Here is a 72,089-nt window from a genome sequence, read left to right as displayed (position 1 = left end):
CAGGCTCTTGAAGTATTTACAGTTAGTGTACTGTGTACCCTGCACAGTTGCATCTATAGCTACCTGAAGACAAGTGCTTGTGTGCTTCTTCTGATCCTATTAATAGCACAGGCAGGCTCTTGAAGTATTTACAGTTAGTGTACTATGTACCCTGCACAGTTGCACCTATAGCTACCTGAAGACAAGTGCTTGTGTTCTTCTTCTGATTCTATTAATAGCACAGGCAGGCTCTTGAAGTATTTATAGTTAGTGTACTGTGTACCCTGCACAGTTGCACCTACAGTATAGCTACCTGAAGACAAGTGCTTGTGTGCTTCTTCTGATCCTATTAATAGCACAGGCAGGCTCTTGAAGTATTTACAGTTAGTGTACTGTGTACCCTGCACAGTTGCACCTATAGCTACCTGAAGACAAGTGCTTGTGTTCTTCTTCTGATTCTATTAATAGCACAGGCAGGCTCTTGAAGTATTTACAGTTAGTGTACTGTGTACCCTGCACAGTTGCACCTACAGTATAGCTACCTGAAGACAAGTGCTTGTGTGCTTCTTCTGATCCTATTAATAGCACAGGCAGGCTCTTGAAGTATTTACAGTTAGTGTACTGTGTACCCTGCACAGTTGCACCTATAGCTACCTGAAGACAAGTGCTTGTGTGCTTCTTCTGATCCTATTAATAGCACAGGCAGGCTCTTGAAGTATTTACAGTTAGTGTACTATGTACCTTGCACAGTTGCACCTATAGCTACCTGAAGACAAGTGCTTGTGTTCTTCTTCTGATTCTATTAATAGCACAGGCAGGCTCTTGAAGTATTTACAGTTAGTGTACTGTGTACCCTGCACAGTTGCACCTACAGTATAGCTACCTGAAGACAAGTGCTTGTGTTCTTCTTCTGATTCTATTAATAGCACAGGCAGGCTCTTGAAGTATTTACAGTTAGTGTACTGTGTACCCTGCACAGTTGCACCTACAGTATAGCTACCTGAAGACAAGTGCTTGTGTGCTTCTTCTGATCCTATTAATAGCACAGGCAGGCTCTTGAAGTATTTACAGTTAGTGTACTGTGTACCCTGCACAGTTGCACCTATAGCTACCTGAAGACAAGTGCTTGTGTGCTTCTTCTGATCCTATTAATAGCACAGGCAGGCTCTTGAAGTATTTAAGTTAGTGTACTGTGTACCCTGCACAGTTGCACCTACAGTATAGCTACCTGAAGACAAGTGCTTGTGTACTTCTTCTGATCCTATTAATAGCACAGGCAGGCTCTTGAAGTATTTACAGTTAGTGTACTGTATACACTGCACAGTTGCACCTACAGTATAGTTGCCTGAAGACAAGTGCTTGTGTGCTTCTTCTGATCCTATTACTAGCACAGGCAGGCTCTTGAAGTATTTACAGTTAGTGTACTGTGTACCCTGCACAGTTGCACCTACAGTATAGCTACTTGAAGACAAGTGCTGGTGTTCTTCTTCTGATCCTATTAATACCACAGGCAGGCAGCTTGAAGTATTTACAGTTAGTGTACTGTGTACCCTGCACAGTTACACCTATAGCTACCTGAAGACAAGTGCCGGAGTGCTTCTTCTGATCCTATTAATACCACAGGCAGGCATTCTGCTAGCTGCTGTAAAAATCAGTATATATATACGTTCCAGTTTTGTGCAGCTACATCTCACTGCAGTGCAGACCATTAGTATGTCTGGAAGGCCAACAAGGAGAGGAAGACAGTCACAAGCCAATAAAAGAGGGCAAGCAGGCTCTGTGTCTAGAGGCAACAGTGCTGGTCATGGACAGGGTGCATCCTCATCAGCACTTGGCCATGGGACACACTTGTCCTTTTTTTCGGCAGCTGGCCGCATTGAGCCGCAACATGTGGAAGACTTGGTAGAGTGGATGACCAAGCTGTCCTCATCCTCCTCATCCTCTCTCACCCAGGCTCTGGGTACGTTGTCTGGCAAAGCAGCTGCCAACACGGCCTCTTCCCTCGGCTCAATGGCATCAATCAGTCCTTCCCTAGCCCCACCATGTCCTCCTGAGGAGTCCCCCAAACTGTTTGACCACAGTGTTGGGTACATGCTCCAGGAGGTTGCCCAGCGTTTTGAAGGCTCCGATGATGGTACTCAGCTAGAGGAAGACAGTAACGTGAGCCCAGACAAAGGGGGTGCCCAAGAAGGACAGAAATTTGGCAGTCATGTTCCCCCAGCTGCAGCATACTGCCAGCTTTGCTCCAGTGATGAGGAGGGAGGGTATGATGAGGTCACTGACTCCACGGGGGTTCCTGATAGGAGAGAGAGAGAATCACACCGCAGAGCTTTGCATGTGCAGGGCGCTGCTGTCTCTGCGCGTTATTCCAAAAGTTCTTTGGTGTGGGCTTTTTTTGAGACGAGTGCATTAGATCCCACCGCTGCTATTTGCAACATATGTCTCCAGCGTATCTCCCGTGGCCAAAACATCACCCGTTTGGGCACCACATGCTTGACCAGACATATGTTGACCCGCCATGCAGTTCGTTGGCAAGCGTACCTAAAAGACCCACACCAAAGAACAAAGAGGACCTCTCCTTGCTCCTCATCAGCTGGGATCTCCAACCCCACTATACCTTCAGTCCTCTCTGAGACCTGCACTGAGAGAAATGAAGGTGTAGAATTAGGTGTGTCACAGCCAAGTACTTGCGGGCAATCTGCTATCGGTACACCGACGTCAGATTGTACCAGGCAAATTTCCCTGCCCCAGCTGCTGCACCGCTGAAAGAAGTTCCCTCCCAGCCATCCACATGCCCAGTGGTTGGATGCTAGCTTGGCTAAATTGCTGGCACGTCAACTGCTGCCTTTTCAGTTGGTAGACTCTGCCCCCTTCCGTGAGTTTGTGGAATGTGTGGTTCCTCAGTGGCAGGTTCCCAAACACCACTTTTTCTCACGGAAGGCGATTCCGGCTCTCTACCGGCATGTGGAAGGCAATGTCTTGGCCTCGCTGGACAGGGCGGTCAGCGGTAAGGTGCACCTTACCACTGACTCATGGTCCAGCAGGTATGGACAGGGACGTTGCCTATATTTCACGGCGCATTGGGTGACTCACTGGGGCAGAGATTCTGTCAGCTCTGCAGGGGCAGGCTCAGAGGTGGTTGACGCCACACCAGCTTCAGCCAGGAATGATGGTTTGCGACAATGGCACCAACCTCCTCTCCCCCCTTCTGACAGGGACAACTGACCCATGTGCCCTGTTTGGCTCACGTCCTTAACTTGGTGGTGCAGAAGTTCTTGGCAGGTACCCGGGCTTACAGGATGTCCTGAGGCATGCCAAGAAAGTCTGTGTGCATTTCCGCCAGTCATATAATGCCAGTGCTCGGCTGGCTGACCTCCAAAAGGAATTTAACCTGCCTAAGAACCACCTAATCTGTGACATGCCTACCAGGTGGAACTCAAAGTTGGCCATGCTGCAGTGGCTACACACACATCAGAGGGCCATCAATGAGTACCTGTGCAACTATGGCACCAGGACAGGATCAGGGGAGCTTGTTTTTTCCCCCACGCCAGTGGGTCATGATCAGGGATACATGCACTGTCCTGTCACTATTTGCGGAGGCCACGAGGATGGTGAATAGTGACAGTGTATGCATCAGTGACACTGTCCCTCTTGTCCACCTGTTGGAGCACACGCTGCGTGGAATAATGGACAGGGTACTTGAGGCAGAACAAAGGCAGGAAGAGGAGGACTTCCTTAGCTCTCAAGGCCCCCTTTATCCAGACAGTGTTCCTGCATGCCCGCTGATCACACAGGAAGAGGACGAGGAGGAGGATTGTGTCAGCATGGAGGTGGAGCCTGGCACTCAGCATCAGCTGCCGTCTTCAAGGGATCATTTACAGTCCCAAGAAAACCATGGACTTGTACATAGCTGGGAGGAGGTGGCTGCGGATCATGTCGTCCTTAGTGACCCAGAGGACTCCGGACTGAATGCCTCAGCAAACCTACGCTGCATGGCCTCCCTGATCTTGCAAAGCCTGCGGAAGGATCCTCGTATTCGTGGTATCAAGGAGAGGGATCGTTACTGGCTGGCAACCCTCCTTGATCCACGTTACAAGGGTAATGTTGCGGACCTTATCTTGCCGTCACAGAGGATGAAACATCTTCGGGAGGCCTTGCAGAAAGGTCTGTGCAATGCGTTCCCAGAGACTGGGAGGTTACAAACTCCTGTTTGTGGACAACGTGTTGCTGAGGCTTCGGTCAGTCAAAGAAGGAGCGGTGGATAAGGTGGCCGTCTGACCGATGTGTTCAGACAATTTTTTAGTCCGCAGCCCCAAGGTATGATCGGTTCCAGCAACCATCGCCTCTGGGTTACTGGGTCTTGAGGATGGATCACTGGCCAGAGCTTGCACAGTATGCAATTGAGCTACTGGCCTGTCCTGCATCCAGCGTTCTTTCAGAACGCACATTCAGTGCTGCTGGAGGCTTTGTAACCAATCACAGGGTTCGCCTGTCCACCGACTCGATCGATTCACTGACCTTCATAAAAATGAATCAGTCTTGGATCACCACCAGCTACCAAGCACCTGATGCTGATGTAACCGAATAATTTTTTTTGAAATGTGAGATTCCTTCAAGACTGCCTATGCTGATGCTGAGTGACTATCCTGTTATGCTGAGTGACTATCCTCTTCCTCCTCAATGATCATGCTGATAGCTTGTAAGAATATTTTTGGTTCTGGGCGCCGCCACCAGTGGCTAAGGGCCAATTTTTCAGCCCCTGTTTAACAGGGGCGTGTAATTATAATTTTGGATGAAATATTATGCAAGGAGGGTTCGTTGCTGTGCTCAACTAGAGTATTTGTGAGGGGTTACAGTGTTGTGGCACCAGCACCAGTGCCTAAGGCCCAATTTTTCTACCCCTGTTCAACAGGGACATGTAATTACAATTCTTGATCTAATGTTTCACAGCAGGGCCCATTCCAGCGCCCACCAAGAGTAACTGTGAGTACTTACAGTGTTCTGGCAACACCACCACCACCAAAGACCCAATTTTTCTGCTCCTGTTCAACAGGGACATGTAATTACAATTCTTGATCTAATATTTCACAGCAGGGCCCATTCCAGCGCCCCCCGAGAGTAACTGTGAGGACTTGTGCAACACCACCACCACCAAAGGCCCAATTTTTCTGCCCCTGTTCAACAGGTGAATGTAATTACAATTCTTGATCTAATATTTCACAGCAGGGCCTGTTTCTGCGCCCACCAAGAGTAACTGTGAGGACTTACAGTGTTGTGGCACCAGCACCACCACCACCACCACCAAAGGCCCAATTTTTCTGACCCTGTTCAACAGGGGTATGTAATTACAATTCTTAATCTAATATTTCACAGCAGGGCCCATTCCTGCGCCCACCAAGAGTAACTGTGAGGGCTTACAGTGTTGTGGCAACACCAACACCTAAGGCCCCAATTTCTGCAGAGTATATAGGGCAGGCCCCTACTTTCAAACATCCAACTTACAAACGACTCCTACTTGCAAACGGAAGGAGACAACAGGAAGTGAGATGAAATCTACCCCTAGGAAGGGAAATTCTCTCCTGTAAGAGTTAATATGGGAAAAACGTGTCTCCTCTCCACTGATGCTTTATCAACAATCCTTGTTTCACTAAAAAACCCAAATTGTCAAAAAACATTTGTCATTGGGACAGAAAGTGAGGTGAAATCTTCTGAAGAGGTGCACAGACAGCAAAACAAATGTCAGGAGTGATAACCCTTCCCTATGTTTTCCAAAAAGCTTAAAATAGATTTTTTGGCTGGAGCTACACTTTAAAAATGTACCCGTTCAAAATTACTAACAGATTCTACTTAACAACAAACCTACAGTCCCTGTCTTGTTTGCACCGCCTATATACTGCTGTTCAGAGTATATAGGGCCTGGGGACCCCACACCTTTCCTTTTTTTAATTTGGGTCCCCATAATATCCATACAAGACCCAAAGGGCCTGGTAATGGACTGAGGGAGGGAGGTTACCCATGCCGTTTGTCTCACTGATTTTCATCCATATTGCCGGGACCCGACATTACATTAAAGCAGTTTTAAATGACGTTTATTCCTTTAAAAATGTCATTTTGTGCAGAGACTGTTCTAAGCACGGGAAACACGTGCCACTTTACAGGTATACTATAGACACCCCCCAGGTACAATATTTAAAGGAATATTTCACTTTTTTTTTTCACTTTAAGCATCATTAAAATCACCGCTCCAGAAAAAATGGCAGTTTTTAAAACTTTTTTTGCATTGATACATGTCCCCTGGGGCAGCACCCGGGTCCCCAAACCCTTTTTAGGACAATACCGTGCGAATTAGCCTTTAAAATTAGCACTTTTGATTTTGAATGTTTGAGTCCCATAGACTTCAATGGGGTTCTAAGGTTCGCGTAAATTTTCGGTCTGTTCGCAGGTTCTGGTGCGAACCAAACTGGGGGGGTGTTCGACTCATCCCTAGTGTGGCAGGTGACGTGGCAATCTGCAAATGGTGGCAGGTGACGTGGTAAGTGACAATCCACTTCATCTGGCAAGTGACAATCCACGTCTGGTGCCAGGTGACAATCCTCATCTGGTGGCAGGTGACATGGCAAGTGACAGTCCACATCTAGTGGCATGTGATGGTGGCAAGTAACAAGCTGCATCTGGTGACAGGCAATGGTGGCAAGTGACACGCTGCATCTGGTGACAGGTGACGTGGCAAGTGACACTCTGCATCTGGTGGCAGGAGATGTGGCAAGAGACACGCCCAGGGCTCCCACTGATTCTGCATTATTGTGAGTTGAACTACTTCATTATATATTAGAATGTAACAATAGAAACAATGCATTTCAATCACCCTGGCACCATATCAACCAGGGTGCCATAATCATTGAAGCACCAACACCAGCCGTTGCCCCCCAAAAAAATTGCTTACCACCAGCGTGCCCCCCGCCCCAGGCCTGCAAAAAGGTGGGTGACCACTGCTATGGGCTCTAGTCCCAGATCTTTTGCAGACCTAGCAATGCCCCTGCTCATTATGCCAATATAAATGCGATTTGTGTTTTAGTAATATCCTAATTTTACCCAAATACATAGCTAAATCATTGTCACCTTTTTTATCTTTAGTGCAACCTGTCTCAATTTCGGACATAAACCCTACCATTGGGATAATCTAGGACATCAAAAGTTCAAAAATACAATGACATAAAAGAATTATTTAGATGAAGATAATAAATATATAAAAATAAAATATATAGGCACTGATATTGTATTTGCCTCCGGGTGTGTTATCCACCCAAATTAGTTATTTGAAGGAGTGACAGCATAGATAATGCATTAAAGAATGGTACCTTCGTCCCAACAAAATGGAAAGGAGATTTAAGGGGAAGCTGAAATGGACTCTAATGGCACTGTACAAAACTTGGGATAACAGTCTTAATGTTAAAAGTTTTTCATTTTATTACAAAAACAATTAAAATACATATATTTAAAACAGACTAAGACAAGAACAATGGCTCTATATGGTCACAGATATTGTGACACTTTATATCATTGTGTATTAATTGCTTGACATGTTTCGCAGACGAGGATACCGCTTTTTCAGGAGATTTATTGTACACATACACATGATACTATAGGGCGATTACCAATTTCAAACTATAAATCAAAAGAAAAAAACATACATTAATCAATATCTCACATAATAATCAAAATATTAATTAGATACAGAATGAGGTTACCCAGGATCTGGGTAACCATCTTTCCCAGAACATGACCACGTGCACAACCCAAAAGGAGGAGGTCTATCTCAGCGGGCGTGGGAGCCCCACACACAGAAAACACAGGTATGATGTCTAATCAAAAAAGGAGGATAGGGATTGATAGTAATATCCATAAACTGATTGAAATAGTCAAAAAGGGATAAAAACTATTAATATCATACCAAAACATTTGATGCATAGATCCAAAATAATGAAGCTCTACGAGGGGCTACACATCCTGAAATAGTAAGTAGATAAGGTCTACTATAACCCATATTGTATGAACAACAATTGCAATAGAATGTTGTTGAATCTGTATCACATATATTTGCTTTACCTCATGCAGTCGATAAACCACCATTAGTGGTTGTTTACCTGTGGCTATACCATTTTTTAACTTCACATGCTTCTGAACCTCTGTAATAAAAGGTCAAACTGTGACGACTTTGTCTAACAGCAGGTGGTGGTTGGTTTATTCACCTGGATGTGCACATAAGAAAATATGAAGAAGCTACAAGATTTATTCACATATTTATATGTTTTTGGACTTTTTTACACCTTATTCATATTTTTTTCACTATGAATTGAAAATGTATTCCATGCTTATCAAGTGAGAGAGTTGTAAAATGGAATGGAATGCACAATACTGCAGCGAACTGGTCATTGGTCTAAAGGATATCTCTACAGATCCACTTCAAGCCATCAGGCTGCAGTAAAACAATCTAAGAAGCAAATTGCAAATTTAAATTTGCCTGTGAAATGAATCTGAGGATGAATTGTTTATTTGTTATTTATATTTAGTAATGCTATTGTCACAGTCCCTGTATATGCTTACTGTGAACGCTGTACAGATAAGATGTGGGCGTTAGATAATTCAGGAGTAAATAACAATATTAAATTATTAATTACAAAGCTGAACACTTTAAGATGCTAAATAACATTTACGCACGGAACTCACAACACTGGTTGAGATGCAGTTTGAAACTTATTGGCAAAAAAGAATTTACCAAAAAATAGATATGCAATAAGTACACTGCAAAATTTCCTATAAAAGAAAATAATATACAAACTTTTAAAAGTGATAGCAGAAAGAAAACCTCTTAGAAGATTCTCCACTTTCAGCTAAAAGTACAAGGTTTAAAGCATTGCTGACTAAAAATGTTAAAAATAACTTGTTTGAAATAAAGGAATGGAAGCCTTCTAAAGCCATGTGTAATACAAACAAACTTTACCAGGGAATGTACGGAATTTAAAGAGAATGAAAACTCAGCATAGTAAGGCAGCCTTGATATCAAACTAAGAAAGTCTGTACTAAACTTTGAAAAAAAAAATTCTTCACCTTTGTTGTATTTTAAATCATCTGTAATAAATATGCAATTCGCCAACTGAGTTTATTCCATATGCATACAATTTACAACAGGAACTATGTACCGTATATACTCGAGTATAAGTTAATCCAAATATAAGCCGAGGCACCTATGTTTACCAAAAAAACTGGGAAAACGTATTGACTCGAGTATAAGCTGAGGGAGAGAAATGCAGTAGCTACTGTAAGTGGAAAAGAGGGTAAACAATGCCCATTTGCAGCCTCACTGTGCCCATCTGCATGCCTCAGCCTTACTGTGCCCATATGCATGCCTCAGCCTCATTGTGCCCATATGCATGCTTCAGCCTCACTGTGCCCATATGCATGCCTCATGTACCTAATCTCCCGGAGCAGCCTGTGTCCATCTGCAGCCTTACAATCTCCTGGCTGTCCTGTCACTGTGCCCAAAGCTCCCTGCCTCATGTACCTGATCTCCTGGAACAGCCTGTGTTCATCTGAAGCCTTACTATCTCCCGGCTGTCCTGTCAAGGTTTCTGCCTGCAGTGTGGTAATGAAGGGTAATGGTCTGGGGGAGGAAGGAAGGAATTAATTCTCTATGATCTCCCGGTGTCCTGTCCTGTCCTGCCGAAAAAGGTCCCCCGGCGAATAATGCCCCCCCTTTACTGCGCAGGCGCATCGCTTGCGCATTATGAACCACAACTGAGCCACTGAAAATAGCCGAAGGTGAACAGCTGTAGTCTAGTCAGCGGCCGTGCAGTGTACCAAAGCCCCGCCCCCTCCTCCTCCTCGTCCGTGATAGGCTGAAAACTGACTCCCTGCTGGGAAACTGAGTCAGTGTTCTGTCACGGACGAGGAGGAGGCGGGGCTTTGGTACACTGCACGGCCGCTAACTAGACTACATATCACAGCTCCGGGAGATCGTAGAGAATTCATTCCTTCCTTCCTCCCCCAGACCATTACCCTTCATTACCACACTGCAGGAAGAAACCTTGAAAGGACAGCCGGGAGATCGTAAGGCTGCAGATGGACACAGTAAGGAAGGAGACTCGAATATAAGCCGAGGGGGGCATTTTCAGCACAAAAAAAAATGTGCTGAAAAACTCGGCTTATACTCGAGTATATATGGGGAAAGGAAAGGGAAAGGGAAAGGGAAAGGCAAAGGAAGGAATTTTTTCTTTACATACGGATCTTGTGTATCACTGATATCTACAACTGAACAAAAACAAAGTCTTTGGACATCTGCAGAGTGTTACAGTAGTTAACACTTATCACGAAAAACAGTGAAATAAATGCTTTTGGGGCAGGAGGCGGAGCCTAGCAGAGCAGACATGCATTGTTAGAGCTCCACACCGCTGAGGAGAGAAGAGAAGGACAAAGCGGAGCCTGCAGGCTCAAAAGGTATCCATTTGAACCTTTTTGCCCCAGGGAACAAACTGTGAAAGTTTGGGCAGGAAATATGGTACTGGGAGAAAACCGTGGCAGAAATAAAAATCACCTCACAAAGAGCTCACAGGCACTCACTGCAGCTGAAGCAGCTCCAGTCACCTCACAATATACAGCATCAGGGAGCTCTCACAGACAGAAAATGTCACAGCAAGACTCTCCATTTGGGTCAGATACAGAACAAATCCTCTCACAAACTTCTCCACAAGCCTCCTCAGTATCCCCAGTAATATTATTACAATTTGAAAAGATGCTTCATAAGGCTTTAAAACAAACCTCAGACCAAATAACAAAAAGCCTAACCAAAGAAATAAGAGAGCTGGGAAACCGCACCGCAGCCTTAGAAATAAAAATGGATGAAATTGAAATTACAACCCAAGAAAATATAACAGAATTGGAACAATTAAAAAAAGAGAATTTAATACTTCAAACTAAGCTCGAAGATTACGAAAATAGAGCCAGACATTCAAACTTGCGCATAAGGGGAATACCTGAAACTGTGACAGACCTGCAATCTACTATTACTGCTCTATTACAAGAACTAAAGCCAGATATCCCTATTGAACATTTAGAACTGGACAGAGTACACAGAGCCCTCACAGCCAAAAAGAAAGATGGACCCCCACGTGAAATAATCACAAAATTTCATTATTACAGAACGAAAGAACAAATACTAATTGCTGCAAGAGAAAAAAAGGAACTTAATTTTCAAGGACACAATTATTAAATTTTTGCTGACCTATCCCAACTTACTATTACTAAAAGACGATCCATGAAACCCCAACTAATGGAACTGCAACGCCACAACATTATGTATCAATGGGGCTTCCCCTTTTCAGTCAGATTTAACTACCAAGGTACAATTTACAGAAGCAGATCAGCAGATGAACTACAACAAACCCTTTTAAAATTAAATCTGACAGAACCCACAAGCAGCAACTCCCCCACACGCAGAAGAATGGCATCATCTTCACCTTCAGGCAGCACCCAGAAAATTTCAGAACAAAATGGGAATCATCATTCTCACAAAAGAGGCCGTTATGCCACATCATCCATGGACCAAGAAGATTCAATGGACTGACATCCTAATTCCTGATATTTCTTCATTTATTATACTAAGAGATGGTTCTCTATAAAAAACCTATATTTATAACTGAATGTAACTGCATTCTGATAGTCACACACTGTGTGGGATCATGTTACATTCCAGTTATATTTCTTATTACTTCTGATTCATATAGCCTTAGAATATATAAGTGAAATAAGGAAATTCTTGTTCAGTTATATATTATCAGGTAATAACAATAGATTTATTACTTTTTAGGACAAATATGTTCAATAATCCAGAAGTAATGGAAGCTTTTTCTTTCTTTTCTTAAAACAAATATATTATTACCTAACTAGTTCCTAGAATTATGTTTTTGTTTATTCTAATCTGAAGCAATACAACCTCAATTTTATGAGTTAACATATCTAAACAGTTACATATGAATAAAATATGTAATTGTTTACTCTAAAAGGGTTAAAATCCCAAAATAATTCAAACTATCTTCATCAATACCAAAGTTATTAACAGTACCTTTCTAACTGAATTATTTAGCCTAGGGCAAGACTAACCATATACAACCACCCTGGAATAAATAATTTCAACAAAAACTATATTCTGCACTCCAATTAATGAAACATCATTTTGATGTCTTTTGACATAGCACTTCTCTCCTGTAAGCGGAAGATCCGTGTACCCCCATTAGCCCTCCTCATTCTCCCAACCATATTATGTGGGAGTGTGACGAAGGCACTTATTCCCCTGAGAGAGATATTTATTCTCTTTCACGGTAAATTGTGATTACTTGCAAAAAATAATTTATACAATGTATCATCTAATCTCATATGTTTTTTGTTTACTCTTTACTCCAGAATTCACTGGTTTCTTTTCTATCTATTCATCTCTTCAGTCCACACAGGTTGATCTGCGCAGTCAGCTCTGCATAACAAAAAGTAAGTCAAAACTATTCGATCTATTGCCATGGCACCACTGAATATACTTTCCCTGAATGTTCTGGGAATAAATGTCCCTCAAAAAAGGACCAAAGCCTTCCGTACTTTCCATAACAAGAAGGCTCACATAGTATGCCTCCAAGAAACACACTTCACCAAAGATTCTACTCCAAAATATATTTCTCCTTTTATCAACAAATTTACACGGCTTCTGCCTGTACCAAGCAAAGGGGAACTCTAATTGCATTTCACCGATCCACACCATTCACCTTATCATCAGAAATTAAAGACCCAGAAGGTAGATACCTGATACTCATGGGTTATATAATGGATACAGCAATCACGGTGATTTCCTACTACGCTCCTAACAAACAACCTACACCATTCCTCTCACATATATTACAAGTGATTAATACACACAAAATAGGAACAGTGATAATGTGTGGGGATTCGAACCAGGTCCTTCTCCCATTTCTAGATAAATCACCTTTTACACCATCCAAAATAACCTCTAGATTACCTTTTTCTCAACTTCTTTCCAAATACAATCTGGTAGATTCATGGAGAGAAAGTAACCCAATGAAAAAGAAATTCACTTATTTCTCGCACCCTCATCAAACCTTCACCAGAATAGATCATATTTTTTTAACAATAGGAATGATACCAGAAATTATTGCATCAGATATAATTCCGATTCCGTGGTCTGACCATAATGCAGTATACACTACTATAGCCTCAGCCATACCAAAAGCGCATGACCCAACGTGGTACTTACCGGACATAATGCTCAAACACCCACTACATCAGATGGCCATTGAACAAGCTTTAAAGGAATACATATCAATTAATAATACAACAGACATCTCCCCAATAACACTGTGGGAAGCTCATAAGCCTGTCTTGCGTGGTACAATACAAAGACAAATGGCACTATTTAAACGGGAACGCAAAAATCTAGCAAAAAAACTAGAACTCAATTTTAATGCAGCCTACATATCATTTCAAGATAATCCATCTCAGAGTACAAAATCTCATCTGGAAAAATCTAGATTGGAATACGATCTATTTCTCACTGAGTCAGTTGATAAATCCCTCAAACGCTCCAAACACAATTTCTACATGAATACAAACAAACCAGGTACATATTTGGCTCGGGCATTAAATTCAACTAACAAATCTTTCAAACCAATACGTTTGAAATTATCAAAAAATGTTTACACTTGTAATCCAGTTAAAATAGTCCATAAATTTCACTCACATCTCGCAACTTTATACAAGACAAACAATGAATTTAATCCTACAGAAGCTGAATCCTTCTTCTCAAAAATAACCTTACCTGAGTTATCTCAGAATCAAAAAAGCAGTTTGGATGAGCCTATAACTATAGATGAAGTTGCTAACGCCATAAAAGACCTAAAACTTAACAAAAGACCAGGCCAGACGGCTACTCGGCTTTATACTATAAAACATTCTCAGAAATACTCTCTCCCATTCTCACTGAAACTTTTAACAAACTTTTAGATGGACATTCTTTTCGGCAAGAAACACTAATGGCAATTGTTTGTATGATCCCAAAACCCCTTTCTGATGATACTTCCTGTGTGAATTATCGGCCTATCTCTCTGTTAAACCTCGATATTAAATTATTAGCAAAAATAATAGCAAAACGCCTCAATAGCATTATAGGAAAATTAATACATATAGATCAAGTAGGCTTCATGCCAAATAGACAGGCAGGTGATAATATACGCAGGGCAGTGTTATTGGCACATATTGCTAAAAAACGGAAAATCCCTTTATGTTTTCTATCTCTCGATATTAAGAGGGCATTTGACACAGTATCCTGGCAATATATGCAATATTCATTACAAAAATGGGGTTTTGGACCCCACTTTTTAACATGGATCAATGCATTATATAATAAACCCAAAGCCTATATAAAATATGCTGGATACAAATCTGAAGCCTTTAATATCGAAAGAGGTACCCGACAGGGTTGCCCATTATCTCCCTTATTATTTTCCCTTATACTCGAACCCATGGCCCAATACATCAGAACAAACCAAACTATAACTGGCATTGAAGTAGGAGGTATTACACACAAATTATGTATATTTGCAGACGATATATTACTTTTTCTATCATCACCACAGGTCTCTGGTCCTAACTTAATACCAGCTCTTGATGGATTTGCAGCCCTATCCGGCCTTATGATTAATCCTAAAAAATGCCTAGTGCTTAATATTTCACTCACAAACATGGAATTGATCCCGGCTAGGGCTGCACTCCCATTCACATGGGCAGAAAAATCAATCCCATATCTTGGAATTCATTTAACAGCATCTTATTCTGACTTATTCTCAACCAATTATCCTCCTGTATTAAGACAGATCACAAATCTAATAAAACAATGGTCGCAACTTCCTTTATCCTGGATAGGGAAGATTAATGCAATCAAAATGACTATTCTACCCAAATTGCTTTATCTATTCAGAGTCCTCCCTATTCCAATTCCTTCCTATTTTTTGAGAATAGTACAAAAAAGAGCAACTTCGTTTATATGGGGCTCTTCTAAACCACGTATACCTATACACACACTACATCTTCCCAAAAATAAAGGAGGCCTGGGATACCCTAATTTTACTAACTACTACAGAGCAGCACATTTGGCCAGTCTGTCCAAATACCAAGCAAAACAGGAAATCCCATTATGGGTATTTATAGAGGCTTCAGAAAATGACCCTCTATTAATATCAAATTTATTATGGCTTGATCCTAAAGACCGCTTTAAAATTCATAATCCCATAACTAAACACTTCTTATCTCTCTGGGATAAACTAAAAACCAAATATCAGTTACAATCTCCACACAATCCTCTCCTTTCTTTTATCAGAAATCCGGCCTTTTATCCGGCATGGATCTACCCAAATTCTTTTAAAGCTTGGACAACATCAGGCATTCAGACACTAAATGACTTCATAGCATCTAAATCATTCCTTTCATTCCCATCGCTTAGAGAAAAATATGATCTACCAAACTCTGAGATATTTAGATATCTCCAAATCAAAAATTTCTATACACCATTCCTAAAGGGGGATACACCATTATCCCAATTATCCATTTTTGAATCAATCTGTACAAAAGATCCATTTGCTAAAGGTACAATTTCATCACTTTATAATCAATTATATGGAGTAGCAAATCTTAATAGACCCTCTTACGTTCAGAGGTGGGAGGAGGACCTGGGACGAACTTTAGAAGACACGGACTGGTCTAACATATGGCTCACATCTAAGTCATCTTCACCCAACATCTTAGCACTGGAGACAAATTATAAAGTCCTAACTCGCTGGTACCTTGTACCCGCTAGAGTGGCAAAATATTCACCTAATACCTCAGCTCTTTGTTTTCGAGGATGCCCAGAAATAGGCACATATTTACACATATGGTGGACGTGCCCAGTAATCCAAACCTTCTGGAAGGAAGTCTTCGTGATTGCATCTAAAATATTTAAAAAGGGGGGCGTGGCCTGCAACGGAGCTGAATGGACGTCTGATCCCAGAGCTCCGGCACTCCGGCGGACATTAGCGACAACAAACGGCTAAAAACACCCGGATTTCACCCTCATCGGCTGGCGAAACGACCCGGGCACATCAGGAGGATATGATGGGCAAGAGAAAGGGCACATCTAAGCCCCAACGGCTGACGGACTACTTTTCACAGCCGCAACACGGAGGTAGGCAAGATGGCGCCGACCATCCCCATGCGTTGCCACATAAAAACAACCCCGCTCCGCTCACCGCCACCTCATCCCCTAACCAAAATGATTCCTGTAGCAGCCAAAGATCCCTCCCTTCATTCTCTCCATCAGGGAGTCCAGCAAAAGTCAAGCAAAAGCTGGATGGAGCTGGATGCAGTCCTACAATAAGCCCAGGAACGGACTCAGGGGATGACACTAGGGAGCTCCCTGAATCAATTACTACCTTCCCCACCATGAATCAACCGGTATTGGACACTGTCCTAAAGGATATGTTAGTGTCTCTAAGAAGTACCTTGCAGGCTGATATGATGCACTGTATGCACAGATTTAGTGGGGAATTAAACGCAATAGAGGCCCGAGTGGAGCATGTGGAAAATAAAATGGGGGATTTTGCATCCACCATTAATGACTTGGTGGACGCAAATGAAGAGAGAGAGGAAGAATCTGTATGGATTAAAAACAAAATCGCAGACATTGAGGACAGGTCCAGACGGAACAACCTCAAGATTAGAGGGATCCCGGAATCAGTACAAGCATCTGAACTGAGACCATATGTTGTGGACCTTTTCACTGCTCTTTTACCGGACCTCTCCGAAATAGACATTACAATTGACAGAATACACCGCCTACCAAAGCCAACTTATCTCCCGGACACTGTTCCCAGAGATGTGATTTTGCGCCTGCATTTCTTCCATGTCAAAGAGTAATTAATGCAAGCAATGCGGAAACAGGAGAATATCCCATCCCGCTTTCAACAACTGCAATTATATGCTGACCTTTCTCAGCATACATTACAAAAGAGAAGGAACTTGAACACTATCACAAAAGTGCTCAGGAACCACAACATACCCTACAGATGGGGGTACCCTACTAAAATAACCATCACCAACCAAGACAAAACGTTTATTGTAGACTCAATGGATAAAGGCATTGCCTTACTTAAATCATGGAACATCCTTCCTGACTCCGAAAATGATGGAAGCCCCAAAGGCAACCGACAGTCGGTTACACCTGACTGGAAGAAAGTTACGCCAAAGAACGCCAAGTCGCATAAATAATTTCTTTTGGAAATCCGGAAAACTTGTAAGTCCATCTAAAATGCCGGAGTAGCCGTTAGGCTAGAACTTAACCCCTCAAGTGTCTTGAGCAGCAATTTGCTGCACACTGGTGACTCTCACTTAACCCCATGAGAAGGAAGTTTCCCTTATGGGTCATCCAGAAGTTTCTGGAAAGTTGAATGGTATCTATGCCTACTATGTTAACTTTGTTTTGTTATATTTTTTCTGCCTTTTCTTTTTTCGTCCACATATGGAGCACCACAACCATTTACCCAACATCCAGCTCTTCGCAACATATGAACATCAATCATCTGAAAATATCCAGTACAACAACCACCATGATACAGATACTACAAGGATCACAGTGAGTACATGTACTACAAGAGAATATACGCACGCACCGCATCCGTCACTAAAGGTGATTTTCAGATACCTCAGATCTGAAAACAAACCACAACCAACACTCACAGAAATCCAACCTAATGGCTATCCAATTTTTATCTATTAATGCCAAAGGGCTTAATCATCCAGCAAAGAGAAAATCCCTCTGGAAGGAAGCACTAGTGAATAAATCGGATATATTATGCGCACAAGAAACACATTTTAGTAGTACAGCTGCCCCACTATGTCAGCACAAGAACTTTCCACACATCTTTTTTGCAAACGCTGAATCAAAATCCAAAGGAGTAATGATTGCTATAAGAGATACCGTTGCATTCAATCTTCATTCAAAATATATTGATCCACAGGGGCGTTACTTGGCGTTAGTGTGCGATATCAATCAAGTAACTTACACCATAGTAAACGTCTACGCACCAAATAAGCATCAGATCCGCTTTTTTCACAAGATTGTCCACAAAATTGATTCCCTGAGAAAAGGTTTTTTGATATTGTGTGGGGACTTCAACATTATACCTGACCCATCCATAGACACAACAAGAAAAGCGAATCGAGCAATAACATCTTTACAAGAGTCCATTCATAAGGAGAACCTATATGATGTGTGGCGGTGTCTTCACGCCGGAGAGAAAGACTTCACATTTTTCTCCGCCCCACATCATACGTACACCAGGATTGACTTCTTCTTAGTAGACCAACACACTCTGATCAAAGCAGCCTCTTCAACCATCAACAACATCACGTGGTCAGACCACGCTTCAATCACCCTATCTATTAAAGACACTTCAATAGTCAATACCACTCCAGTGTGGAGAGCCAACTCTTTTCTTATGCAACAACCAGAATCCAAAAAAATTATTGAAGATCACCTGGTAGAATTTTTTCACATTAATGAGTCATCTGTACAAAGTCCTTTCACTCTGTGGAGTGCCCATAAGGCATTCATTAGAGGAATATTCATTAAATTGGGGGCCAGGGCAAGGAGGCAGCGGCAAAAGAAATTTCAGGACATCACAGATGAAATTTTTAGAATAGACTCCAAAAATAAACAACAATTTTCTCCTACTCTATCTAAAAGACTAAACCAACTGAGATATGATCTAAGACTCCTTCTACTAGAGGAGTTTGAAAAAAACACTAAACGGCTTAAAATGAACTACTACGCACACGGTAATAGGGCAGGAAAATTGTTAGCACAACAAATTAAGGGCCATAGAAGTAAAACTAAAATCCCATATATATTACATCACACAAATAACACTAAACTACAACATCCACAAGATATAGCAGACGCCTTTAGTACTTATTATAGCAAGCTATATAACCTGAAAGATGACATAACCACAGTCCAACCTACACCGACAACAATAACTGATTTTTTAAACCACATCAAATTACCAACACTTTCTCAACAAGAAACGGAGTATTTAAATGCACCATTTACTACTGAAGAAATTTATAAAACTATAGAATCACTCCCAAATAATAAATCCCCAGGCCCAGACGGCTTTATAGGGGAATATTATCAAACGTTCAAAAATTTACTGTCTCCACATTTAAACAAAGTTTTCAACACAGCGGCTGCCTCCTCGTCCTTCCCATCTGAAATGTTAACTGCACTGATAGTGACATTGCCCAAGCCGGGGAAAAGCCCAGACACCCCAGCAAATTTTAGGCCCATTTCTTTGTTAAACACAGATTTAAAAATTTATGCTAAAACAATAGCTAACAGACTCATAGACATCTTACCTCACTTAATACACCCGGATCAGACTGGATTCACCAGGGGACGTCAGACCTCTGACGCTACCAGGAGACTAACAAATATTATACATATTGCTGCAACCCAGCAAAGGCCTTCTCTGCTCCTAGCGTTGGACGCAGAGAAGGCCTTTGATAGAGTCCATTGGGGCTATTTGGAGTCGGTTCTGGGGAGATTTGGATTCTCTGGACCTATCTTAAAAGCAATCATGGCATTGTATTCAAAACCATCAGCCCGCGTATACACATCGGGAGTACTCTCTAAGCCATTCAACATAACCAACGGTACCCGACAGGGCTGTCCCCTATCTCCATTAATTTTCAATTTAATTTTAGAACCCTTAGCAATGATTATCAGACAACATCAATCTATAACAGGATTCAAGACCCATAAATCGGAACATGTCATTAGCCTATTTGCGGACGATATTATCCTGATGCTCACAAATCCAACAACTTCCCTGGCTTCGGTACATGACACACTGCAAATGTTTTCTAAAGTTTCATACTATAAAGTCAATGAGAACAAATCTTATATACTGGGTATGGGTATAGAAGAGCAAGAAGAGGGGGTTCTCGGTTCACGGTTTCCATACTCATGGTGTAAGGAGGGGGTGAAATATCTGGGAATCACCCTAACAGCGTCTCCGGACCACCTTTTTAAGGCTAACTATATCCCCTTTCTTGACGCTTTACCGACAAAACTGCAAAAATTAGCCAAAACAGAACTCCTATGGTCAGGACGTCTGGCCGCTTTTACAATGGTAATTTTACCCCAAATAATATACCTTTTCAGATCACTCCCTATCCCTGTCCCCAACTCTTTTTTTTCCAAACTTCAATCTATGCTAAATAGGTTTCTATGGAAAGGGAAAAAGGCGAGATGGGCGTTTAAAAACTCAGTAATGTCTAGAAAAGTTGGGGGGATAGGCAACATTGTAATCAAAGACTATTACCTTGCATCTGTATTAGCACAATTGAGAACATGGTTCCCAGAATCGCCCAAAACTAGGTGGCAGGAGTTGGAGGAAGATCAAATTCCCAACAAAAATTTATACGACTATCTAATGTGTAACTCAATCACTTCTTCCCGCACCCAGAACTTAGCACCACCAATAAAAGCGTCAATCAGAGCCTGGAATATTTTGGTAAAAAACCAATCATACAATTCACCTATGTACTTGATAAAAATACCCATCACCAGTTTATCCGAACTTATTCCTAACCTTAGCATAAAACATTGGGCTAAATTAGGTATTGCATACCTAGAAGATCTTAGAATAGGACCCACGATGAAAACATTTAGAGCACTACAAGTTGAATACAATTTAGAGCATTCTGAATATTACAGATATATACAGATTTGCCATTTCATGAGAACCAACCCCTCTCTCTCAGTACAACTCCCCTGGAGAATAGTACTATACCTTACAAAACAAAACACCAATATTAAAGGAATTTCCTTATTTTATAATACTCTAAACAATAAATTAACATTTGCCAAACACTCCTATATTGATGCCTGGGAACGTGAATTAAAACAATGTTTCAAACCAGAACAATGGCAAAAAGCACTTCAAACTACATACACCACTTCCAGGTGTACCAACTTATGGGAATTAACACAAAAAATACTTATGCGTTGGTACTTAACACCGTACAGGATTTCCAAGTTTGACCCCATGACCTCCCCAATGTGTTGGAGGAACTGCAATCATGTAGGTACCTTACACCATATACTTTGGGAATGCCCTAAAATACGTACTCTATGGGAAAAGGTATTTGAAATACTCACAAAAATAACGAATCAGAAAATCCAGGCTACACTAGAATTAGCTATTCTCTCTATAGACATAGACCTGTTCCCTAAAATATATAGGAAAATAATATCTCATGTATTACTAAGCACTAGATTAACAATAACCAGACACTGGAAGATACAAGAAACCCCAAAAATAAAAGAAATAATCCTAACCACCAACACGCACATTACATATGAAAAAATGTATGCATCAGCCCAAGGTAAATTCTTGATAGCATGCAAACAATGGAAACCGTGGACCGAGTGGTATAAACCAAGAATGGTATAGAAGCTAGAAACAAAACTGACATATGCGCAATTACTGGATGAGCTTAAAAAGCACACCTCACAAAATGGATTGCTCCATTCCTTATTCTTTATTATTATTATTTGATATAATTTGTTTATGTTCTTAGAATTTATTTTATTTTATATATTTCACTTTATTTGGTTTATCTTTAATCTGTTTCCTTTGCTCATATCCACACAACAACATCATAATTGGTCCAAAGTATGGTAAGACATATAAAATCTATACTGATTATAGAATTTTTTTTTTTTTTTTTTTTTTTTTTTGAGTTAAGCTGATGGGGTCCCCTCCCTCTGGGGCACAGCAGGTTCCCAATAGGGGTGTCGGAGAAGGGAGGGTTCCTAAAATGAGTATGCCTCTTTATATACTTCCACTTAACTACTATGTGGCTTTCTCAGAATACAATAACACATAAAACCATGTAAGGTTTAGCAACATAATTGTCTAGTGGATTAGTCGGAAATGTCAAATTGTATAATAACGCCCTTTATTACAAGTACTGTTGTTTGTACTTTTCCTTCTGTTTCGTTTCTTTTTTTTATGTTTAAAATTAATAAAAAACTATTGAAATTAAAATATTTAAAAAAATAATACAACCAGATCCATATTTAACTTTACTTAATCTAAAACCGGAATGGTTAACACTCTCTCAATTCAAACTTATGATCCAACTAATAACGGCTGCAAAACAAACAGTGGCCAAGGCATGGAAATCTCCTACATTGGTACTAGCAGAAACAATTCACAGAATGAATAATACAATGTCCCATGCTAAGATGGTAGCCATCGATCAAAATCAAATTCCAAAATTTGAAAAACTTTGGCATCCTTGGATAAAACAACAGTTCCTGTCAAACTTCAATGACTCTGTCCTGTTGCCATGGTAACATATTAAATGACTTACAGAGACACCCATTCTAAGGCTTCAAAGAGAACTAAAAAGAATAATAAACTGACGAGCGGGACAACCTTGTGGACTATACCTCTACCTTTCAACCCTTTTTCTTCTTTCTCTTTCCTTTTCTCCACCTTACGATTAAAGCTCATTATCAGAATTTATTTGACCTATATACACTCTACTTGTAAACAATATGTATAGTAGGTATAAATCATTTAAATACCTACAAAAGTAACTAAGGAAATGATATATATCTTTAATTTAGGTTTACGTGAACCTAATGTTTAATATTTGAATTTTCATGATATTTACCTATATAAACCCTACTGTAAAACAATGAGCTTACTTTATAGATCCTTGTAAACTTTCTTTATGTATCTTTATAACATTGTATACTCAATAAACTTCTTTTGACAAGGAAATAAATGCTTTCATTCAGCTGCCTGAAACTCAGTTATCCTGTTAATATGTAGGGGCCCACCAGCCTATTTTGCAATTAATATAAGTAATTAGCACATGCCATTTTTGATGAAAAAGGTCAAATTAACTTTAAATACAGGTAAATCAACAACACTGGGGGGTTTATTTACTAAAACTGGAGAGTGCAAAATCTGGTGCAGCTTTACAGAGGAACCAATCATTCCATTTTCTTTGTCAAAGCTTAGCCCCTTCATGCCAAGGGTAAAACAAATATTAATCACTTGAGGACCAGAAGAATTTGCCCCCTTAATGACCAAGCCATTTTTTACGATACGGCACTGCATCCCTTTAACTGACAATTGCGCAGTCGTGCAACGCTGTACCCAAACAAATTTTTTTTCCCACAAATAGAGTTTTCTTTTGGTGGTATTTGATCACCTCTGCATTTTTTATTTTTTGCGCTATAAACAAACAAAGAGCGACAATTTATTCATCAGTTTAGGCCGATATATATTCTTCCACATATTTTTGGTAAAAAAAATCGCAATAGGCGTATATTGATTGGTTTGTGCAAACTATGGGATAGATTTAGGGACTTTTATTTATTTTCTATTGTTTTTACTGGTAATGGCGGCAATCTGCAATTTTTAGTGGGACTGCGAAATTGCGGCAGACAAATCTGACCCCAAATGACACCTTTTGGGGACCAGTGACATTATTACTATAAAAATGCACTGATCAATGTAAAAATGACACTGGCAGGGAAGGGAACTAGGGGTAAACTGTGGGCGATCAAGGGGTTAACTGTAGTCCCTCAGCGTGTTCTAACGTAGGGGGAATGGGCTGCCAGGGACATGACAGAGATCACTGTTCCCGATCACTGGGAACAGTAGATCTCTGACATGTACCCTGTCAAAATGGGGATCCGCCACATTTACAAAGGCAGATCCCTATTCTGCCTCTGTACTAGGCGATTGCTGTTCGCCGGTGGACATCGAGTCCATCGGATCCTCGGACCTTGTTTTTTTCAGGACAATTTGGGCTTTCATTTGGAGGTAAATAGTATTGGATATCTCCTGATTTTTTTTTATTATGAAAGAAAAACTGGGCCAATATATATATATATATATATATATATATATATATATATATATATATATATATATATATATATATATTTTAATGTAGCCGTATATTTTTTGTTACTACTATAACCTACCACCAAAGCACAGCCTAAAATAAATTCTCCTGCTCCTGACGGTCACATTGATATCACATATGTGTATGTTATTTGTTGTTTGTACCCGTAGTATAGCCCAGAATCAATAGTGTGCATTTTGTTGTTTTTTTTTTTTTTTTTTGTCCTACCTAAAACATACTGACATTAATACTAATACTAATTAACCACTTGCTTACAGGGCACTTAAACCCCCCTCCTATCCAGACCAATTTTTAGCTTTCAGCGCTAACACATTTTGAATGACAATTGCGCGGTCATACAACGATGTACCCAAATGAAATTGTTATCATTTTTTTCCCACAAATAGAGCTTTCTTTTGGTGGTATTTGATCACCTCTGCGGTTTTTACTTTTTGTTAAAAAAATGTAAAAACCTGAATTTTTTAAAAAAAAAAAATTTTTTTTTTTATATTTTGTTATAAAAAATTTTTAACGGGTACTTTTTCTTCTTCATTGATGTACGTTGATGAGGCAGCAGTGATGGGCACTGATAGGTGGCAGTGATGGGCACTGATGGGTGGCAGTGATGGGCACTGATGGGTGGCAGTGATGGGCAGCACTGACAGGTGGCACTGATTGGCACTACAGGTGGGCATTGGTAGGTGGCACTTGTGGGCATTGATAGGTGGCACTTGTTGGCATTGATAGGTGGCACTGTGGGCACTGTTAGGTGGCACTGTGGGCACTGTTAGGTGGCACTGTGGGCACTGTTAGGTGGCACTTTTGGGTGGCACTGATGAGGAATGTGTTGTGCTTCCACTTCGGGACCGATGTCCCTGACATCTGAGCCGGTGATCGGCTTTTTTCTGTACTCGCGCTGTCAGCGCGAGTAAAAAAAAAACCGATTACCGATCTTCCTGTTTACATCATGTGATCAGCTGTCATTGGCTGACAGCTGATCACATGGTAAGGGGCCGGGACCGGCCCCTTACTCAGATCAGTGATCAGCCGAGTCTCAGTGACTCGGTGATCACAGCGTGCCCGGCGCGCGCCCTGCAGGGCGCGCGCAGGGAGCGTGCACAGGGGAGGACGTCATATGACGTCCTCCCGGGAATGCAGGTCCGCGCTGTGGCCGTCATTCGCTGTGGCCGTCATTCGGCCATAGCGCGGATGTCTAGTGGTTAAAGAAAAATCCTGCCCAAAATATACTGTCCGTGACCTTTGACCCTGACCTTGACCTTTGACCCATACTTGACCCAAACACTAACCCTGGCACTGACCTATATCAAACTTTTATATTATTTATTTATTTATTTTTACACACAGTTGTTGTTCTTTTTCCTCTCTGCAAGGAGAGAGAAAGATACAGTGTATCTTCCCTATCTATTCACAGAGAGAGAAACACAGGGATGGGCTTCACAGTGACTGATCACGGTGGTAACCAATCAGAGGCTACCACAGCGATCAGGCGACTCAGAACTGGGTGTTTTCTGGGTCCTGCTCATTAGTAGGAGACCCAGGGCTTTCGGTGAAACCCTGGTCTCTGTGCTGGGAGTGTGCTGTGCAGCACGCTCCAGCACAAAGACAGATAAACATATATGCAGTCCCCATGGCAAAAAGCCCAGTCAAGAGAGGCTGAATATATGTGTTATGTTAGCATCAAGGGGTTAATTGAACAAGCTGAAGTTAGAAGCTGATTGGGTACCATGCACAGCTGCACCAGATTTTTCCCTCTCCAGTTTAGTAAATCAACCACACAGTGTAAAAATCTATATATAGGAGATTACATGGGGTGGCTTGTCAGAGCTTGGCTGTTGTCACCAGGATTTTATGTTCATGGCTTTTCCATGTTTATGTAAATATCCAAACATATACTGGTAGGTAGGGATGAGCTTCGTGTTCGAGTCGAACCCATGTTCGACTCGAACATCGTCTGTTCGCCCGTTCGCCGAATTGCGAATGATATGGGCCATTTGCGCCAAATTCGTGTGGCGCATCATGGTCCATAATTCACTGCGGCATCACAGTGCATTGCTGGCTGATGATTGGCCAAGCATGCACTATGACCCGCATGCTTGGCCAATCCCAGCGCCGTCTGAACAGAGAGCCGTAATTGGCCAAAGCCAAGGAGGCTTTGGCCAATTATGGCTCAGGGGATTTAGCACACGCCCCACACTATATAAGGCCGCCTGCACGGCGGCCCTGTGTAGTGTGTGTTCCGGCGTTCATAGATAGATAGAGAGAGAGACAGACAGTGTCATTTGATTTGAGTTAGATAGATTAGGCAGAACAGTCAGTCAGTTAGCTGCACTTACAGTGTATTGTGTATATATATGCATCCCAGGTGTTGCATATATATATATATATACACTGTATTCAGTTTAGCTAGATCCGTTCCTGTTATCTTCTTACTGACAGGCAGGCTTGTCTTGTTACAGTATTTACAGCTACCTGAAGAAAATTGCTGGTGTTCTTTTGATCCTATTAGTACTACAGTCAGGCAGCTAGACTATTTACAGTTAGTGCAGTGTGTCCTGCTCACAGTGTTCAGCTAAAACTACAAGTTAGTTTGGTGCGTCCTGCTCACAGTGTTCAGCTAAAACTACAAGTTAGTGCTGTGCGTCCTGCTCACAGTGTTCAGCTAAACCTACAAGTTAGCGTAGTGAGACCTCTGCACAGTGTTCATCTAAAGCTACAAGTTAGTGCAGTGCGTCCTGCTCACAGTGTTCAGCTAGATCCGTTCCTGTTATCTTCTTACTGACAGGCAGGCTTGTCTTGTTACAGTATTTACAGCTACCTGAAGAAAATTGCTGGTGTTCTTTTGATCCTATTAGTACCACAGTCAGGCAGCTAGACTATTTACAGTTAGTGCAGTGCGTCCTGCTCACAGTGTTCAGCTAAAACTACAAGTTAGTGGGGTACGTCCTGCTCACAGTGTTCAGCTAAACCTACAAGTTAGTGGGGTGCGTCCTGCTCACAGTGTTCAGCTAAACCTACAAGTTAGTGTGGTGTGTCCACCTCACAGTGTTCAGCTAAACCTACAAGTTAGTGCGGTGCGTCCTGCTCACAGTGTTCAGCTAAAACTACAAGTTAGTGTGGTGCGTCCTGCTCACAGTGTTCAGCTAAAACTACAAGTTAGTGCGGTGCGTCCTGCTCACAGTGTTCAGCTAAAACTACAAGTTAGTGGGGTGCGTCCTGCTCACAGTGTTCAGCTAAACCTACAAGTTAGTGTAGTGAGACCTCTGCAAAGTGTGCATCTAAAGCTACAAGTTAGTGCAGTGCATCCTGCTGACATTGTTCAGCTAAAACTACAAGTTAGTGTGGTGTGTCCTGCTCACAGTGTTCAGCTAAACCTACAAGTTAGTGGGGTGCGTCCACCTCACAGTGTTCAGCTAAACCTACAAGTTAGTGCGGTGCGTCCTGCTCACAGTGTTCAGCTAAAACTACAAGTTAGTGCTGTGCGTCCTGCTCACAGTGTTCAGCTAAAACTACAAGTTAGTGCTGTGCGTCCTGCTCACAGTGTTCAGCTAAAACTACAAGTTAGTGCGGTGTGTCCACCTCACAGTGTTCAGCTAAACCTACAAGTTAGTGCGGTGCGTCCTGCTCACAGTGTTCAGCTAAAACTAAAAGTTAGTGTGGTGCGTCCTCATCACAGTGTCCAGCTAAACCTACAAGTTATTTTTTTGCGAGCTCTGCACAGTGTTCAGCTAAAGCTACCTGTAGAAGGTTGGTGGTGTTTTCCTAATCCTATCACTACCGCAGGTAGCTAATAAAGCTTCAAGTTAGTTTTTTGCGAGCTCTGCACAGTGTTCAGCTAAAGCTACCTGTAGAAGGTTGGTGGTGTTCTCATACTACAGGCAGGCAGCTGATTTTGCTAGCTGCAATATCAGTACATATATATATATATATATATATATATATATATATATATATCCCAGCTTAGTGCAGCTACAGGCCATTAGTATGTCTGGAAGGCCAAGAAGGAGAGGCAGACAGTCACAAGCCAATAAGAGAGGGCGAGCAGGCTCTGTGTCTAGTGCTGGTCGTGGAGACGGTGCATCCTCATCAGCACGTGGCCGTGGGACACGCTTGGCCTTTTTTTCGGCAGCTGGCCAAAAGCCCTCCTCATCCTCCTCATCCTCTCTCACCCATGCCCAGGGTACTTTGTCTGGCAAAGCAGCGGCCTCTTCCCTTGGCTCCATGTCATCAGTGACTCCTTCCCTAGCCCCTCCATGTCCTCCTGAGGAGTCCCTCGAACTGTTTGACTACAGTGTTGGGTACATGCTCCAGGAGGATGCCCAGCGTTTGGAAGGCTCTGATGATGATACTGAGCTTGATGAAGGCAGTAACGTGAGCACGGACAGAGGGGGTGCCCAAGAAGGACAGCAATCTGGCAGTCATGCTCCCCCTGCTGCAGCATACTGCCAGCTTTGCTCCAGTGATGAGGAGGGAGGGGATGATGAGGTCACTGACTCAACGTGGGTGCCTGATAGGAGAGAGGAGGAGGAGGAGGCGGCACATCACCAACGAGGCAGGATACCCTCCAGGGGCCAGCCTGAGGGCAGCACCTTGACCGCATCACACCCCAAAGCTCCACATGTGCAGGACGCTGCAGTCTCTGCGCGTTATTCAAAAAGTTCTTTGGTGTGGGCCTTTTTTGAGACGAGTGCATCAGATCGCACCGCTGCTATTTGCAACATATGTCTCAAGCGTATCTCGCGTGGCCAAAACATCTCCCGCTTGGGTACCACATGCTTGACCAGACATATGTTGACCTGCCATGCAGTTCGTTGGCAAGCGTATATAAAAAACCCACACCAAAGAACAAAGTGTTCTCCTTGCTCCTCATCAGCTGAGATCTCCAACCCCACTATACCTTCAGTCCTCTCTGAGACCTGCACTGAGAGGAATGAAGGTGTAGAATTAGGTGTGTCACAGCCAAGTACTTGCGGGCAATCTGCTTTTGGTACACCGACGTCAGATTGTACCAGGCAAATTTCCCTGCCCCAGCTGCTGCACCGCTGAAAGAAGTTTGCTCCCAGCCATCCACATGCCCAGCGGTTGAATGCTAGCTTGGCAAAATTTCTAGCACTTCAACTGCTGCCTTTTCAGCTGGTAGACTCTGACCCCTTCCATGAGTTTGTGGAATGTGCGGTTCCTCAGTGGCAGGTACCCAAACGCCACTTTTTCTCACGGAAGGCGATTCCGGCTCTCTACCGGCATGTGGAAGGCAATGTCCATGCCTCGCTGGACAGGGCGGTCAGCGGTAAGGTGCATATTACTGCTGACTCATGGTCCAGCAGGCATGGACAGGGACGTTACTTAAGTTTCACGGCGCATTGGGTGACTCTGCTAGCAGCTGGGAAGGATGCAGGACAAGGTGCAGTAGTGTTGGAGGTTGTTCCGCCACCACGCCTCCAAAATGCTAATGATTGTGACACACCTCTCTCCTCCACCCCCTCCTCTTCTTCTTCCTCCATTGCCTCTTCCTGTGCTTTGTCCTCGGAACCAGCGGTGCTCCGTAGCCGTTCAAGGGGCTACGCAAGTATGCAGGCCAAAAGATGCCATGCGGTGCTTAAGCTGGTGTGCTTGGGGGACAGGAGCCACACTGGGGCAGAGGTTCTGTCAGCTCTGCAGGGGCAGGTTCAGAGGTGGTTGACGCCACGCCAACTTAAGGCAGGAATGGTGGTTGCGACAATGGCACCGAACCTCCTCTCTGCCCTCCAACAGGGACAAATGACCCATGTGCCCTGTTTGGCTCATGTCCTTAACTTGGTGGTGCAGCGGTTCTTGGGCAGGTACCCGGGCTTACAGGATGTCCTGAGGCAGGCCAGGAAAGTCTGTGTGCATTTCCGCCGGTCATATAATGCCAGTGCTCGGCTGACGGACCTCCAAAAGGAGTTTAACCTGCCCAAGAACCGCCTAATCTGTGACATGCCCACCAGGTGGAACTCAACGTTGGCCATGCTGCAGCGGCTGCACACGCAGCAGAGGGCCATCAATGAGTGCCTGTGCGACTATGGCACCAGGACAGGGTCAGGGGAGCTTGTTTTTTTTTCCCCACACCAGTGGGCCATGATCAGGGATGCATGCACTGTCCTGTCACAATTTGAGGAGGCCACGAGGATGGTGAGCAGTGACAGTGCATGCATCAGTGACACTGTCCCCCTTGTCCACCTGTTGGAGCACACGCTGCGTGGAATAAAGGGCACTTGAGGCAGAACAGAGGCAGGAAGAGGAGGACTTCCTTAGCTCTCAAGGCCCCCTTTATCCAGACAGTGTTCCTGCGTGCCTGCCGATCACACAGGAAGAGGAGGAGGACTAGGAAGATTGTGTCAGTATGGAGGTGGAGCCTGGCACTCAGCATCAGCAGCAGTCTTTAAGGGATCAGTCCCAAGAAACACATGGACTTGTACGTGGCTGGGAGGAGGTGGCTGCGGACCATGTCGTCCTTAGTGACCCAGAGGACTCCGGACTGAATGCCTCAGCAAACCTACGCTGCATGGCCTCCCTGATCCTGCAAAGCCTGCGGAAGGATCCTCGTATTCGTGGTATCAAGGAGAAGGACCAATACTGGCTGGCAACCCTCCTTGATCCATGTTACAAGGGTAAGGTTGCGGACCTTATCTTGCCATCGCAGAGGGAGCAGAGGATGAAACATCTTCGGGAGGCCTTGCAGAAAGGTCTGTGCAACGCGTTCCCAGAGACTGGGAGGTTACAAACTCCTGTTTCTGGACAACGTGTTGCTGAGGCTTCGGTCAGTCAAAGAAGGAGCGGTGGAGAAGGTGGCCGTCTGACCGATGCGTTCAGACAATTTTTTGGTCCGCAGCCCCAAGGTATGATCGGTTCCACCAACCATCACCAGCGTCTGTTTTACATGATGCAGGAATACCTAGGGGCAAGATCTGACTTGGACACCTTTCCCACCGAAAATCCTCTGGGTTACTGGGTCTTGAGGATGGATCACTGGCCAGAGCTTGCACAGTATGCAATTGAGCTACTGGCCTGTCCTGCATCCAGCGTTCTTTCGGAACGCACATTCAGTGCTGCTGGAGGCTTTGTAACCGATCACAGGGTGCGTCTGTCCACCGACTCGGTCGATCGACTGACCTTCATAAAAATGAATAAGTCTTGGATCACCACCAGCTACCAAGCACCTGATGCTGATGTAACCGAATAATTTTTTTTGAAATCTCAGATCCCTTCAAAGACTGCCTATGCTGATGCTGAGTGACTATCCCTGAGTAATTATCCTCTTCCACCTCAATCATCACGCTGATAGCTTGTAAGAACATTTTTGGTTTTGGGTGCCACCACCAGTGCCTAAGGCCCAATTTTTCAGCCCCTGTTTAACAGGGGCCTGTAATTACAATTTTTGATGCAATACTTTGCAGCAGGGCTCGTTTCTGCGTTACAACTAGAGTATCTCTGAGGGGTTGCAGTGTTGTGGCACCAGCACCAGTGCCTAAGGCCCAATTTTTCAGCCCCTGTTTAACAGGGGCGTGTAATTACAATTTTTGATGCAATACTTTGCAGCAGGGCTCATTTCTGCGTTCCAACTAGAGTATCTGTGAGAGGTTGCAGTGTTGTGGCACCAGCACCAGTGCCTAAGGCCCAATTTTTCAGCCCCTGTTTAACAGGGGCGTGTTATTACAATTTTTGATGCAATACTTTGCAGCAGGGCTCATTTCTGCATTCCAACTAGAGTATCTGTGAGGGGTTGCAGTGTTGTGGCACCAGCACCACCACCAAAGGCCCAATTTTTCTGCCCTTGTTCAACAGGGGCATGTATTTACAATTCCTGATCTAATATTTCACAGCAGGGCCCATTTCTGCACCCACCAAGAGCGAGTGAGGACTTACAGTGTTGTGGCACCAGCACCACCACCACCACCACCAAAGGCCCAATTTTTCTGCCCTTGTTAAACAGGGGCATGTAATTACAATTCTTGATCTAATATTTCACAGCAGGGCCCTGTGAGGGCTTACAGTGTTGTGGCCACAACAACACCTAAGGCCCAAATTTCTGCTGAGTATATAGGGCAGGCCCCTACTTTCAAACATCTAACTTACAAACGACTCCTACTTGCAAACGGAAGGAGACAACAGGAAGTGAGATGAAATCTACCCCTAGGAAGGGAAATTCTCTCCTGTAAGAGTTAATATGGAAAAAACATTTCTCCTTTCCACTGATGCTTTCCAATCCTTGTTCCACAAAAAACCCCAAATTTTCAAAAAACATTTGTCATTGGGACAAAAAGTGAGGTGAAATCTTCTGAAGAGGAGGATACACAGCAAAACAAATGTCACAGGGGTGATAACCCTTCCCTATGTTTTCCAAAAAGCTTAAAAAAGATTTTTTGGCTGGAGCTTAACACGTTAAAAATGTACCCGTTAAAAATTACAAACAGATTCTACTTAACAACAAACCTACAGTCCCTGTCTTGTTTGCACCGCCTGTATACTGCTGTTCAGAGTATATAGGGCCTGGTGGCCCCACACCTTTCCTTATTTTAATTTGGGTGCGGGGTTCCCCTTAATATCCATACAAGACCCAAAGGGCCTGGTAATGGTCTGGGGGGTACCCATGCCGTTTGTCTCACTGATTTTCATCCATATTGCCAGGACCTGACATTACATTAAAGCAGTTTTAAATGAGATTTTTTCCTTTAAAAATGACATTTTGTGCAGGGACTGTTCTAAACACGGGAAACACGCGCCACTTTACAGGCATACTATAGACACACCCCAGGTACGATATTTAATTAAAGGAACATTTCACTTTTTTTTTTTTTTACTTTAAGCATCATTAAAATCACTGCTCCCGAAAAAACTGCAGTTTTTAAAAGTTTTTTTTGCATTGATACATGTCCCCTGGGGTAGGACCCGGGTCCCCAAACCCTTTTTAGGACAATACCATGCAAATTAGCCTTTAAAATGAGCACTTTTGATTTCGAACGTTCGAGTCCCATAGACGTCAATGGGGTTCTAACGTTCGTGCGAATTTTCGGTCCGTTCGCAGGTTCTGGTGCAAACCGAACCGGGGGGTGTTCGGCTCATTCCTACTGGTAGGTGCCACCAAAAAAAGACCCTAGTATGTGAGCATGTACATATAATTGTGATACTTGGTATATATTAGAATGAAAGCAAGTACAAATCACCCAGTGTCTGCTACCTTGGTCAGCCAATCCTCCATTGGCTTCCACTCACAAATAAAATTCAAAATACTAAGAGCAACTTACAGTCATGCAGAAATCTTCCCCCAGCTACATCACAAACCTCATCTCAAAATACCAACCAAACTGTTCTCTTCGCTTCTCCCAGGGCCTCCTGCTTTCCAGCTTCCTCCTCACCTCCTCCCATGCTCGCCTCCAGGACTTCCCCAGAGTCTCTCCCATCGTCTGGAACTCCCTTCTCCAATCTCTCTATCTCCTACTCTATCCACCTTTAGGGAATCACTAAAAATCCATCTTTTTAGAGAAGCCTATCCTGCCGTCACCTAACAACTAAACTTTATTTCTCCATCAGCATATCTTTTATATCACTTGCCCCTCCTTTTTACATTGTAAGCTCTAACAAGCAGAGCCCTCTGATTCCTCTTGTATTGAATTGTATTGTAACTGTGCTTTCTCCCTTCATTTCGTAAAGCATGGCACAAGCCGTTGGCACAATATAAATCCTGTATAGGTAATTATGATTTAAAAAAAAACTAACAACAGGCCAGAGGGAGAACTAGGTCTCTGAAACACCCAAAGGTGTTGGATGCCAGCAGCACTTTTGAAAATGACCGCCTACAGAATACATGAGTATGAAACTTCTTCTTATGAGGGGTAGCAACATTTTTAATGGTAGCAACAGAGTCACGTTAACAATTTCAGGGTCTGAAGCACCCCAGAATACGTCAGTGCTACATTTTGCAAAAAAAATAGTTTGTAAATAGACTGATTGGTGTTTTCCTGCAAACATAATTACTTTGTAATGTACAGTTATTCTTTAAAATATAAGATTTTGCTAGGCAAATATGCAACCACTATACACACTCCTTAGTGCATTTAAATGTTGTTTTCTGTCACCTTATTATATGGGTTTAATCTCCCTCCTAATGCACTAATATGAACAGGTCTATTGTGCAAAACAGGGTACAGTATTTTAAAATGATTAGAGCATTAAACTTCTTCATGCCCTGGCATCAGTAAGTAGGAGTCAATCATTCAACCACAACAGATGGTATCAAATATGTTTAATACAAAGGATCATCACTTATGCAGAAGTTTCTTTTCCGTTCTAATAATTACCATTTAATGTCACACAGATGTATAACAGTAAGTGGATGTCCCCAGAAAAACACATCATTACGCAGTGCAAGATTTTGCATCTTTTCTTCATAATTTTGAAGATGTCTAGAACAATCATTTTAACTTGTTAACCTACAAAGAAGAATACTTGTGACATTGTTTTGAACAGAACAAATTAAAATAGAATTTCAGTCATATTTTTTAACCATTTTTCAGTTACTTCCAAGAATTTATCAATGTATGTAGAATAGGAATTTTGCTGTTGATAATGTTCATTTCAACAAGCTCTCTCAAAATGGTTTTACTTTGTTGCCCATAATACTCTTCTTAGTGTTATTTTATTAGTAACACGATAAGTGCACTTTTGACTGGTCAAAAAATAAAAAAATAAAAATTCTCAGAAAATTGTTGCCAACCTATGGTGGTGAAGAGAGGCTTTTGCATTTAAACACAATTTACACTTTGTTTCCCTAATCTGAAATGGTAAGTAGTCTTTTGGACCCTTTACCGGTTTAACCTTAGTCCCTTTCAAATCTGCCTGTCACTATTTCTGTTGGTGTGTAGCACCTGTTGGTGTGGAGTTGGTGAGTAGCATTTCACTTAGAAGCTGCCAACTTACATATCACATGTTTCATTGATTAATATATATACATATATATATATATATATATATATATATATATATATTATATTATATTATAATAAATATATATATAAATATAAATAAATATATATATATATATATATATATATATATATATATATATATATATATATATATATATATATATATATATATATATATATATAAATGAACATCAGGTGGGTTACCCTCTTGTCTTGATAACTTTGTTAGATCAAAGCACCGTCAAGGTGGACTCCCAAACTTCCACCATAAATAATAGAAAAACTCATGGAACGATGCTTGATGCCAAAATAAGTGTCCTTTACTGAAAAGTTAATCCATAAAATATTGCAAAATACAAGCAAGCCACTGTACAGTTCCGAGCGCCACTCGCTCTTCGTCAGGCTTTTCAGGCTGTGTGTGAACAGCAAAACCTCACTGTGTTCCTTTATCCACACCCAGTCTTTTGGGGTAGTAAGTTAGTTTTTTATTTGGTAAGGTGAAACTTTGGAATATTTCTAGGTGTTTTGTATAAAGTAATTAGTTAATTGACACAGGTGTGTTTCAGACTGGGTGTGGATAAAGGAACACAGTGAGGTTTTGCTGTTCACACACAGCCTGAAAAGCCTGACGAAGAGCGAGTGGCGCTCGGAACTGTACAGTGGCTTGCTTGTATTTTGCAATATTTTATGGAATAACTTTTCAGTAAAGGACACTTATTTTGGCATCAAGCATCGTTCCATGAGTTTTTCTATATATATATATATATATATATATATATATATATATATATATATATATTAAAAGGAGGGTGCTCCCTTTATGTCTTCAGTCTCCAGACACCAGGTTGGAGAAATTGCATCAAACACTGTGGGGGTTATTTATTAAAAACTGGAGAGTGCAAAATCTGATGTAACTTTGTATAGAAACCAATCAGCTTCTAGGTTTTATTGCCACAGCTTAATTGAACAAGCTAATGTTAAAAGCTAATTGGCTAATATGCACAGCTGCACCAGATTTTGGGTGAACCTGTTTTAGTAAATCTACCCCTGTGCGTAGGTTGCGCAAGCAGCCCCAAGCTAAAATCCCCATCCACTGTCACTCTTACCAGTTCCGTTAATTAAAAGGAATGTCAAGAAAAAAGGCAAGGCACTAACACTTATACATGCTAAACCATACTTCATAAAGAGTGAAACTTAGTGTCCATTTGTGTAAAAATCATAATTAAAAAGTCCATAAACATGTGTTGAAATCCACCATCCTGCGTTTAGATCCTCTGTATGCTCTTAAAAAATCTTGCAGCTGTGCCACCACAAATCACCAGACTCTGTTTGAAATGCAAACTCACCATCAATCCAGCGACCTTTATATTACTAAAGGTCTACAAGCACATTGGGTTACCTCCTCCACATCGATAACACCATACATCAGCATATCTTCAAACTCTGCTTAGTTCTCCAATTTTTACTCCAAAGACACCACAACATCAAACCATAAAAAGTACTCATAGTGTAGTATTCATTGGGACATAGTATACAAACAACGCAGAATATTACACTCACTTGTTATTGTGCCCAAGCTCGGCACCAATTTAAACATCCTGCTTTGTATACAGCACCACCGCACCGCTTGGTGACCGGCGTGTACATGTCACACCAGAACAGGAAGTGACGACACCCGTGGAGCCTCAACTCGTTTCACTGATTGTGTCTTCAGGAAGCGCTGACGTTGGAACACACATCTTAAAACACACTTACTCACTTACATACATACAGGAATTCTGATTTATTATCTCATGATCATCAAGGTGTTGCTGCTGCTAAAAGATGTGAATGCTATAGTAAGTGGCAACATGAGAACATGCTGTATAATCTGAATGATATGTATATTTTAATCATTTTGCCAAGAGGTTCAAAGACTGAATTTCATAAGTTAAAAGCTAAAATTGCAAACTCCTTTAAAGTTCTAGGTATCTACTGTGCATATTCTAGTCCATCTAATCTGAAACAACAACTTTTATATTGTGGTAGTTCATGATCCCCAATTTTTCTGCACGCAGCTCTCCACAGCTGAATTGGTTACAGCTGCTTTGTATCTGGCATTTAATAACTGAATTGCTTGAGAGATTTTCTCGTTCTGAATAATGCACTATTGTACACTTTAAAGAATTGCTATAAATTGTCGCCGTGGGAATTTTTAAGAAACGGTTATTTTGCTTCCCAAGGATAGTTTAGGATTAGCATAACAGTCAACTACAATCTCTAAAAGCATTTATGACTCTTACGTGTCTGTTATTTTATTCTCTACCCAACAAAGAAATGTAATTACAGATGTTAAATGCTTGTTTTGTGTGGAAAAATAAATGCACGGATTTAATTCCATTCCATGTCTACTAATTTAAAAGGACTGCACCGTTATCACTCTATACTAATTCAGATGTAATTTAACCTTGGACTGAACATATTTAGGGTCAAAACCACATTGGGCATCATTTAGTAACTGGAAAACGTCTGTGCCATTGGAAATCTCTGTGCGCCAAAGCTTCCACCAAGCCCAGAAAAGAGCACAACCAGCCAGTTTGTGAATATTTTTTTCATTACAAAAAAGATGATTAACTTTTTCATTAGCAGAGGCCCGTATTCAAGATTCACTATTGTTGATTTGATTTTGTAGGACACAATACCAGTTAGATTTGCGATCTACCATATGTTAGGTAAATTTAGTAACTTGTTTGTTAAATAGGTTAAGTTTGCCTCTGTTCCAGCTTGGCTGACGTTGTGTGTGTTTCCGGACTGACCGGTGGGTGTCGCTGTTATTACTGGTCAGTGTTGGAAAGGAAACATGTCGAAGCGTATGGATGCTCTTCTGTTCCGGAGACAACTCGGTGGAGGTGGTCCTCCGAGTTGCATTCTGGGCGAGGGTATTTATGGGGACAGACGCCATATTAGAGGTTTCGTTTTACAGCCACCTGCTGGCCCTCCTGGCCGACAGGTATGCATTAGAGAGCAATCTCGTGGTCCTCCGTTCCGGAAGCCCATGCCGCTGCGGCGCAGGGGTGGGCCCAGAAGCTTGCCTGGGGCCTACCACAGCAGCCGAGGAATGGTCCTGAGCTGTCTATCCAGAAGGCAGGAAGCTGGACAAGCGAGGAGATCCCAGGGGAGGACCCGTCATGGAAGCATCACACAGCGTGCGGGTCTGGAGAGGGGCCTGGTGACTCGGTTGGAGGACGTATCCTAAAAGTAACTATACAGCATAGTGTTGCCGGGTTGGCTTAAAGGTTCAAGCACTGTGACTGACATTCACTACAAGAAAAACTGGTACATCCTGTGGCAGAGGACCATACAGGTTTATCCCAAACAAGTCTGTGGCAGAGACTTTTGTTCATGCTGCGTGCTGGCTGCTGGGCGAGTGAGAGAGGCCTATCCAGGCGAGCAAAGAGTGTGTCCCACGAGGGGAGCACATTCTATTATATTATCCAAATTCTACCAGGACATTTGTCAAGAACCTTATAAGAAGATATTTGAGTTTCTTCTGCAGTTTCCCTTCTGCCTCTTTCCTGCAACTTTCTTAGTAAATCGTTTAATAAAGCATTGAAAACTTATTCAAGTGTTGGTGCGTGTATCGTCCAGAGGTAAACTCAACGGAACCCTAGACCCGGTGCCGGTAAAACAGAGGGAAGGAGAGTGAAGGTAACAAGCCCGCTTAAACCAACAGCTCCCCCGAGAGTTAGTGCTACATGTGGGGGCGTCATCCGGGATTTGTTGACCGTCAATTCTCGCAACCCAGAGAGGTGTTTTACCGAGAGTTTACGGAGAGAGCTGGACTTTGAAAAAATCCTTCAGGAAGAGAAAAGGTTAAACTGCAGGACTTTATTTCTGAATGCGTAGACGGCGGGCGCCAGTGAAGGCCCGGGAGCTACGTGACTAGAAGAACAAGTGGGAGGAGCCTACCCTACTTGTTACCGCGTGGGACGCGTGTGTGTGTTTGGCGCCAGAGGAGAGGAAAGGCCTTGTGATCGTGCTGAGAAGATCAGAGTGCGGCCATGTCTTTTCCAGCGATGCAGCCAATCATGGGACCAAGAATGTTCCCTGTAAGCACCGTGATGAATACTGTGCTATCTGGAACTCTGCTCACAGATACTGGAGTTCATTTGAAGCCACAGGAGAGGTTTGTCCTGTACACCTCAGGAGATATTGAGGGACTGGGTATGATCTGCCACCGATGTGAAGGATTGGCCGTACATCTCCGTCCGTTTGGCCGATGTCCGCAATGTGGAGAGTACTTGTTTGTGGTGGAGCAACCTACCACATCGCCCCGTGCTTATCGGATAGATTGGGCAACAGGTATCGCCACAGTAGAAGCTGCTACCGCTACGGAGAGAGAATGACAGGCCACCACTTCGCTTGTTGTTGCTGACAATGTTCCGGAGAGAGACACTGCTGCTGTCGTCTCGTCAGGGGACATTACTTTGATTTTTGCATCCACTACACCTACTCCTGTTGTGTCTACTCAAAGGAAAGTGGGATATGTGAAGGCTTCCCGCGGCCGTGGTGGAGGCCAACCCCAGAGGTTACCTGAACCGGAGCTACCAGAGTCCACGTCAGGAACGGGTAAGCCACTGATGGGGAATGTATCTGGGACTGTGAGTAAATATCTACCAGCAGAAGAGTTGAGAGACTCGGAATTAGAATCCATGTTGGATCTTTCCGGGGATGATGACCTATTTGAGACTATGTCACAAGAGCTGTTATGGTCACAAGGTGAAGATGTTGCCTCTGCTATGACTTTCCCTGAATGGACAGCTCTGAGTTCTGGGAAGACGTCACCCTGTGTGGAGCCACACAGTACTGTTACTGGGACTTTGCCAAAAGTTGCTAGTTCACTACAGACACCGGCTGGGTCTATGGTGAGCAAGTCATTGGATTCTTGTGTACCACCTGGTATGGGGAGAGACAGATCTTTGCCCAAACTTGCACGTTTGCAGAGGATGTTAATCAAGCGTGTCGCTGCCGAGTATGGTTTGGAGTTCCCCTATGTGCCCCAGGATATAATGCAGGTGATTGAAACTAATTGGGAACTTTGGTACAGTGAAGCTGTTTGGGACTATTTGTCTGTGCCTCAGCCTTTCTGAAAGACTGGATGTTCTGCTAAGATGGACGAACGTTTTAGTGGATGTTTCATGCACTGGAACTTTTGTCGGCACATCTATGCTGACAAAGTGGTCATCTGCAGGCCCGGAAAAGATGGTGTTGTTTATTTCATTACAACTGTGGATAAAACGGGAAAACCACTGACATTGCCAGATCCCAGGTTTTATTGGTAATTCTGGACAAAAGAACTTTGCAAGTAGTTAGCTAGTTAGTGTCAGTGTAAAGAAATCTGCGTAGTCAAGATTTACATATGCTGCTCAGTGTTTTAAATCCAAGGACTTCTTTTTGCTAGCCGGATTTATTTTTTTCCTTTATTTGAAGAGATCATAGTACAGGGATGGACTCCTTAAGTTTATTCCGATATGGATAAAAGGAAGAGAGGCTAATTTTCTCTAAAAATTAGGCTTTGCTCCTAATATTGTACAGTGTATACATATGCGTGTGTGTTTAATACGTTTTCCTTTTCAGGAATTATAGGATCTCCTATCAAGCTGGGAGGCTTTTCAGCTAAGATAGATAGTGAGGTTATGCACAATCGTAGGATGGTTTTGTTTGCGGATGTGAACATAATGTTTTATGGATGTAAGTCTTATAGTCTCTTTCTACTGTCTTTTCCTCACTCTGTGTCTATCCAAGTTATAAGAAACTCAAATACTTGTTCCCAGGCTTGGGAGTTACTGTTACTGTTTTTGGACAGACATTGGGGACAACGTCTACTGTAGTGGGGGGGAGTATGTAGCGCTGGTAGATTTGCGATCTACCATATGTTAGGTAAACTTAGTAACTTGTTCATACAAAGGTTAAGTTTGCCTCTGTTCCAGTTTGGCTGACGTTGTGTGTGTTTCCGGACTGACCAGTGGGTGTCGCTGTTATTACTGGTCAGTGTTGGAAAGGCAACGTGTCGAAGTGTATGGATGCTCTTCTGTCCCGGAGACAACTCGGTGGAGGAGGTCCTCCGAGTTGCATTCTGGGTGAGGGTATTTATGGGACAGATGCCATATTAGGGGTTTCGTTTTACAGCCACCTGCTGGCCCTCCTGGCCGACAGGTATGCATTAGAGAGCAATCTTGTGGTCCTCCGTTCCGGGTGGGGGTGGGCCCAGAAGCTTGTCTGGGGCCTACCACAGCAGCCGAGGAATGGTCCTGAGCTGCCTATCCAGAAGGGAAGAAGCTGGACAACCGAGGAGATCCCAGGGGAGGACCTGTCATGGAAGGATCACGCGGCGTGCGGGTCTGGAGAGGGGCCTGGTGACTCGGTTGGAGGACGTATCCTAAAAGTAACTATACAGCATAGTGTTGCCGGGTTGGCTTAAAGGTTCAAGCACTGTGACTGACATTCACTACAAGAAAAACCGATACATCCTGTGGCAGAGGATCGTACAGGTTTATCCCAAACAAGTCTGTGGCAGAGACTTTTGTTCGTGCTGCGTGCTGGCTGCTGGACGAGTGAGAGAGGCCTATCCAGGCGAGGAAAGAGTGTGTCCCACGAGGGGAGCGCATTCTATTATATTATCCAAATTCTACCAGGACATTTGTCAAGAACCTTATAAGAAGATATTTGAGTTTCTTCTGTAGTTTCCCTTCTGCCTCTTTCCTGCTACTTCCTTAGTAAATCGTTTAATAAAGCATTGAAAACGTATTCAAGTGTTGGTGCGTGTATCGTCCAGAGGTAAACTCAATGGAACCCTAGACCCGGTGCCGGTAAAACAGAGGGAAGGAGAGTGAAGGTAACAAACCCGCTTAAACCAGCAGCTCCACTGAGAGTTAGTGCTACACCAGTATTTTTATTAATAAGTATATTTTTCTGTGTAACTTGAACCAACTGAAGGCAAACTCCCAACAAAACTGAAAACCTAAGCACTAAGGCCGGTTTCACACTGGGGTGGTGGGTGCATCGGTGGTAAAACACAGCTATTTTTACCATCGTTTTAGTGGCGCTATTCGGCCGCTAGCGGGGGGAGGGGCGGTTTTACCCCTACCGCTAGCGGACGAAAAAGGGTTAAAACCGCCCGCAAAGCGCCGCTGCAGCGGCGCTATGCCGGCGGTATAGCCACGCTGCCCCATTGATTTCAATGGGCAGGAGCAGTGAAGGAGCGGTGCATACACCACTCCTTCACCACTCCATAGATGCTGCAAGCAGGACTTTTTTTGGCATCCTGCTAGCGCACCGCTCCAGTGTGAAAGCCCTCGGGCTTTCACATTGGAGACACAGCAGCGGCTGTTTCAGGTCGGTTTGCAGGCACTGTTTTTAGCGCATGCAAAGCGACCCAGTGTGAAAGGGGCTTAAGAGCAGTATATAGGCTAAAATTTGATGACCTCCCTTAAAAATGCTAATTGCTTGGTTGTCTTTCATCACTTTGGGTCAAGTGGCCCGTACCAGCTTGCAGTGGATGAAAGCAGAACTCCTTATCTGTATACTTGTTACAAGTCAGTGATTCAGACAGTTGACATTGCATTCATTTGGGTGTGCTGTGCTGCATTTGCATCCCATTCACTTTAAATGGGTTTGCAGCCAACATAAAGCTCAAAAAATTGGCAATGCACCTTTTCAATACATCACCCCTCTATGCATGTCATGCGTGCTGTGCTGTTTTGGTTACAGTGCACTGGGGTGCCTTTGGCAACAGGGTAACCTGAGTGCCCTTTATGTTTATATCACAATTGTAATTCTTGCTGAATGAGCATTAGTAGCTTCCCAAATGGTTTCATTAGTGCTCTGAAACTGCTTTTTTGGATGTTGGAGGAAGCTGACTTTTCAGTATTATCTGAACACTGGTCCCATCTGCTTGGCCTCTGCATCCAAACACAAGAAAACTACTTCATGGCCACTGCTTACAGATATTACTAGCGCCAATGCTTGTAGCTCAGAACTTGGTAGTCTGGCCATTATTCCTGATAATTCAGCACCTGCAGTCATCACCACTTACACTTTTTCCTGGTGGATGGTTATCCTGCTATTTAGCAATGCTTGAATGTTAACATAAACCTGTTCTTATGTGTACATAACATTTGTGTTTTTTTTTCTATTCCCTTTTAAATTTAATGCTGTTTTACAGAGCCAGTACTTCATAGTGATATTATTCTAACTGCTGTCTAACCCAGTGTTTCCCAATTGTGGGTGCCAAGGCACCCCTGGCAGTGTGGGCCATTTGGGTTCCCCCAGGGTGCTGTAAGCACAGGACCCAGTTTGGTCTGGATCAGCCATGCTACAGGCAGGCTGTTCATTAGCACCATAACAACCAATGATGCTCTAGGTCCAGAAAGCATCATTCATTGCTATGGTGTTGGCCCATCTGGATCATGGCAATGCATTATGTTGTTCCAGGGCACAGGGCTGCTCCTAGCATTCAGAAGAGGAGAGAGAAGTCCTCCTCTAGACCTGCTCCAAATCCCACCCTCTGTAGCACTCCTGTAACCAAAAGGTTTGTCTCTGAAGTGACTGAGGGACTGATTGGGGAGACTTTGAAGTTTTGGGGGGACTCTGATGTAAACGGGGGCTTCTGTTGTGAAGTTTTTTCATGAAAGTGGTCGTGTGCATTGCCCCAGGCTCAGGTTTTTCATTGATGAGTAATATTTATGTTTTTTTAAATGTTAGACCTCAACAGTGCATACTTTTAAAGGGTGTCATGACTAAAAAAGGTTGATAAACACTGGTATGACCTGCTTCCTCTACATCAGTGGTCATCAACCCTGTCCTCAGGGCCCACTAACAGGCCAGGTTTGCAAAATAACTGAAATACATCACAGGCGATATCATTTGCTGCTCAGTGATTGCAGTATTCTAGTCTGCATCTCCCCAAGGTAATGCATAAAACCTGGCCTGTTAGCCTGCTCTACATGACACATTGTAGAGTAGAAAACCTTTATACTATTTTATTTGACTATTGAATAACAAGCTTTTTCAAGCATGTTTGGAGATTTTGCTGAACAGGGGTACCCCTCCAAGCTGTTCTAAAGCAAACCCTGACACACTGGGGTTGATTTACTAAAAGCAAAAAGACTGTGCAGTTTGCAAACTCTGCAAGTGCAGTTGCTCCAAAGCTTAGTAAACTAGGTAAAGCTTCACTTTACAAATACCTAATCAGGTGCAAGGAAAATATAGCTTGCACATGATTGGACGGTGGAAGTCAGCAGAGCTTCCCCTCATTTACTAAGCTCTGGAGAAACTGCTCTTGCAGAATGCAACTGTCTATTTGCCTTTAGTAAATCAACCTCACTGTCTGAGAATCATAGGTGCTGTTACAATCTCAGAAAGGCTAACATTTTTGCCATTTTGCAAGACATTTTTATCTTTTTCTCAGTCCATGGGCATATTTTTGTATGTGTAAGCATAAGTGCTTTGTAAGTGTGTATTATTTATAAGGTAACAACACCAAAAGTGGCAGAGACTCAAATCAATTTATACCTAGCAAAGGAACAGTACACATGAGTTGGTGCACACTGAGCAATACAATAATTACCCAGCAGTCGATCTAGCTAGTTAGAACAAGCCACCCAATTAAACTGATACTAACATTTATATTAAAAACAGAAGGTCTTGTTGCATACATTTGCAAATCTGTATGAAATCACACTGTCACAACAAGGCACCTTTGCAAAGCAAGGTCCCTAACTCTATATATACTCTCAGTATAGTGCTCAAACCAGATCTGTATATAGAACAGTGAATACAGTATATACCAGCTATATTCATTTGAAGGTCCCTAAAAAATGTAGTCAAATGTTTTGTTTTTTTTTTGTTTTTTTTGCTTTTTTTTAGTTACAGTATGAATATAAGGATTAGAACTCATGCAATGCTTTTATTGCTGTCTGTGCTTCTGCTGGGTAGAGTAACTAACATCAAGACAGAAAATGATGGTGAGAAATCCCAAAAAAAGATGAGGATACATTAGGGACCAGTAGGGACAACTGATTAGGAGGGGATTTCCCCTTACTTTAGAGAGTTTTCCTCTAACGTCATGTTACATTTTCAGGACAGAAAGTGAAAAGAAATATTCTCAATGGGAGGGGACAGCAAAAAACAAATAGACAAGGGCTTTAATTCTTCCCTACACTATCCAAAACTAAAAACAAAACATTTTGGCTATACATACACTTCAAAGTTACTTTACTATGGGTTTCTGTTATTAATGATGAATTCCAGGTTTGAATATTTTATACATAGTTACATTGGTTCAGCTTGGACCAATGTAACTATGTATATGGCATACCTGGCTGATGCCCCTGTATGCTGGAAATCACTGTAGTAGAGACTGATACTCCAGTGATCTCTACTAGGTTCCAGGTCCTGTGATAAGACGCTGGCTTGCCGCATTCTGAGCACAGGTGCTTGGCCACTCTGCATGGGTGCTATTCAGAGAATAGTTTTCATCTTCAGAAATAATGCCTAGCATCCTCTACGTGGAAGAGGAGGAGAGGCGGGGTGGTCATGCCCAAGAACAAAAATGTAATATACTGCAGCTTACCACTCCTTAACCACTTCAATACAGTGCAATTACCTACGTAATCATGTGTATAAAAACCTTTAATTGCGTCATAATAAAGCAGAACAGTTATTTGGAAAAATGCAGAGTGTATCTTTTGTGTCTTTTCCCTACTGCAGTAGGTATTATTAATTTGGAACCACTAATCAATATGAGGATAGGAGTTGCCTATCTAAAAAAAAAAACATGTCAGATGGCGAGCCAGCCAGGAGGAGATTTACAGGTGACCCTGAGAATCCGAAACGAGGAGCTTGAGACGATCCGGAAATTTCTGATAATCAGCCAGCTGAGGAAGGCCTTTTGCTTACATTTGAATTATCAGACTTCCTTGATCGGGAAGGATGGATCAAGGGTGACATTTAACACTAGACAGAAAGGGACATTTTAATGTTAAGTTGTGGGATGAATTTGGGGTCAGGCACTACCACTAGTAAAATAAAAACAGAATACTTTATATGTTGTCAGAGAGGGAAGATGGGATGAGCACTATGGCTGCCTGTCTGATCATAGAAGCTAGAGTGTGTGAAGTATGGGATGCAAAGGATATCAGAACAAAATAAGGAAAGCAGAATTTAAAGCAGGGAAATATTAGAGTTAAAAGAAAGTGAGCGAATGATATGCATGTGTTGTGTACAAATGGGAAAAATGTAAGTGATTTTAGAGAGATATTCATGTATGTGTATGAATGCTGGAATCTTTAGTTCTACTGCCCCGTACACACGGTCGGATTTTTCGATGGAAAATGTCCGATTGGAGCGTGTTGTCGGAAATTCTGACCGTGTGCGGGCTTCATCGGACATTTTCCATCGGATTTTCCGACACACAAAGTTTGAGAGCAGGCTATAAAATTTTCCGACAACAAAATCCGATCGCGTCAATTCCGACCGTGTGTGGCCTGTTCCAACGCACAAAGTGCCACGCATGCTCAGAAGAAATTCTGAGACGGAACAGCTCGGTCTGGTAAACGTAGCGTTCGCAATGGATACAACACTTTCGTCACAGTGCAATCTTAAAAATGGTTTAATACAGCGCACTCTCTTCTTCTTTATAATGTGAGAAGAATGAAGTAGTTTTGCTGCTCATATTCACACAGACTTCTCACAAACTTCTTTCTTTATTATTTATCAGGATTCCCTTAATATATTTTGATTTGTCACATCTGACAAAAATATTTTTGTGTTTTTTTTTTTATTTATTTTTTTAGAATTTTTTTTTTTTTTTTTTAGGTTTGTATTTTTTCCAAGGCTGATCTTTGTTTTATTTTATTTTTAGTTTTACTCCAGAATATTTTTGTGTGTGTTTTGTGTGTCAAGTTACCGCAACACCATTGATATCTTATATTATTTAATCTCAAGGAGATTGTTTGGTGTCGGTGTCCCTTGTTAATTTCACATTGTACTTTAGAAATGTACCTGAATCCTCGCAAACAAACTGTCCTTTTTGAAGGAAAACACACATAGGAGAGTATAATTGAAACCAAAAATCCTTTATTAAGGGCTCAGAACCAAACAAAGAGGGAGGTAACGCTGGAGAAACAGCAGAAATTATTGAAGCCTTGGACCCCCAGGGCAGACATGAATTATTTAACATCAAAATTGGTGGCCTGAGGAGTCCATATGTAAGGGAGTGCAGTCTGATCCAGAAGTCCCAGAGATCCGGAAAGCAGCAGATGACATCGGTGTCCCCAGGCTGTGGTACCACAAGAGGCTACATCTTTTGCCAGACCAGACTGGATCCAGGGTCATCACTTTCTGGTCTTCCTTCCACGCTTCCTTCCTGGCTGTGCCTCTGCTGTTGGAGATGTGGCAGGAGGAGGAGTAGGACCTGGAGGAAGAGGAGGACTAGTAGGACCTGGAGGAGGAGGAGGAGGAGGAGGAGGAGGAGGAGGAGGACCTGGAGGAGGAGGAGGAGGACCATGTGTGAGGTCACAAATGTGGGTAGCAGATGCTATTTGGCCCCTCAACCACTTATTGAGAGCTTCCAAAATTAATGACTCACACATGAGTTGTTGGCCCTCCTCCATCCGCTGCATTTTACAGGCAATTATGCCAGCAAAGTCCTCCTCCCCAGTGTGGGGGGCTCTCAGGGCCTCTGTAGCCTTCCAAATGAGGCCTATGGCAGCCTCCTCCAGGGTACTCCTCTTCCTGCCACTTTCTCTTTGTGGGTGTAGGGGAGGGACCTGCATATCAGGCAGCCTGTTCGGCCCAGCCACCTCCTGGCTGAGACTTCCCTGTGTATGAAAAAGGGACATGGTTTAATGTTTTGCATCATCAATCACAATCATAAATTAGTACTCCAAACTAACATCTAGTTAACATCATTGATTGGACAACCTGAAATATTTAGAGGAATACTATACCTGGCTCAAGCTGGGCTCCTCCACATGTTGCTGCCTGGAAGGCCCAGGTTGGGCGTCTGAAGCCTCAGCTGGGGGGGAAGGAAGCGTAGAAGGAAGACTGGAGAGTGATGACCTGGGTTCAGTCTGACCTGCCAGAAAATGCAGCCTGTCATAATACCACATCCTGGGGACATAGATGTCATCTGCTGCTCCGGATCTCTGCGAATCCTGGACTTTCTTGCACTCCCTTAGATATGTGCTCCTCAGGCCACCAATTAGGATCTTCAAATAGGTGATGTCAGCCGTGGGGATCACCTGCTTCACAATTTCCAGCAATTGATCCAGCGTTGCCTTCCTCTTTGTTTGGTTCTTATAATGTGGGTGGTTGATCTCCCACAGACAAGGCAGCTCCCTGAACATGTCAATGAAGATTGCCCTAAAGTGGGTATCTTTAAAGATATCCATTTGCACTGCAAGACACAACACAAGACAAATCCTAATGTCAGGCAAAACTCTCCTAATCTTGTTACAATATAGGCCTCAATCTAGAAGCAGTATAGGCCAAAGTTTGTCTCTTACCTTCGTTATTACGATCGGCGCCTCCGATGCTCCTTCCTCCGCTCACAGATCGTACGTAATACGCACGTGTGTTACGCTTTATACACACTGCACATGCGTGTAACTCCGCCCGCCCCTGACGTTCTTTCTAGTCTATTCCCCGCCCCTTTTCGTTCGCCGCAGTGGGGGAAGAGCACATGGCGGAGACACAGCAGGTGCATGCTAATTACAGCAATGAGGAGGAGGGGGAGGAAAGCCCGGATCCAGAAACATCCCAAACCAGAAGGAGACGATTTAAGGCATCCAATATGTCCTTTGGGGAGATGTTGGAGATGGTCGACATCCTGAAGAAGGCCGACTATGATGGGAAGTATGGACCTTACCTGAACCCCAATGTCAGAAAGGCCAAGATCATGGCGAAAGTAGTCAAGAGTCTGCACCGGAATTTCGGGGTACGTCGATCGAAAGATCAGCTCAGGAAGCAGTGGTCAGACCTCAAATTACGAGAACATGAGCAGTACAAAAAGATCCGGGGAGTGCTGCAAAAAAATAAGTAGTTGTGCTGTGTTCCTATTCTTTTTGTCTTTATTACTTTCGTGCTGCTCCATGTGCTTTTGTTAAAAGTGTTGTACATTTTAAAATGGCAACTTTCATGTTCATGGGCACATTATTCGCTCGTATCAAACATTTTTATTTCGGCCTATCAAACACCATTGTTTTGGCCATATGCATTTGCACACATTTTTTAGGGACTACTTGTATGAAACTAATTTGGTTGTGTAGATGGGTTTGTAACTAGAATGAAATGCAAACTAGATTCTGTGGAAGGAGAGGACACTGAGCAGCTGTTTTCATGTCTGGACACTGGAGCACTAGTGTGGGACACAAGAACAACATTTTTATTAGGGGGCCCACACAGGTGCTCCAGTGTATACTATAGGGGTGTCTCCATCTGTGAAGCTTGTACAAGACAGGTAAAGTACTGCAGCTTGACAAAGGACAATAAAATTCTACATCTTGGAACTCTGCCAAAATAGACAATTGTACCCCACTTCCAAGCAATGTTTCATCTTTATAGTTCTTCCCTCAAATATCTGTGTGCTAAGTATACCATTTTTGTTTTACATAGGGGATAAAAGACTCGGAGGACACCCCTCATCCGAGGAGACCAGAGCCCCCCCACCTCTGGAAGAAGGGGAAATACCCCCAACACAAGAAGAGCAGGAGGAGGAAGAAGACGTGGTGGAACTAGTCACCACAACAGGTGAGTGTCTGCGTCCACAGGCTCAGGTAAAAGATGGATGCTAGCATATTTTTAATACCTGTTTTTGTTTGGTTTTTCTCTTTTTAGGTGATCGTGATGTTGTGGATCCAGATCCTTTCACATCAGAAAGTGCACAGATCCTGATCGGGGAGATCATGGGGTTTAATTTAGCATTGGAAAACCTCAAGAAAAGCATCAATGATGTTATTCAAAAAAATAAAAACATCATTGATTTTTTGAGTAGAGTTTAAAACCCCTCCAAATCACTTTGTTTTTTTGTGTGCTACAATGTTCAAAATGTTTTTGCGATTTTTAGAAAAGCCAAATTTGGAGGATGCACACAGTGTGTCTACATGTGCTATCTGCCATCACGGGAGATCAATGGACGCGTTTTTGGGGTGCAACCCCTTCCTCAATAATAAAGTAGCTGAGAGGAAGGTGTTTCTCCCCCAAAACACGTCCCTTGATCCCCCGTGATGGCAGCTAGCACATGTTGAACTTCTTAAATTGGTGTGCATCTTCCAAATTTGGCTTTTCCTGGGGTGACTTCACCCCATCTGAACGCAATATCAAACACAGTTCCTAAATACTCATGTATGATATTGACTTCAAGTTCTACCTAATGTGAACTTTGTAAGTTCAAGATTTGTGTCTTTCTTGTTGGTTTGAAACATGCCTGTTTTATCTTAAATGGACATTTATATTTTTGATAATGCCACCCCAAAAATTGTTATACAACAAACATGTTGGTTTGTTTTAAAAACCTTTTCTAAATGCACGTGATTGTGCAGGTATTAAAAAGATTGTTAATCAAGAATGTGTGGATTATTGTCTCAACGCTACAACACTTTTGTGGTGCTGCTTTCTGTGACAATGGGGGTTATTTCCTAAGGGCAATTCCTCTTTGCACTACAAGTGCAGTTTCAAGTGCACTTATAGTGCAAAGTGTCCTTGCCTTTAGTAAATAACACCCAACAGTGCTTTGTATAAGGTTACACAATCACGCCATTTTCTGGACTCACCACATTTCTGTCAGGGTCAGCTAAAACAAACACAAGCAGTAAATGTCACCAAAGATTTGCGTAATCTTGGACAGGTAACCCTCTCCACTTCATTGAGAGATGAATGCCTAAATAATGGGTATTACTTGGAACAGCCCCTCCTTAGTTACACTATTGGCAGCCCACTGTACAGGTAAGAAGTGTCATAATACAAAGATATAAATACACACTGTACACATTTGAGCACATTTGGACATTCTGCTATTACCTATCAAGATAATAATAGGATACAAAAACTTGAAACAGTACCATTTGAAAGTATACCGGCAGGCCCTTGCACTACATGCTTTGGGGAATTCATCCATAAATCTGACCACTAAAGAGATGGGTATAGTGTGTATGGGTTTGGCAAAGTCAGCAGATAGATGATTGAGGATAGATAGAGAATTGGGATCAGCTGACTTAGCAGTTGGGGGGAGGGAGGGTTAAAACTGATTTGGGGACACCACAAAAACAAGCCTCTGGCACGCTGCCTGAATTTAACGCACAAATCACATTTCTAAACATTTTCGGGGTTGTTTGGGGTAAAGCACTACTATGGAGCTGATAAAATACATTGTTAAGTGACTACATGAGGTGAATATAGGGGCAGGAGAGCATGCTGGGGAGGTAAGTGAAGGCAAATATGTATGAAGGACAAAAAAAAATATTACATAAAATTCCAGCATGAATGAGGACAAAGGGGACATTCACAGCATATTACAATCATGGTAATTAGGGAATGAGGAAAGAAATACAATATATTAGCAAACATTATATACAATAAAATGTGATATTAAAGGATAAAAATCCTACCTTCATATACTCCTTCTGCAGGACCTGGATGATGGCAGAACAGGTCTCTGGGACAATGATACCCAGAGCCGGGGTGTCGAGAACTTCAAGTCCTGCAGGCTTCTCCCCATTGCCAAGTACCGCAGGGTGGTGACGAGTCTCTGCTCCGGAGTGATGGCTTGCCTCATCCAGGTTATTGGGGAAATTTGTAAAATGGGATTAGTTTAGATTAAGATAGCAATTTTGTAATTTTACATTTATACAATAAACCCTTATTGAGAGAAAAAAAAAAAGATTAAGATGAGGTTGTTAACCACTTCAATACAGGGCACTTATACACCTTCCTGCCCAGACCAATTTTCAGCTTTCAGCGCTGTCGCAGTTTGAATGACAATTGCGCGGTCATCCTTCACTGTACCCAAACTAAATTTTTATCATTTTGTTCCCACAAATAGAGCTTTCTTTTGGTGGTATTTGATCACCTCTACAGTTTTTATTTTTTGCTAAACAAATAAAAAAAGACCGAAAATTAAAAAAAAAAAAAGTTTTGCTTTTGTTTCTGTTATAAAATTTTGTAAATAAGTAAGTTTTCTTTTTCACTGATGTGCACTGATAAGACGGCACTGACAGGCACTGATAAGGCGGCACCGATGAGGTGGCATCAATGAGCGGGCACTGACGGGCACTGATGATGGGCACTGGTAGACGGCACTGATGGGTGGCACTGATATGCAGCACTGATGGGCATTGATAGGCGGCACTGATCGGCACTCATGGGTAGCACAGTTTTGGCACTGATGGGCACTGATAGGCAACACTGATGGGCACTGAAAGGCTGCAAAGATGGGTTTTTATGGACGGCACTGATAGGCGGCACTGCTGGGCACTGATAGGCGGCACTGCTAAGCACTGATAGGCGGCACTGACAGGCACTGATAGGTGGCACTGATAGGCGGCACTGATGGGCATTGATACGTGGCACTGATACGCGGCACTGATATGAGGCACTGATAGGCATCCCTGGTGGCACTGGCAGTGTTAGGCATTGTGAGTGGGCACTGATTGGCAGCTGCCTGGGCATTGATTGGCAGCTGCCTGGGCACAGATTAGTATTTCCCTGGGGGTCTAGGGGAGGCATACCTGGTGGTCCAGTGTGGATGGCCATCCTGGTGGTCCTGAGCGGCATGATGGTTGTCCTGGACAGGATCCGAGGGGGGGCTGTGCTGATAATCAATCAGACTCCCCCTGTCAGGAGAGCAGCCAATCGGCTCTCCTCTACTCGCGTCTGTCAGACGCAAGTGAGGAAAAGCCCATCACTGGCTCTTCCTATTTACATTGTGATCAGCCGTGATTGGACACGGCTGATCACGTAGTAAAGAGTCTCCATCAGAGACTCTTTACCTAGATCGGAGTTGTGGTGTGTCAGACTGACACACCGCAACAACGATCACCGCGATGTGTGCCCCCGGGGGCGTGCAGCGGCTTAATATCCTGAGGACGTCATATGACGCCCAGTCAGGTTATTGAAACCACTTTGCCACCATCATTCTGCTATATGGCGGGCGGCAAGTGGTTAATTGGAATACAGCTGCCATAATATTTAACAAAGCCAAGATAGATGGAATACATAAGAAGTTTTTCTAAAAAATTAAATCTAAAGGTCTGATAATAACTTGATGTGCGGTCAATGATGTGAGAGTAATAATAAATAAAATGTAAATATAACCGACCCATCACATCAAGTCTACACACCCTGTTATGATAGATGCCACCCGCAGCCAGTTGTTTTATAGTTTATGATCTGGCTGAGAGCTTTCTGTTCTGTCATATAGAGATTGTTGGTCCTTTTGTTTTTATTTATACTTATTTTTGAAATCAAAAGCAGAATCTGTGGATTGTGAAATGATGTACTTTTCCTTGTAAGTGCAGTGGTATAAGCAGAAGAATACTTTGGATTTATTGGACATCTCTGCATGACCGCAGGGTATTGTTATCATTTATTATGTTATGAAATCAGGAAAATAATGTCAGATGGAAATTAAGGACTTGTATTTTCTAGCTAAAACTAACAACAGAGCAAGCAATGAGAAATTATAATATTGCCAGGAAAAAGTTGTCTTTTTGAAACACGAAACTGGAGTTCTTACGCAAACAGCATGATAGAAAACAAACCATTGTAATATATTTATGCAAGCTGGACCCAGTAATGAATTGTTCACTCCGATATATCAGAGCTGTAGCTTTATGTAAAGGTGCTATTTGACAAAGTTATAGACATTATTTTGGTCAAATATTTAATTTTTAATGGTCCCACATTCTGCGCAGAAAATATACAGCTAACTAAATGTTTGTCTAATGTTGGAATGGCCTAGTCAAAGCCCAGATCTCAAGCCAATAGAAAATATGTGGTCAGACTTAAAGATTGTGTTCACAAGCGCAAACCATCCAACTTGAAGGAGCTGGAACAGTTTTGCAAGGAGGAATGGGCAAAAATCCCAGTGGTAAGATGTGGCAAGCTCATAGAGACTTATCCAAAGTGACTTGGAGCTGTGATAGCCGCAAAAAGGTGGCTCTACAAAGTATTAACTTTAGGGGTGAATAGTTATGCACATTGACTTTTTCTGTTATTTTGTCCTATTTCTTGGTTGCTTCACAATAAAAAAAATCTTCAAAGTTGGGGGCATGTTCTGTAAATTAAATGATGCAAATCCTCAAACAATCCTTGTTAATTCCAGGTTGTGAGGCAACAAAACACGAAAAATGCCAAGGGGGCAAATACTTGTGAAGGTACTGTATGCTGATAAGTCAGCATGCCAACAATTAAGATAGAAGGCCATTCTGGCCACAGGAGTGTACAGCCAGTACTCTGTAAATATGTCTTATCGATCATTTGTTTTTCACAGTGAAAAGTCCTTTTGTAAAGAAAAAGCTGCTCAGATATTATATTCTCCACAATGGAGTTTTGCCTCTTTGGCCAGGACTACCTCCACCTAAGCGTGTGGTGGTTCCAGGTTAAAGGTGATAGCGGGTATGGTTAGTGCTCAAAATATTAATCAAAAGAGAGGAGATTGTAAAGGAAAATTGAAAGTTCTGTATACAATTGTATTCTGTTTTGTATGTATAGCGCTGACAAATTTTTGCCTGTTTCCTTCATGTAATGTAGAAGTATGGACAATGCATTCTTTGGTATTTGGTGCCATCTAGTGGCCAAAATGTGAAATGGACTTTATTTTACATTCTGTTTCAAGCACATTGGAGGAATGTTACAGGAAGTGACTGTTTGTTTACATCCTACAAAGACTCACTTACCCAGAATGCCAAGTGATCTACCCAGGAACACTCAGTACTGAATTGCATGCTGGGTAGGTTATAAAAGGCCCCACACGGCCATTTTCTTTCTCTTGTTCCTGGGACTCATGGCCTGCCAGCAGGGCTCTGTGTGTGTCCCACAGAGTTGCGGCCTACCTTGTGCGGAGCGGAACAGATGCCTTTGATCCTGCCTTACATCACAGCATGCTGGAGCAGCAGTGTAATCGTTCCAGAGACCCTTGAAGGAGGTAACCGAGGACTCCCGGTCATCTGTGAGTAGCCTTTGATCCTGCCTTACATCAAAGCATGCTGGTGCAGCAGTGTGATCATTCCAGAGGCCCTTGAAGGAGGTAACCGAGGACTCCCGGTCATCTGTGAAAACTGAACAGCGTGACGGCATGGCCACAGCGAACAAACTGAGATACTGTGGAGCAGAGGCATCCATCTGTCTGGACCCAGTGTGGTGAGAGGGCTGATGCCCAGAATGTTTGTACTGCACCTTTTCACACTTAGACTGTAAACACAGCGTTGCTGGGACCTGTAGTCCCACAGAGAAGATCTTAAACTAGAGACTGAGTTTAAATAGGCCTCAAGCCTATCCTTCACTGTACTACTGATACTGTGTTACTAAAAGCCAAACTGCATCGGAGGCAGTTGCAGGTGTACTGCACTACAAGAATAGTTCTAACATCTACTTTCATTTAATCCTGGTTTGTTGGATTACAATTGGTACCATACAAATAGCTAGTAGAAGACAGAAGGCCGAAAGGACTGCATCTCTCATTGCAAGGCCTTACATCCTATTCATGATAAGAGGGACTGCATTATAAAAGTAGGGAAACTGTGTTGTGCTTTATTGAATAACATTGTCTTCTTGTGTTTACTCGCGTGCTGGAAGTGGGAAGGTACCCAGAGTTAAAGCGTTTTCACTCTGAGCATTAGTCCCACTTGGAGACGCACTTCCAGGGGTCAGTTAAGACAACCTTATGTGTACAGATTGTTGTGAATACATTTTGGGCTGTTGCATTACGTTTGTGTGACAGTGCAAATATTTTAATTACTATTTTATACCAGTTCCAGTAAAAATACGTTCCTGGTTAAGAACAACTGGTGTGGAGTGTTCTTCCTTTTCCAGCAGGTGGAACATCGGATACCCAGGTAACAACAAAGGTATATTATTGTTATGCTGCACACTGTGGGGTTATCCTGTACTATTAGCTTCACACTAATACTGAACCACAGCTGTGTCAAGGGGACTGAGCCAAGTTGTTGGGGGTGTAAAAAAAGAGTACAGGCCTAATCAAATACCAGCAGCTCCTTCAGGGGTAAGTGCTACATGTGTATTGCACACTGCCCTCACTGTGCACACATCACTAATAATGTTTTTAATACATGTTTGCATTCTTTCGAGTTCTGATTAGAATTAGCCTGCCTATGTTACGCCCCTTGTTACCATAAATGTACAATTGTAATATTTATGTGATACCTACATAATCATGTGTATAAAAACCTTCAATTGTGTCATAAAGTAGAACAGTTATTTGGAAAGATGAAGAGTGTATGTTTTGTGTCTGTTCCCTACTGCAGTAGCTGTTATTAATTTGGAACCATTAATCAATATGAGGATAGGAGTTGCCTATCTATAAAATTCCATGTCAATGTAAATGTAGGAATTGTCTTCTCTTCAATTCAGTTGGACAGTTTTGTGATTCAACTACCCCAACGGATGTCACAGAGCAGCTGTGGTACAGCTTGGCCAAGAACACACCCATCTGTCTATTGGATAATATGGCAGCTAACTAATGAATTTATCCCTTTGGGTAATCTTTGAGTGAGCTCCCTTCTGTTGTAAAGTGGAGGTATGTTCTGTAACAAGCTGATGCCACTACTGAAGTTTTTTAGCATCTTTTTGTTTTTTCCATGATGTAACCAAAGTAAAAGGTTGATTAGCTGTAAAAGATAGAAGGTGGGAGAACCAATGCCATTGTCCCGCATAGGGCCTTATGCCATGTACACACGGGCGGACCTTTCAGCATCAAACATACGACAGTCTTTCCAACGGACTTCCGAACGAACGGACTTGCCCACGCACGAACGGACTAAAGTCCGTCGAAAGTCCGTTAATTTTGAACGCGATGACGTACGACGGGACTAGAAAAGGAAGTCAATCTTGACGCTTTTATTGGCAAGATTGACACCTTCCAAGCCCCGTCGTGGGAGCCAGCGCCGAGCTGTCTCGCTCATTGGGAAAGGAAAAATGTTTATTCCTTTCCCAATGAACGACTGACATTAAGGCCATGTTCACACTGGTGCGGGGATCCGACTTGGATCCCCACCAATACCAGGCACTGTGTTTGGTATGAATCTTGAGGGGGAACTCCATACCAAATTTTAAATTAAAAAACCGGCATGGGTTCCCCCTCCAAGAGCATACCAGGCCCTTAGGTCTGGTATGGATTGTGGGGGGGACCCCCACGCGTTTTATTCGGCGTAGGGGGTTCCCCTTAAAATCCATACCAGACCCAAGGGACATTGTCGCTTCCCCCTCGCACTCGCTGCAATGTGCTCGCATGTATTTTTCCTATTGTAGCGAGCGCAAGATGTGCAATACCCTGTGCCGAGAACCAGCGCAATAGGATCGTGCTGGAAACATTCTCGTGGGCAGATGCTGTTGCCGCCCTTTCATCATATTTGGTCCGTCGGACCAGCATACAGACAAACGGATTTCCTGATAGGAACTGGCCTCCGGTGGGAAGATTTAAAACATGTTTCAAATCTAAAGTCCGTCTGATTTTCGACTGAAAAGGTCCGTCGGAAGTCCGATGAAGCCTACACATGGTCGGATTGTCCGACGGATTTGTTCTGGCGGACAAGTTCAGTCGAAAAGTCCGCCCGTGTGTACACGGCATTAGAGCATGGCTTTTGGGCTTTTGACACAGCTTTTTACTTATCATCTATCATAGTTTGCAGTGAATACATCCTAAGAACAATCTGTGGATGTATTATACATGTTGTTTGGTTTGTTCTGTGTGTTTTGTTGTAATCATTTTTGTTGCCATTGTTCAGCATCAGCAGGAAGATTCTTATAAATAAGTGTCTGAATTCTAAGTCCTAGCATCCTGTACTTAATTTTTACCTTGCTGCATCCAGTCTAACCCATGATAATGCAGCTTTAATTATGTTTTTTATTAGAGCTTACAGGTACAATAGAACTTTCATTACTGTTTGCTCTAGATTTATTGCTTCATTTAAAAGTGAGCCTTATCACTCTATAATAATTGCTGATAAGACACCATGCCTGAGGCATACGGCATGATTAGCGTGCAAAAGCAAGAACCATTAAATATTTAATGATTACAATCGCAGCAAGGCAAAAGGCATGTATTCTAAATAAACCTAATGTTTTGTATTAATGCAAATAAGGTTTTAAAAAGTAATGCTTTTCTATTTAAAATAATAGGATTATAATTATTTCATTCTGGAGGCATTGCATCTTGTACAGCTGGGTGTAAACACAAAAAGTGAATGTAGCAGCAGCAATGGGCCTGATGCATGAGAATTCCTATTAGAAAGATTTACTATATGTATGGAACTTTATTAGCCAGTAAATTTTGCTGGAAAATTTGCATAGGCAATTTTATGCTAATGTTCATTTGGGGAGTGAAATTGTGTTCATTCATTCATTTTCCGGTGTTGGGGAACGATTATGCAGAAGAAAAGTAACTTTTAAAAAAGGGCCATTTGAAGCTGTTATGGATAAATTATAGTGCTTGAGAAGATGCACAATTACATTTTGGATACCAGCTCTTGCTTAAGGAACATATAAACTGTGACTGTTCTCACTGACAGAGAAATATGTAAGCTGACTGGTCTAAATTATCCAGCCCTAGAATCAATTGCTGGATAGAAATAATACAAACAATTTCAATGATATCACAGTTAGGCATTGATTTGGACTCTGCCGACAAAGAGTTACTGTATTTAAAAAAAAAAAAAAAAAAAAACAGCATAGGCTCCTCTAATTCATACCAGACTCTTCAGATCTGGTATGGATTTTGAGGGGAACCCCATGCTAAAAACAAAAAAAAACAAAATGCCCCCAAAATCCATACCAGACCCTTCTGAGAGATCTGAGATCTGAGTATGCAGCCCAGCTGGTGAGGAAAGAGGGGGGGACAAGCAAGCACCCATTCCCCTCCTAAACCATACCAGGCCACATGCTCTCAACATGTGGGGTGGTTTGAGGGGACCAGGCCTGATGGGCCGGGCATGATGGGTCAATAATGTCAAAAGGGGGCAGGGCCACCTATTGGCATCATTGGGTGACCCTGCCACTTCATTTATTTAGCGGCAGGTAGGTGACGGAGCTGTCAATCGTCAGGCACCAAGTGTCGGTGCGGGTCGGGTTCTTTTTCATTAAGATTGTCAGCCGGATTTTTATCATAATTGACTTTGGAACTACTTCAGGGAACATTTATTTTTTGGGGTTTTTTGAATAAAGGTCAAAAACCGTCTGTGTGTTTTTATTTACTTAGCACATATTTTATGGTGAATGAGTAGGGGTTCTATGTATCACATACTCATTCACATGGGGGGGTGGGAGCACCCCCATGTTGAAGGATTGTTACCTGGTATTAGGAGGGGGGCGCTCACTCCCCCCTTTCTTGGCCAACTGGGCTGTACGCTCAGATAAGGGTCTGGTATGGATTTTTTTTTTATGTGAGGTTACCCTCAAAATCCATGCCAGACCCATAGAGCCTGATATGGATTGGGGGGGGGACACACTGTTTTTTTTAAGATTCAATGCTGGCAATTCTTTTGTTTACATCTTGCTGTTAGCGGGAAATCCCGCTGACAGCAGATGAGTCATAGTTGTTAAAGATGTGATGGCCGTCCGCTCCTTAACAACTATGCTATTTGCTGCTAAAATCAAACACATTCATTAACTATCGCATACCTGGACCACTACTTGTTTACCGCATGCATTTATTTATTTATTTCCTTTAGTGAATTGACTTTAATGCAGTTTTAATGCAGTTTTATGTGGTATTTATTAAGCACCTTTGCTTTCTGAAGTAAATATTACACAAAGGGATATTAAATTGACATTTTCAGCATGCAGTGTGTCACATAAATACTGCATGAGGTCTGCTTTAGTGAATGAGGACCAGGGTCTCTAGCAAACATATATGTGAAGAGAACATCAAATGTGGGATCTGTTTTAAAAGCCTTTATGAAGTCACACAAGGTTATGATGACAAAACTCTCTCCCATCTGTCAGCCCCCCCCCCCCCCCCCGTGCCCCCCCCATGCAAGGAAATATTTGACCTGCAAGTATCTGCAAGATAAGATTTCCAAGTGTAGGAGTTGGAATATCACTTACAGGGTATTAGAGGGTTTGATGCCATTTGAATCCATAAGCCTTTGTATTCTAGATAAATTAAGAGTTACTCAAATTTCAAATGAGGATGGAGAAACATAGCCTAGATAAAAGAATGGCTTGCGCAGAAATGAAAGAAGAGGCATATGGGTGGAAAGAAACCCATTGGCATGTTTTACCTAATCCCAAAGTGAAGGGGAAGTGATAGGATTAGAGATATGTTTTTTGTCAGATGTTTTTAGCCAAAGTATATTATCTATGGAATGTCACAATTAACTGATTCCATGTTGACTTAAAGCACAATTTCCCAAATGGGATGAAGTTTAGTAAGCTATGCCAGCTGCGAGGCTTGAAATTACTTGGAAAGGTTGGGAAGCCGTAATCCCCCACATAATTTGGGTTGGAGTAAGGTGTCTTTGGGAATTCTGGGTTTGATTGATCCTCATGTATACTTGTGGATCTTTCTCTGTAGGACTTATCTGTAGGATAAAATGCAGGGACTTGAACAAGAAAGACCGTAAAAAATCTGGGGGGAGGTCTTGTGGCCCATAAGAGCAGATGGTCAGCTTGTGGTGGAGAAGTTGGGGGGTGGGGGTGATTAATTGCCACATATAAATAATCATAAGGACTGATTAGGTTAATTCCAAAATATGCCAATGAATATGGTGTCCACGTAAAAGGGAAACAAATATTGTAGTTAGCAGAGGTCTGGTGGGATGAGAAAAACATTCATAGCTGTTGATTAAAAGGTAAAAGTTCTGAGGATCTTGGGGTTAGAGACTTATGGAGAGAAATGAACAGTAAGACATTCATGAGCAAATAGGCTGAGCATGTGGTAATGTCCCAACTCCTTTATGTCTAGGTTTTCTCTTATTAGGTTGGCAATGGGTTTTATGGCAAGGACAAACTAAGGTGGAGATAGAGAGCAACCCTATAGATCGCCTTTTGCTATAGGAAAGAGATCCGAATTAAACCCTCAGTATTTCAGATTTATTACATTTGGGAGTAAAGAGATGATACCTCCTTAGGGCTCATTGAAAACGTTTTGATAATAGCATAATTGATAATATTTTATATTTGTCATGGCCTAAACTATTAGTAAGATTAGTCCAAGATCTAGCCATAGCAATCTTGGCTGCTAAGAACAGAAAAAACATAAATTTCTAGGTGAGTTTTAGAATCTCAGGTATTGGTTCATTGATTAATGTTGGGCAAATAGATTTTAGGATAGATTTTGATTTGACATAGTAGGTAGGATGCATAGGTAGTAGTATACATAGTAGTATACATAGGTGCATCTTACCCAGAGATCTACTTCAAGGCTCAACTTTGGGAACAGCAAAGTTCAACTAAATTCTGTCTTCTGACCAGTTGCTGCCCCTTATAGCACTCCAATAGTAAGCTGGCTTGTCTGTGAACTGCTTTGGATTCTCTGCTTGAGACCTTGTCTCACACTTTCACCCAGGGTTTCCAACCTCCCGCTGCACTTTTTACTGACAAAACATGGAATATTTACTGGTGGAGCATGTTTGGCAACCCTGCTTTCACCCTACCTTTTCTTACTCTGACCTATCCCTCCACTTCTTTCCTGGCTAACTTGCTGCTGGTGTCCTGAGGTTCCATGGCTGTTGTGTTCTTGTTCCCACCTGTACCTTTATCCTTGGCATACAGTAGGTGCCACTCTGTTCTCATTCAGGGATGGTGCAAGACAGATCATCCACCAGACACGTGACAGACAGATATTAACAAATAGAATATTATAGCAGAAAAAAAAACACATTAGCTTTCTTGATTTTTGACATGCTAAGATAATACTGAGAAAGGTAACTATTTGCTGTTAGTCTGTGGTTTTACAGTTTGGCAGTGAACTAACTGACCAAAGTATAATTTGATTCTTTACTGAAATGCTGTTGTGAACAGGCATACAGACATTGGCAGGCAGTAAAAGCTGAAATTACTGTGATAGAGCAAAATACCTTTGCATCCTCCCTCTCCTTCTATGTGCAAATCATTTGTTCGTTGGCATAGGCTGTCAGACAGGGTATGAGTAAATACCACCTTTGATAAAAACTCCCAATTGGTAATATACACTATGTACCATTTTTAAAGAAAACATAAGTGAACAGGCAAAACACATTTCTTTTCCTGCGGGATTCATATTGAACTGTAGGTCATAAATGAATGGCACAATTATAAAACAAAACATGGCTGACCCCTTCTCAAAAGTTTGCATCCCCTTAGTTCTTAATACTGTATATTGTCCCCTTTACCATCAATGACAGTGTGTAGTCTTTTGTAATAGTTGTCTATGGGGCCCTGAAGCTGCCTATTTGTCTTGTCAAAATACCTCCAGGTCATGCAAAGTCTTTTATTGTCTTGCATGGACCACACGTTTGAGAGTAGTTCAATGATATTGAGGTCAAGTGTGATGGCCACTCCAGAACCTTCACCTTTTCTTGATGTAACCACTGGAGGGTCAACTTGGCATTGTTCTTAGGGTCATTTTCGTGCTTGAAGGTCCAAGAATGTCCCATACGCAGATTTAGTGCAGAAGAATGCAAATTGTTTGCCAGTATTTTCTGATAACATGCTGCATTTATCTTGCTATCAATTTTCACAAGATTCCCTGTGCCTTTAGAGCTCATACACCCCCAAAACATCAGTGAGCCACCACCATGCTTCACAGTCGGGATGATATTCTTGTCGCTATAGGCCTTGTTGACCCCTCTCCAAACATAGAAACTTATGGTTGTGAACATAAAGCTCTATTTTGTTCTGGTTACACCAGACTACAGTGTGCCAGAAGCTATGAGGCGCGTGAAGGTGTTGTCGGGCATATTGTAACCGGACTTTTTCATGGCATTGGCGCAGTAAAGGCTTCTTTCTGGCAACTCAACCATTTTTGTTTGAGTATCGTCATATTGTGCTCCCTGAAACAACCACACTGTCTTTTTTTCAGAGCAGCCTGCATTTCTCCTGAGGTTACCTGTGGTTTTTTTTTTGTATCTTGAACAATTCTTCTGGCAGTTGTCCCAGCAATCTTTCTTGGTCAACCTGACCTTGACTTGGTATCAAAAGATCACAAAATTTTCCACTTCTGAAAATCAGATTGAACAGTACTGACTGGCATATTCAAGTCATTCAATATCTTTTTATAGCTTTTTCCATCTTCATAAGGTTCCATTATCTTGTAACCTCAGTTCTTTCTGTTCCCCATACCTCAATATCTAGCCTACTCAGTGCATCCACGTGAGAGCTAACAAACTCATTGACTATTTATACACAGACACTAATTGCAATTTTAAGAAAAACACAGTTGCGGGAAATACATTGGTACTTGTGTTAACGACACGTTCCAAAACAACTCACGGAGGGGATCGTGGAGGACAGAGGCAACCAGCATATTCATTGCACAGGACGGTAAAGTACCCCCATCACGAGGCGAGTGCACCAAGCCCACAACAGGACACTTTAAACTACACGACTTGCTTAAATAAAGTCCCCTATCCCCTACCTCACAAAAGTTTGAGGACAGAATCCATACTACACTGCCCTGATGGGACTTAAACCTACTATCAACCTAGGTTCATACAGTATTGGGATTAAACCAATTCCTTATACAAGGATCCTTATCATCTTTCATCGTCCCTTTACATATACTGGATTTTTATGTAACTTTTTCTCCAGTTCCAGGGTAAAACTACCAAGGCCACTTTCCTGATGGAATGATTAGTGTCCCCCACTACTACGCACCCCAGAGCACTTCATGCTCTTTAATAACTATATTTATACCAGTTAGCTTTCCTCTTTCCACTCCATGTTTCCCAACCTACCTTTCCTTGGAGCCACACACAGGTTAAGCTAACATTTATTTACATAGCCTTAGTGGCACCATCTTACAGATAATATTAACAATGCATTTTTTCATCTGACACCTTACCTGCGTGTTGCTATACGACGTCCGGACACATCTTTTTGTACTGCCTTGTGTCTGCGTGCATGTGTTGCCTAATTCATAATAGTGATTTGCTATAGGCCAATTTTTGTTACGCTGTCTTTCTTGATATTGGCCCCTGATTGTGCCAAATCTGTTTAATATAATAAATTTGATACTTTGACACTCTAATATAATCGATTTCTGCTGCCATAAGTAACTCTTCCCTGGTGCTCTACACCAAGTTTTTGTTTGTGATATATGCCTTTAGTTATGGTAACAGCACCCTACACGGTGAATGATCAATGAGTGACCACCTCACCTGCTGAGGTGCATAAATATGTGCTAAGCCTGCTCCCTGTTTTTCTTTTTGCAGAAAATATAACCTTTAATTGGCATTTTAACCTGTGTGTGTCACCTTGTGTGTCTGTGCTAAGGCCAAACATTCCAGGGTATGTAAACTTTTGATTAGGGCCATTTGGGTGATTTCTGTTATTATGATTTAAAAAGGAGCAAACAACTATATAATAATAATTGGCTTCATATGATCACTGTCCTTTAAATAAAAGCAATTTTTTTGGCATGATCAGTCATATTATTAATAACAATGACAACATTTCACAATTTCTGCCAGGTAATGCAAACTTTTGAGCATAACTGTATATTTTTTGATGGCAGACCTGCACTGATCTTTAAATAATCATTCTCAATTTCTTAATCTCTGAGTGTTGTTTATAATAAAATTACACTAAACTACACACAGAAATTCACTTGCTATAACAGCTTGTTTTAGGGTCATTAAAGTGGTTGTAAACCCTTACACACCATTTTTTCCTACAGGTAAGCCTATAATAAGGCTGAATATCTTCTAAACTTACACTGTTTAGGAGATATTAACTGTATCAGCATGTGCCGACGTCATCAGCACATGCGCACTGAAGAAACGGCATGCTGGTGTCATTTCTTCAGCTGTGCCGTTACAGGTGGCTCCCACGCGCATGCGAGGGAGTAATGTAATCGTGGCTCCGGCCAATCACAGCACCAGAGCCTGCGATACCCAGAAATAACCAGGAGACATGTCGCTGGCCAGAGTGAGGTGCCAAGACCGCGGCAGGGTCTTCGATCTAAGGTAAGATTTTCATAATGAGCTCTGCATACTAGCTCATTTTGCCCTTTGTCGTGCAGGTTTTTTTTTTATTTTTTTTTTGGTGGGTTTACAACAACTTTAATAAGCAACTAGTTAAACCTTTCTCAAAGACCCCTTTCACACTGGGGCATTTTGCAGGCACTTTTGGGCTAAAAATAGAGCATGTAAAGCGCCTTAAAAATGCCTCCCCTGCAGCCCCAGTGTGAGAGCCCACGTGCTTTCACACTGGGGCTGTGAGCTTGCAGGACATTAGAAAAAGCGGTGGAGGTGTATACACAGCTCCTCCACCGCCCCTGGCCATTGAAACGAATGAGCAGCGTTGCCGAAAGCACCTGCAAAGCACTTTGGCAGTGGCACTTTTCAGGCGCTATTGACCCTTTCATTGGCCGCTAGCGGTGGTTAAAAGCGCCCCCTGCCAAACACTCAATTATGTAGAATTGTAGAATTATGTAGAATCTATTTAATTGATGGGCAAAGCATATTGTAATCAGATCAATAAAATGTATCAAATGAGTTGACTCTATGCCTGTGACTAAAATGGTCAGGGGAGTCAGCTTTTCACAGCCTCTGGTCATTGAAGAGAACTTTTGGGTAGGACTGTGCTCCTTATACTCTGCATTTCCACTCCATCTTAGGGGAGTTTTTTTTTATCTTTTTAATTCTTAATAAATCTTTACTTACTAAATTATGATTCTTTGCATTGCTCTCTCTTTTATTCTGCTGACTTTTCAGCTTGGCATACTAACAAACACCGTCATCATCATAATCTTTAACTTTAAGAGACCTATGTACAGCATTAAAAAAATGCTGTACAGATGACTAATGCATTTGCACAGGCACAGTGATAGTTCACCCTAGTCTAGAGTTTGTAGAATGATTATCTCATATGATCATCAACTCCATCTAGTGGCCACATACTTTTTATTTTTTTGATGGCTTTTAAAAAAATACCGCATTATGGACACTAGATAAAGCTGACAATCATAGGAGATATTCATATTACAAATAATATACCAAATCATTCATTGTGCCTGTGTGCATGCGTAAAGTATCCGCACAGGAAATTATTTTATACATAGAAAAATTGTTGCACGTCAGCGCTGCTTGAGATTGTTTCGATTCAGATTAGTTCCAATTTGTGTCTATACAGTGTTGCCTTTAGAGTACAATACTCTGCATTCCCACTCTGTTTCTTGTTACCTTTTACCTTTTTATCCAAATATAAATCACTATGCACTATAATGCTTTGTGGACTCTCATCCTTCTATTGCATTGACAGCTGTTGGAGTAATACCGTTCCCCTTCCTTTGAGCTGACTGCAGCACATATTTACAGTTATTATTTAGCCTAGATTCATCCAGACCAACTCTACTTTCTATTTTAGCTTGCTTTTAGTTGTGTAACTTTTTTGTGGTCATTTTTTTTTTCATTTGGAAAATGCTATTTCTTGTTTCACTATAGCTAGTTATTATTATTACTATTTATTCCTGTTGTAAATCACTTCTTTGACTGTTTTGAGCCTTTCTTCAGTTCTTGCAAAGTAATCAGCTCATTCACTTTCAGCTCCACTGATTAAGCAGGGATGATCTGGATCAATGTGTCTTACTCCACATAGACCCGTTCCAGCATGCACTGTGGGTGAGAATTTGAGGGAATTTGCTATTGTGCACCTGCTTATAGCATGGGCAAGAAAGAGAGGCAACATATCACTTGGTTTAGGGCAGGATTAAGTAGGATAAGGAGTAAGTTAATTTCATCCCTTCAGTTGCCCCAAGAAGTCACTGTTTCCCAAGTATAGGTATGACATTGTACAACACCAAAACCCTGGGCCATATAGCCCACCCACACTGTTATTGGAAGTTATTGATTGTTACAGATTAGCCTGATCACCGAATCAAGATGTCATTCTTTTACAGGTTTAATAACCACTTGCTGATTGCCTTATAGCAGTTTTACTGCTACAGGGTGGCAGCTGTGCGCTGGATCATGTATACTGTATATACATGATTACGGACTTCTGCTTGCAGGGAGCGCGCGTGTGCCGCTGGTGCGCCACTTCTGCTGTAAATATTCACAGCAGAAGCTGATCCATGGGTGCCAGGCACTCGGTGTCCACCAGCACTGGCCGAACATCATGCAGAGATTCAGAGCAGAGCTCTGTCTGTGTAAGCAAGGCAGAATTCCATTCCGACAAGGGGTAAGGGGTGGATTCTGTGTTCCTGCAAAGCAGGGACTCAAATCCATATCTTCTCTTAGTAAAAGCAGCATACATAGTACAGTAAAACACTGGCTAGGTACACAGTTAATCCTTTAATTGCCCTAGATTTTTAACCCCTTCCCAGCCAGTACCATAATGCCCCGTACACACGGTCGGACTTTGTTTGGACATTCCGACAACAAAATCCTAGGATTTTTTCCGACGGATGTTGGCTCAAACTTGTTTTGCCTACACACGGTCGCACAAAGTTGTTGGAATTTCCGATCGACAACAACGCGGTGACGTACACCACGTACGACGAGACTAGAAAAGGCCGGTTCAGAACCAAGCGCGGCACCCTTTGGGCTCCTTTTGCTAATCTCGTGTTAGTAAAAGTTTGGTGAGAGACGATTCGCGCTTTTTCAGACTCGTGGCTTTCAGATTGTTTTCTGCCATTCAGTTTGTGCTTGTGGGTTTGTATCTGCTCTTCAGTGCGTGCAGTCAGTTCGTATCGGAGTTTTCTGTGCGATCTTGCCCGCTCGTTGCTGTTTTTCAGGTCGCTTTTCACAGGCCTTGATGTTCTTCAGTGCGTTCTGTTACTTCGTTCTGAGCAGCCGACCGTTTTGTAGCCATGTTTCGTATGCGTACTCCTCGTAGAGTTCGTGCTGTGCGGGGGCTTGGTGTTGGGGTCCTGACCTTGACACAAGTCCAGTCCATGAACAGGGTGGGGAGGAGTTCATGGACCAAGAATTGGTTGCTTCAGCGCGACCAGTTCTCTCATATGCCTTTGCTCCGTGAGATCCATGAGAATAATCCTGATGATTTCAGGAACTTTCTCAGGATGACGGACCCCGTGTTTCACCGTTTGTTGGCTTCGCTGACCCCCTATATCAGCAGGCAGGATACCTGCATGAGGCAAGCCATCACTCCGGAGCAGAGGTTGGTCGCTACCTTGCGGTATTTGGCCACAGGGAGAAGTCTGCAGGACTTGAAGTTCTTGACAGGCATCTCCCCCCAGGCTCTGGGTATCATCATCCCAGAGACCTGTTCTGCCATCATCCAGGTCCTGCAGAAGGAGTATATGAAGGTAAGATTTTTTTCCTTTTATATCACATTTTATTGTATTGAATGTTTGATAATATCTTGTATTTCTTTCCTCATTCCCTAATTACCATGATTGTAATATGCTGTGAATGTCCCCTTTGTCCTCATGCATGCTGGATTTTTATGTAATTATTATTTTATGTCCTTCATACATATTTGCCCTTCAATAACCTCTCCAGCATGGTGTCTCCTGCCCTATATTCACCTCATGTAGTCACTTAACAATGTATTTTATCAGCTCCATGGTAGTGCTTTACCCCAAACACCCCCTAAAATGTTTGTTAATGTTATTTTAGCTTTAAATTCAGGCAGAGTGCCAGAGGCTTTTTTTGTGGTGTCCACAAATTTTGGGTAACCGTCCCTCCCCCCAACTGCTAAGTCAGCTGATCCCAATTCTCTATCCTCAATCATCTATCTGCTGACTTTGCCAAACCCATACACACTATACCCATCTCTTTACTGGTCAGATTTATGGATGAATTCCCCAAAGCATGTAGTGCAAGGGCCTGCCTGTATACTTTCCAATGGAACTGTTTAAAGTTTTTGTATCCTATTATTATCTTGATAGGTAATAGCAGAATGTCCAAATGTCCTCAAATGTGTACAATGTGTATTTATATCTTTGTATTCAGACACTTCTTACCTGTCCAGTGGTCTGCTAATAGTGTAACTAAGGAGGGGCTGTTCCAAGTAATACCCTGTATTTAGGCATTCATCTCTCAATGAAGTGAAGAGGGTTACCTGTCCAAGAGTTCCCCCCCCCCTATAATGTTAGAAATGGCCCATGAGAGGGGGGGAGGGGGAATATGATAGGTGTACCTTATACTTTGGCCTTGTTAAATTCCCCTTATTAAATGCTATCTGGAGGTTGCCCCATAATGTTTGTGTATAATCTGCTTGCCATGTTTCTGTGAAAAAATAGTAATGTTTATTGTTTTTTCCTCCACAGTTTCCTTCCACGCCACAGGAATGGCAGACTGTGGCCTCCCACTTTGCCCAGCGGTGGGACTTTCCTAACTGCGGAGGGGCAATTGATGGGAAACACGTCCACATCATCCCACCACCCAACTCGGGGTCGTACTATTATAATTACAAAGGGTTTAATAGTATAGTGATGTTGGCAGTGGTGTCGGCTAATTACGACTTCTTGTATGTGGACGTGGGGAAGAATTGCCGGATGTCCGTTGGTGGAGTGATCGCCCAGACGGAGTTCTACAGGCGTCTCCAGAATGGCAGCTTGGACTTGCCACCTCCAGAGGACAATGTTGAAGGTCTCCCATTTGTGTTCGTTGCTGATGAAGCATTTGCGCTGGGGGACCACCTGATGCGGCCATTCCCGATGAGGACCCTCACCCCGGAACAGAGGGTTTTTAATTACCGGCTGGCCAGAGCCCGAAGAGTGGTGGAGAACACATTTGGAATCCTGGCCAGCCGGTTCCGATTATTTCTGACACCCATCCATATGGCGGAGTATAAACTGAACCATATAATACTTGCCTGCTGTGTTCTCCATAATTTTTTAAGAAAACATTCAGCCAACTATGCTGGCTCAGTTGGGCCTGAGGCCGGAATCCCAAATCCATCAACACTGATGGCGCTTGAAAGTGGCCGTCCTGGCTTGCCCTCCCTGAATGCCCGTGATGTCCGGTTACGCTACCTGGAGTTCTTTGCGGGTAGGGGGGCTATCAATATGCCAGAGAATCTGTGACACCTTTTTCAAATAAAAAACAAACAAAAGAAATTCTTGGTGGACATTTACTGCTTGTGTTTGTTTTAGCTGACCCTGACAGAAATGTGTTGAGTCCAGAAAATGTCGTGATTGTGTAACCTTATAAAAAACAGTGTTGGCTGGTACTTCCTAAATGCCAAAACACATTTCACTACAAGTGCACTTGCAACTGCACTGAACCTGCACTTGTAGTGCAAAGTGTAATTGCCCTTAGGAAATAACCCCCATTTGTGCATAAAACAGCAATTACATCACCCCAAAAGTGTTGTAGTGTTGAGACAATAATCCACACATTCTTGAGTAAGGCACTTTTTTATACCTGCACAATCACATGTGCATTTACGCAAGGTTTTTAAAACAAACCAACATGTTTGTTGTATAACAATGTTTGCAGTAGCATTATCAAAAATCGAAATATCCATTTCAGATAAAACAGGCCTGTGTAAAACCAACAAGAAAGCCAAAAAACTTGAACTTACAAAGTTCACATATGGTAAAACCTGAAGGCTATATCAGACATGAGTATTTAGGAACTGTGTTTGATATAGCGTTCAGAAATCACCCCTGGAAAAGCCAAATTTGGAAGATGCACACCAATTTACGAATGTCAACATGTGCTATCTGCCATCAGGGGGGATCAAGGGACGTGTTTTGGGGGAGCAAGCCCTTCCTCAATGCGACTTTATAATTGAGGAAGGGGTTGCACACCCAAAACGCGTCCGTTGATCTCCCGTGATGGCAGATAGCACATGTTGGCACACTGTGTGCATCCTCCAAATTTGGCTTTTCTAAACATTGTAAAAATTTTAGTAACATAAAATAGGTGATATTGTGGGGTTTAAATTCGCCCCAAAACATCAATGATGTTATTATTTTTTTTAATAACATCAGTGATTTGTTGCTGGATGTTTTGCAATTGGAGATTACACCCCATGATCTCCCTGATGAGTATCTGGGCACTTTCAGATGTAAAGCGTTCTGGATCACGATCACCTAAAAAGAGATAAAGAACAAAAAAAAAGGTCTCAAAAATATGCCACCGTCCATCTCTTTTACCTGAGTCTGTGGTCGCAGACACTCACCTGTTGTGGTGCCAATCTCCACCACATCTTCTTCTTCCTCCTGCTCAGCTTCTTGGGTTGGTATTTCCCCTTCTTCCAGAGGGGGGGTCTCTGGTCTCCTCGGATGAGGGGTGTCCTCCGAGTCTTTTCTCCCCTATGTAAAACAAAAATGGTATAATTAGCACACAGATATTTGATGGCAGAACTAGAAATAGGAAATATTGCTTGGAAGTGGGGTACAATTTTCTATTTTAGCCGAGTTCCAAGATGTATATTTTTTATTGCCCTTTGTCAAGCTGCAATACTTTACCTGTTTGGTACAAGCTTCACAGATGTAGCCCCCCCAATAGTATACACTGGAGCACCTGTGTGGCCCCCCTAATAAAAAGGGTGTTCTGGGGTCCCACATTAGTGCTCCAGTGTCCAGATGTGAAAACAGCTGCTCAGTGTCCTCTCCTTACACACAATCTAGTTAGCATTTCATTCTAGTAACAAACCCATCTACACAAACAAATATTTGGCATCCAAGTAGGCCCCCAAAAATGTGTGAAAATGCAATGGTGTTCTAGAGGCCGAAAG

Source organism: Aquarana catesbeiana, linkage group LG01, assembly GCF_042186555.1.
Source record: "Aquarana catesbeiana isolate 2022-GZ linkage group LG01, ASM4218655v1, whole genome shotgun sequence".
Lineage (NCBI taxonomy): Eukaryota > Metazoa > Chordata > Amphibia > Anura > Ranidae > Aquarana > Aquarana catesbeiana.
The sequence above is the reverse complement of the archived record's forward strand: the minus strand, read 5'-3'. Positions refer to the sequence as shown.